At 41.1% G+C, this 71,732-nt stretch overlaps 5 protein-coding genes across 8 annotated transcripts; all 5 read right to left on the reverse strand.

Annotated features, from left to right (window-relative positions):
- Positions 1-3,909: 3,909 nt before the first annotated feature.
- LOC122667984 (zinc finger CCCH domain-containing protein 5) lies at positions 3,910-30,811 on the reverse strand. 2 transcript variants are annotated; one of them, XM_043864491.1, is made up of 10 exons: positions 30,374-30,811; positions 27,011-27,163; positions 26,759-26,896; positions 26,377-26,535; positions 9,326-9,418; positions 9,043-9,159; positions 7,011-7,085; positions 6,546-6,751; positions 4,084-5,265; positions 3,910-4,044 (listed from the first exon to the last, which is right to left on the reverse strand). In XM_043864491.1, the coding sequence occupies exons 1-10, from the start codon at positions 30,662-30,664 to the stop codon at positions 3,945-3,947; spliced, it is 2,514 nt and encodes an 837-aa protein (XP_043720426.1). In that variant the 5' UTR covers positions 30,665-30,811; the 3' UTR covers positions 3,910-3,944. The 2 variants fall into 2 exon arrangements, with proteins under 2 accessions (XP_043720426.1, XP_043720425.1); XM_043864490.1 differs by having other exon boundaries at positions 3,910-5,265.
- A 5,413-nt stretch (positions 30,812-36,224) lies between these two features.
- LOC122667985 (probable hexosyltransferase MUCI70) lies at positions 36,225-38,705 on the reverse strand. 3 transcript variants are annotated; one of them, XM_043864493.1, is made up of 5 exons: positions 38,356-38,703; positions 38,064-38,267; positions 37,614-37,841; positions 37,281-37,457; positions 36,225-36,591 (listed from the first exon to the last, which is right to left on the reverse strand). In XM_043864493.1, the coding sequence occupies exons 1-5, from the start codon at positions 38,603-38,605 to the stop codon at positions 36,242-36,244; spliced, it is 1,209 nt and encodes a 402-aa protein (XP_043720428.1). In that variant the 5' UTR covers positions 38,606-38,703; the 3' UTR covers positions 36,225-36,241. The 3 variants fall into 3 exon arrangements, with proteins under 3 accessions (XP_043720428.1, XP_043720429.1, XP_043720427.1); XM_043864494.1 differs by lacking the exon at positions 37,614-37,841 and having other exon boundaries at positions 38,356-38,705; XM_043864492.1 differs by having other exon boundaries at positions 37,281-37,841; positions 38,356-38,701.
- A 5,540-nt stretch (positions 38,706-44,245) lies between these two features.
- LOC122666677 (probable carboxylesterase 18) lies at positions 44,246-45,280 on the reverse strand. Its single transcript, XM_043862720.1, has one exon. The coding sequence runs from the start codon at positions 45,252-45,254 to the stop codon at positions 44,247-44,249; it is 1,008 nt and encodes a 335-aa protein (XP_043718655.1). The 5' UTR covers positions 45,255-45,280; the 3' UTR covers position 44,246.
- A 16,939-nt stretch (positions 45,281-62,219) lies between these two features.
- Positions 62,220-63,253, reverse strand: LOC122669866 (probable carboxylesterase 18). The gene has a single exon (XM_043866744.1). It carries the CDS (start codon positions 63,244-63,246, stop codon positions 62,227-62,229), a length of 1,020 nt encoding a protein of 339 aa, XP_043722679.1. The 5' UTR covers positions 63,247-63,253; the 3' UTR covers positions 62,220-62,226.
- Positions 63,254-67,819: 4,566 nt separating this feature from the next.
- Positions 67,820-68,874, reverse strand: LOC122667454 (probable carboxylesterase 18). The gene has a single exon (XM_043863727.1). It carries the CDS (start codon positions 68,872-68,874, stop codon positions 67,864-67,866), a length of 1,011 nt encoding a protein of 336 aa, XP_043719662.1. The 3' UTR covers positions 67,820-67,863.
- Between the last annotated feature and the right edge of the window lie 2,858 nt (positions 68,875-71,732).

Here is a 71,732-nt window from a genome sequence, read left to right on the forward strand (position 1 = left end):
TGGTGTGCTCTCCTATATCACTTGGTCAGAGAACTCTTTCCCTTAATTATTATACAGGGTCATTAGACCTTCAATGTATACGATTTTCTTTTGGAAAATGTATACGAATTTCACTCTCCATATTTATGCTCTTTTGATAGATAGGGTATTTATGTAGTTTCCATTCCTGCCTTAAATATCTTATAAAAATACAAAATCTAGGGTCTTTTTAAAAATGAAAAGGACACACACTATCTATCATACTTGTTAAAGGATTCTTAATGAAGTAGTAATTTGATATAAGAGTAACATGAGTAGAGAGTCGGTTGGGTCTATTCATAGCTGTCACAAACAGATGTGCTGGGCCGGAATTAATTAGGTTCTTGGACATAAAAAATGCCTTTGCAATTTTTAACCCGAGAACCCACCCCACCCGGGTCTATGATTCGGCTTTTTGGGTCATGGGTCAGTTAATCCCTAGACCAATCTCATATTACTTACATGCACCGTTCTTGTGCAGATTCAAATATACATTTCACAAAAAAATAAAAATGGAGCTCACATTGACACACTCTCTTTTCTATTCTGACTATGTGAACGCCGTGGAAAACCCTCCACCCTACCTATATTTAGATTAGGCCAGGGCAAGTCATTCTAACACAACCCTTCAGCATGGAACCTATGCCTCCCCAAAGTCAAACCCACCTGGTTTAAATGGCAGTTGAGTGTCGACCAGTGTGTCAAACTAACAGGACCGGTTGGGCCGGACAGGTTTGATCCAAAACCAATCCATAAGCCATGGCAATGCATCACTTAAGGTATATGGCAACCCTATCTCTCTAGTTCGCTATCAATCTCTCTAATATTCGTTTGGCTCCATATAAGGATTGGTAAGTCCAAGTCGGAAGAAGGGAAGAAGAAGTTGATAAGGGTTTCAACTTTCAATCATCAATGAGAAGTGTATATGAACTTGAAAGTATGAAAGGTTACGTCAATAGGTGATGGGATCAAGTGGGCTTGCATGGGCCAAAACCAAAAGACGAAGAAACCCATGGATATATCAAAGAATATCCAAGGAGTTAAGATTAAGACTCTTCTCATTTGTGGCCAACATTTTCCCTATCTTTTTATCTTCAATTCCACCCATCATCCACCAAGTATGCAACTTTGTCTTCTCAAATCAGGAATCCATGAGAACCACTGAAAAATATTTTGAAAAAAATATGAAGGAAGAAAAAGTTTCTAGATTTTCTCATTGTCAAGCACCGCCCTTGATCTGCATGGATTAAACAGCTTGGAAATATCTGTTGGAGTTTCACACGAAAGCAATTATCTTACATCTGATGTGAGTAGTTCGATTTGAAGACTTGTGAGAATTTGGGTAATCTCTCCTTAACAACTAGTTTTTTGATAATGAGTTCTACCTAAATCCTAACAAGTGGTATTAGAGTCAGGGGTGACAACTCACCCCTTATTAGAGGTCACTATTGGATTGCTTCTTGGTAGAACCGAGAACAATCTGAACCCGGCCCTATGTCAATCTAAACTTGATTTCAGTGGGTTGGTTTCTTTGCATACTTCCATTGAAACAATTCAAGAAGCTTTGATACACAGACAAAATCCATGTCTAATAGCATAATTGAACATGGAGTGGTGTCAAATAATTTGTAATTTTACTCTTTTTTTAAAAATCTTTTTAGTGTAACACACTTATTTATCCAGTGAGGGTAAATCCTATCATTTCACATGTGTAAAAAAAATTGTAAAGTCATGCCATATTTTGATAATGACATATGGATACGTAGTTTCAAATTATTTTGAAAACCCAATTTTATCCTTTGTTTAAAAAACTTTTTCAGGAATAATATAAAGGGTAATAAAAAAAAGCTTACAAGTATATGCACGGCGTGCTCTTTATGCCGCTTTCTTAAAGAATGAATGACCTCTCTCTATATATGTATGAAGCTGCTTCGCAGCATCTCATTGGTGTGCTCCTTATGCCGCTTGCTCTCCACTCCCTTTGTTTTTTATTTAGTTTCAGTGGAAACAAAAAAAAATTCCCTTACCCATTTCTACAACGTGGGATACCCCTTTTACATTTTAGAAATGAAGGAATAAAGAGATGGTGGCCAATCTACTGCCTTCCGACATAGAGAGAGAAAAGTGGTGGAGGATTCCCTTCTTTTGAGTGTTCTTCATTAGTACTTATTCTCCTGTCAGTTGGGGAATGTCAAAGAGGCCAAAAATGTTCCTTGCGACATGTTTGAATGCCACAAACAACAAACACCATTAGAACCCAATTCTCTTCAATATACCTTGGGATTTTATGCTCAGTACGATGAAGATGCTTTGCCTATTAAAGTTCATTGTGCGTTCATCATTATGTGAATATAATGGAAAAATTACAAACCCATCTAAGTGGTATTCCACTTTTTGGATTGGAGAAGCCCAAAACTAAATCAAACAGATATTAATAAAGCCAAACCTGATTAGAACCTTCATTCTATGGTATAAGGCCATAAGGGTGTCAATCAGTCAGTTCAGATTTCGGGTGGGTTGAACCGATTTCGATATGTTACTGGACCAATCCGAAATCGAACGATTAAGTTTTCAATTTTGGACGGCGTTGATTTCAGTCCGATTTTTGGGTTTACATGTATATAAATATGAACACCACTATTAGATTCAGATTCCTGAAATAACAGCCATTTTTCGATTCAATGTGCCAAAACAAACATGAAGGCTCTGTTGAGTAAATAAAACCTCATGTGTAAGGACTTACAAAAATTCGAATCAGAATCGACCAACCAAATTTTAATTCTGATTCCCCAAACTCATTTTGAAATCTGCTATGAATGCACTTTCATCTTCATTTTAACCCCCTTTTGTTTTTTAGTAATAAAATAGATGAAACATAACAATTGTATTGTAGCTAGATCTACAAGATTTTTAACAAAAACTCGAAAAAAAAAAAAAAAAAAATCAAAGATTTGTGAAATTCCACTTTCTTCGTCATCCTCTGCATTGCTATGACAGAGTAGCATGGATCCAGAACTAGAAAAGTGGTGTCCGCATTGTTAAAAAAAAAAAAAATGAAGAGGACTGCTACAGACCTAGGCTTTCATTTACAAGTTCCAACCTGAATGTGCTTATGATGTCTGTTTTTAATGTTGAATTATTTGGGTTTGTATGTGCTTTGATTTTAGTTCTGGGGCATGAATGATTTCTTTCTATAAAAAAAAGTCATACCCAGTGCACAAGGCTCCCGCGTTTAGCAAGGTCTGGGGAGGGTCTAATGGATGCAGCCTTACCTCTATTTCCAGAGTGGCTGTTTCAGCAAGTGAGCACTAGACCAACTCATTAAAATTCACAGTGCAACCATAAGAGGGGGGAGGGTGACTTAAAAAGTCTCTTTTACAAGTTCTATAACCTGCACACAGATTATTTACACCAACTCATTCGCAACAGCATATCATGTTTTCTTCTTTTACATATGATGTATTTACACTCTTGACTTTGAGACCATTACAAGAAATATATGACTCAATGGATTAATAACAGCAATGCTTTATCTTTAGTCTTTAACCCCCTATAGTCAAGTCCTTCCTCAGAAAGTAAAATAAAAGACTTAGTAATCCAGACAGAGAGGATACAGGAATGTCCCAAGAATAGTTACTTACAGAACTGTTTATCATCATGCAAGGTAGCAGTATTCTGTTAATGTGCAGGGTAATTGGGTTTTGATTTTATTGTCCACATGTTTAGGCATGGATATAGGCTGCGCAGATGCTGATATAACTGCAAAATAAATTCCATTTATCTTTGAAAAAACACAAGACCACTCATAACAACTATAACTAAGTTGACTACTTTGAGTACTGTTTATGAAAATGAGAAACATTTACAAAGACTAAATCAAGTGTTTCAAACAGTTGGACAAGAAATGCCAACAACCTCCAGTAGGACTAGGATTCCTCACCTCTATGCCAACTCCTCTCTCTTCTTGACCTGCCTGAGTCTTGAACAGGTGACCGACTTCTTGATCTCTTTCTAGAAGCTCTCTTCAGCTTCACACTATCACCACACACAATATTTGGTCCATCCTCCATGATCTGTATCTTCTCATACTCTTCTTCTTCCCTGTGATGTCTTCTCTTTCTTCTAGTTCTGTGGTTCTTCCAATCTTCGACATCCTCAGACTTCACAACCCCATCCCCACATTTGTGGGGATCAAAGGGACTGCAATGACTAGGACTCCATCTTTCAAGATTACATGATTCTTCCTGTTCACAACCTGACTTTTCCACAGATTCTATGGAGGATGTAGTCTCATCATTAGTCTCTTGTTTCTGGGATTTATTTTTCTTGTTATATAGTTCTTGATTATTAGACTGGTTCTTCCGATGTTTCCAGCGATCAAAATTCTCTTCAGATTTCTTTTCCCCATCAGAAGAATCTCTCCCTTCCACCTGGCTAGCCGAGTGCGATCTGTGGCTTGATCGCCTCGATCTGGATCTGGTTTTATTGGTTTTCCCACCAGAACTATCACTGGACTTGTATCTTCCATAATTTTTTTCATTCTCATCAAAACTGTACTCCCTTGTGACTTCTTCGTGTTCATCAAAGAATCTGGTTTCCGTTTCCCCACTATGCCGATCTATTGTCTCATCAGAGTAATGACTTGAGCCCTGATCGTGCGATTTCCATCTCTGATCATACTGGCCAGGACTGTCAAACTCACAACTGTCTTCTGACTTACTGTGCTCATCATGGGAATCTGCTTCCTCTGTCCGTGCCCTAGAGTGCCAGCTGCTGCTCGAGTAACCATGGTTTCGGAGTCCATGTCGATCTGAATATTTTCTGTGGGCATCATGACTCAGTAACTTGTCTTTTCGTTCATATCTTTCAGGCTCATCAGATCTATGCTTTCCTGCAACTTTTCTACGATCATCAAGAAGATCCTCTCGTTTTCGGTGGCAACTTGAGCGTCTATTAGAGCGACTATACCGTTGCCCTTTTCCTGTATCCCTGTCAGAGTGATCTTCCCCAGAATCATTATCACAGGCAACAGTCTTATCATTTCGCCGATTGTCTTCAAATTTTATATTCTCTTGGCACCGTCTGTCCTCACTGCAGAAGCTTCTTTCTTTTCTATTGATAATACCCAAGTGGGACTGCCTACTTGAATGGCTGCTTCTCTGGAAACTGTATTCATCAGAGTAATCTCTACCAGAACCACTATAGGACCAGTCAACGTCCTTTGATCTCAATTTTCTTGAGTGGCACCTGCCAAACAATAAAAGGGATAACAGAGGGAATAGCACAAACCTAACTACACCAAAAAAAAAAAAAAAGGGAGCATAATCATAAAACATTCAAATAAGATTAACTGGTACAGAGTCTGGATTGACCTTGATACTTCGATGAATACCGATGGACAGAAAAACTATACTGATGTGAGGACTTTTAATGGCCCAAAATCTTTCAATAATTTGTGTTTCTAACCATCTTTCAATCTCAAAGATAGGCAGAGTTCATCCAGGCTCAAATATGCACATGAGGGAGGGAGGGGACAGGACGTGAAATTTGGGCCCCACCTGGCCTTCCACATGGCAGATTTGCTGCCAAAAATGCTATACTTTTGTCCATACTTCTACCACCTTTCCAATAAGGATTTACCTACAAGGTCCAACAATGATCTCATACTAGAAAAAATTGTGCACCAACACCATGTATATATGTCAAGATTTTAAAACTGTGCTGATTCTGGTAGGGCATTCAATGGTCCATCGTTCTGACTGTCCAAACACCGATGGGTTAAAATCCACAAAACCACCGAGTGTATCTACATACATTCGTCTCAATTTATGCTCAGAGTTAGATGCACAACCGAAAAGAGAAAATAAAAAAAATGTCAAACTACTACACCTTTTTCTTTTTCTTGGCCACTGGGGAAAAGCATAGGTTATACCATATTTATATTTTTTTGGGGGGAGTGAGCAGTTCTTTATATAAGAATCAAATTATCAAGGAAAAAAATGGTGGGGGAAAAACCACAATGAACATCATACGACACTCTCTCTCTCTCTCTCTCCGGACTAAATTTCAATTTGGAGAGACTGGTTCAATTACAGAAGATTGGATTGATTTTGACCAAGCCTTCCAGCAAAAGTTTGTCAAATTCTAATTTTTTTTTTTAAAGACCTGCAGCTTTGCCTGCTTTAGGGTTTCAAATGGATTAAATGTTGATCCCAATTTGAGTACCTGGTCTGGTAAATGGACCAGAAAATGAAAAAAAAAAAAAAAAAAGCTAACAGAGCAAAGCAGGCAGAACAAGATGATACAATTGCCAGTCTCTGCTTAGAGTTTAACACAGAAATTTGGATTCAGAGTTCAGTTGAAAATAATGGGGTGGCAAAACAGTAACAGGATAGACAGTTTCAAAGCAACATATACAGAGCTCCAGATAATCAAGCTTGAGGAAGAAACACAGTCATTCTAGGGGATAAACCACCAAAAACAGCGGATACAGCATTAACCATGTCGTGCTGGAGTTACGAGCATACCCGTGCTTGCCGGTGTTCCGCTGCTTCCCTTGACTTTCTGGCTCTATATCCCTATCATACTCAAATTCATCTGAAGGACCAAACAAAGCAGCCATCTTCTTCACCCAGTACCTAGGGGGTGGGTAATCCCAATCAGCCCATTCATAGTCTCCACCAGGATTACGGAAGCAGTGGATGAAGTTGCAGGCTGTTCCACGAGAACATGTCTACAAAAAAAAAAAAAAGGGTCAAGGGGGGAGGGGCAGGCTAAAATAAAATAAAAAAGAAACTAGAGGCCAATATAAAACTATAAAACAAATATCATAGGACACTACAGAAAATTTCCCTATACTTCTATGAAATATACGGAATATGACAGGAAACAGTGAAACGCCAAAAATTAATAAAAGAAATAGGTGTCGGGCAGGAGAGGGGAGAGGAAAGCTACATAGAGCAATTAAGGAGCAGCAAAAATACAATGTTTACCTTAAGCCTAGATTTCATGTACTCCCCACATATTGCAACCTTCCATCTCGTCACACCAACAAACTCACATGTTATCTGCCAATAATCAGGAGACAGGTCAAAAACAGAAAAAGCAAGGTGCTTATCTGAAAGTTCTGAAAGGCCAGGAAAAGCTTACCACTCTACTTACATCCAATATATGATCAAGAACATGATTATATGGGATACAAAATTCATTTAATAGAGTGAAGGACACTCATCCCATGTGACAAAGATATTATTGTACAAGGATTTAAATTTATGAATAGATAGATACTTGTTACTTCACCCCTACCAAAGGCCCCCACACATCATGCGAAGCAAATGACAAAACAGCAGGATGAGAGAGACAGCAGCTGGATAGGTTGCTTGTTTGGTTTCTCTTGAAAACCAGCTACAGAGTTCTTGAATAAGCCCAGGTTTAATTGACCGCTATTGACACTTCTACCCCTAAACAGTGCTGAATCCACAGAAGAGGGAAAGGAGGGGAGGGATGGAAGAACTAATTAAAACCCAGATGAGAAAAATTCTGATTCTAAAAGTAACATCCCAAGGTGATTAAATACTAAGTGCATGCATCTGTACCCACCATAGTTCAAAATCTCGGTCCAAACCATCGAAATTTCGCGAAATATTTCGGTCTCGACAAAGGTTGAAACGAAACTGGGTGTGACTCAGTATGAATGCATAGTTCCGATAAAAATTTCGGCACAACGACAGTAATTCAGCATTTTGGTTGAAATGCAAGGTTTTGACTGAAATTTTGGTTTCGACTCGGTTTTGGTACAAAAATTGTTTCAATCGAAATGGGTCAAAATTTCGACCCATTTCATGAGCTTAGAGTGGTTTCGTTTGTTAGAGGAAAACTCCAAAAAAACCTGTTGAGGCTAGATCAAGTGCAAAGGCAGATTTTAGGGCCATGATTCATGAAGTGTATGAACTTCTGTGGTTGAAAAGGTTGGTCCAAAAATTGGAGTTTGATACTGAGAGTCCCATGCGGCTTTATTGTGATAACAAGGCTGCCATAAGTATACCTCACAACCTGTGCAACACGAACAAACAAAGCACATTGAGGTGGATCGGCATTTCATTAAAGAAAAAATTGACTTTGGCTACATCTACACTCTTTCTGTAAAGACAAGCGACCAGTTGGCCGATATTTTCACCAAAGAGATTAATTCTCTCCAATTCAGTACCCTATTGAGTAAACTGGGCATGTATGACATTTATTCTCCAGCTTGAGGGGGAATGTTAAAAGTTCATGTAGTAAGGGTATTATAGGTACTTGACTATACTTTGTTATAAGCTTGTATTTTTCTTCTTTTACCTTCCTAGGTGCTATTCTGTTAGTGTGTATTGATGTAATTCTACATAACATTGACATGTTAGTAAATATTGGGGAGAGAAATCGATTCTCTCCCCAAGCATTCCACGCACTCTACTTTCCTCTCCTCTCTTCTCTCATCTTATTCTCTTTTATTACTTTGAGCTCCAGATTCTACAAGACTGTTCTGATCTGGAAACTGGTTTGCATTATCTAGCCCCAGCACCAGCCAAGCAGACTACAGCCCTCACCCATTCCTTCAAACAAGATACCTATCGTAACCCAAGCCCAAGATTATGGGTTTTCACATGACTAAAGGAGAGATATTTCCAGCAGCTTCTTTACTCATGACTCTGGCAGAGGGTCACCGGATTGGAGCAAAGTCAAGCCCAAGATTATGGGTTTTCACATGACGTGACCAAGCTCCACTCTTTATGCTCCTCACAAGCCCATGCCCGGCTTGAGTTTGAGGTCAAGATCACTGCCCAAGCTAAGTTTGGCAAAGCTGTGAGCTGTTAAGATTGGTATGGAGGTACCCTTTTTTGGGTGATGTGGAATCTAATCGATAAGTAAACCAACTGATCATGTAGGAAATTCAAAACATATTTGGCAGCAAATTTTCGAAATATGATTTGAAATTCATTTTTCCCAGCCAGAGAGCATTAACTAAATGGCAAAGAAATCCAATACCTGTTTGCCAGCAAAGTAGCGACCATTTATAGAATTGTAAGTAAGAACAGCTGACTCCAGGGACTTATAGTGCACATAAACATTCCCACGCAAATGAGATGATCCATTTTTGCACACCTGAACAGAAAAGGTGCATTCAAACAATTGTAAATGGAAAGCAACTATTGTTGATGTCACAAGATGCTACGAAGTTCACGGCGGCATCTATTTCATAAATATACCCAAATACAATGTATAAGCCTCAATAAATACCAGTGGCAATATGAAGGTAGCAGTCAACAACCTTGAAATTCACAATTTCCCCAAACTTCAAGAATTCTGTGTGCACATCCTCATAGAACTCTTCAAAACAGCGTTCAACCTCTTCATCTGTACACTGAAATACAAATAAACCAAGAAGAGTCCATAACTAAGAACATGCAGCATTGAGCACTACAGTTTGCTGCTATTAAATACAGAATATCAGGAGACCATCAAGATAACAGGCAAGATGTAATAACAGCAATGCCAACCTAAATGGCTCTGAATTTCCACCTATGTGAAACTTTTCCATAATTTGGGGATATATACACATGCTGCCCTTGGCTACCCCAACAATTTCTTTTTCCTTTTTCTTATTGGCAATAGTAAAATTTTTTTATTTAAAATAAAGTAAGAAGAAGAAGGAGAAGCAGAGAGAGAGATTAACAGAAAAATGAGACAATCTTTATGCACCACAAAAGGCGGAACTCGGAAATGCTAATAGAGTTACTGGTGATCCTTGGAGTATTATCACTTACCCTCGCTATTTTTTTTAATTGGATTAGAAACAATGTCGGGAATGGAGGGAGGGTGAGATATGGGAAAGATTTATGGGGCAGCAATGGACCTTTAAATAATTCTTACCCTAGACTCTACTCTTTTTCAATACCAAGAATTTCTGGGTTGTTTAGTTGGTGCTTGTGAACAGCAGTCTATTAATGGTGTTGATTGGAAGCATCATTTTAGGAGAGGTTCAGCGATAGGGAACTTAACAAAGTAGATGATCTCATTAAACATACTAGGGATGTGTTTCTTTCTCCTTCCACTGCAGACAAGAGGATCTGGACTTTTTCTAGAAATGGTAAATTCAACTCTAAGTCTTTGTTTATTATTTTATTGAAGCTTGCTCATGATAATGATATGACAGGGATGAGCAGAGGCCTTTCTCTTACAATGTGCTCTCTAAGTCCAAAGTCCCACCAAAGTGTAGAGAAATGGGTTGGGAAATCATACATTCATACTTAAAAGTGTATTTTTAACATGTTTCAGAAGAGAAGACCAGGGTGGCACATTCTTCCTCACATATGGATCCCTGTTCTCTAACTTGAAGAGCAGCAAACCAGACTTCCCACAGTAGGGAAGAGAAAATTCCTTGATCATGGAATAAAACCGACAAAAGAAAGCAGAAGTTAGACAGACCGTTGAGAAATCCTACTTTCACACTCACTCTATTCCCTCTGCTTGGCTTTTACCAGTTAGCCGGTTTTCCTACACAACTACTGTGACTTCAACAGCTAGCCTCTGACGCCCCACACCATTGCGACAGGAGGGGGCTTGCCCATCAGCCTCCTTTGCCAAGAGGTGGCAGGAGCGCAACAACCTAGCCCAAACCTACTTATAGATGAAGCAACAAGGCGTATGAAGGGAGTGACAATCCTTCTTGGAGATACCTCCAAAAGATCAACCAAACCTGGCCCAACCTACTTAAACAACCCACAGGCTTGGCCCGGTCTGAAGATGTGCAATGGGGGCAAATTCAGTTGATCATTATTTGATGCAGTTTAAATCGAAAAAGGAGAAATAAGATAGAAGATATAGGAGAATTTTATTGCAATCATGGAACCAAATACAGGATAACAAGAGTCAGAAAGGACCACTTAACTCTGGGGACTCGCTCACCACTAGAGGACCTCAAACTCACCATGGGGCTCACATGGTTCTCCCAAGAATACAAGGTCATAACCATCCACTCTAACTCTTCTACAAGCCAAAAGATACCTATATATAGGGGAAAGCAGAAAAAAGAGCCGTCGGAAGAGAGGGAGAAAATGAAGTGGATCAAATGCTTATGCTATCATGGAAGCATTGCTAATGACATCTTGGTTGCACCATTCTCCCCCGCTATGAAAGAAATTGTCCTTGAGTTTGAAATGGTCATTTTCCCAAGCGCCAAATTGTTGTAGGTAATCCTTCCGTTGCGCTTCATCAAACACTAGAGGTTTAGAAGTTTACTTCCGTTTACTGGAGTGGTGAAACAATCCTTGGAAACCTTCTCCATCTACGAGTTCGCTTCTTGATTTTCGGGCTGCTTTTGGAACTTGCTCACCACATGAATCGAAACTTGCTCTAATACCAAATTTATGTAGCTAAAATCGAAAAGGAAAAATACGATAGAAGATGAAGGAGAATTTTATTTCAAAATAAGGAACCAAATACAAGATAACAAGGGTCAAAGAGGACCACTTAACTCAAGGATCAGAGAGGACCTCTTAACTCTAGGGTCTTTTAAGGACTCAATAACTCAAGTGTGAGACTCACTCACCACTAGATCACCACAAACTCACTATGGAGCTCACATGGCTCTCCCTAAAATACAAGGTACATAACCATTCACTCTAACTCTTCTACAAGCCAAAAGATACAAAGAGTCATTGGAAGAGAGGGAGAAAGTGGAGTGAGAATTAAATGTTTGTGTTGACATGGGAGCATTAATGGTTGTTGTTGTTGACATGATTGCATCATTATTTCTTTATTGCTCTTTTATTCAGGTTTGGTTTAATTTTCTAAGGATGTTCCATATTGATTTGGTGCTTCTAAAGAAGTCAAGTAGTTGGTTTGGGTTTGGCATTTTGCCTCTTTTGGGCATAGGGTGGGTGGAATTTCTTGAGGGAGGTGCTTCACTTGCTTGAGTATGCAGAAATTGAAGTGGTGATTGATAACATATTTAGCAAAGTTCCCTATCAGGCTGAGGTGGACAAACTTTTAAGAGAAGTTCTAAAAAGACACTTTTCAGGATGGGGAAGCCTTTGATCTATTTGAGGGTTAGACAGGGTAGAACAGAACTCCTTTGGTAGCTAAACTCAATGGCAAAGTGAAACTAAATTTGATAGCTGTTCTATTAGAAAATCTGGTCCTTCTAGAGGCGGGTCGCACTTATTTCTGCATTTCGATCCCCATATTTATACAACAACAACAACAACAACAACTCAGCCTTATCCCAACTAAATGGGGTCGGCTACGTGGATCCTTTCAAAACAAAGTAGGCGAAAACTGAGTTCCACACAAAGGGAAAGGGAATTAAAATGAATGAAGAATAAAAATGACGAAATGAGATAAGAAAAGTGAGAAATGGAAAATGAAAAATAAAAATGAGAGTAAGAGGAAAGAGGATAGCCCAGGAAATCAGGAAAATCTCAGCTACATGGCGTCAACAACGTGGATCCTTGCCCTTCAGTAGGCTCTGTCTGAGATCATACTTCGCACAAGACCCAAACTCTGCATGTCATTCTTCACAACCTCACCTATGTTGATTTTAGGCCTGCCCCTAGCTCTTTTAGCTCCTTCAATCAGAATCAAATCACTCCTCCTTACTCTCCTCCTTACTGGGGCATCCCCAAGCCTCCGTTGTACATGGCCAAACCACCTCAGTCGACATTCGATCCCCCATATTCATATCCAGCATGAAATCTGTACCCGTAGATATTCTGGCATGTTCCGTGGGACAAGCTTCTCCTTCCATCTCTAAGACTCGTAAGAAACTTGAATCCATTCAAACAACATTTTAGTTATCAAGGAAGATGTTTGTTTTGCTTGCAGAAAAAACCTGCAATGGCAATCCTTGGAGCTTCAACCACTTTGCTCAAAGCCACTGGGTTTCGTGTCACACCCATCTAATTTGGGATTAAGCCGAGGGCTACCACAGACGTGGTGCGGTCATGTCTCCCAAGGGCCGTCCTTCCCTCCGTACATATGGCCTAGCGGTTTTTTAGTTATTATACTTTTTTAATGTTAAGAAGGCACTAAGCCAACTATAGTAAATTGAGCATAACAATAATTAACAAGATCAAGATCCCGATAAAAAGAAAGATGTGTTTCACGATTGGGATCTCAACAGGAAATGCGAAAGTTGCTTAAAGTCAGCCAGTTGATAGGTAAAAGAGAATCAACTAGTTTAATTCCTATCTGAGAAAGCTCGTAATAGGGAATTTAACCCTGGGAACTGAGGCCTGACCATCCTTCGTCTGCAGTCAACGTTCCGGCAAAGTTTTCCCATCAACAGCTGAATGTTTCGATCTGGTTCGATTCATGGTTGCATCTGCAAACGTTTTTCCATGGGCCAACGCCCATACGTTTCAGTGGTTGGTGCGCATTCAGGTCCTATTGAAGAAGGGGATTCTAAACCTGAAGATGTCCTTGAAAATGGGTTTAGACCTTATTCGTCAGGGGGATATGATGGAGTAATTGAAGGAGACTGGTAAAACATCATCACCTTGGTGGTTTCTCTCTCAAGTGAGCCTTCGAGGTTTGCTCATCTCACTCGGTCCATTAAACACCTTGCCTTCCGGCTGCTTAGTACTTATCATTAGAAATGTAGGACTGTTAATCAGATGGGTGACGTAATGGCCAAACAGGGAGCTCCATAGCCTAGGATGTATTATGGGGATAGCATTCCTTTGTAAGGATGGTTATTTGTTTCGTTGGTTTCCCTCATTGCTTTTGTATACTAGTTATAGTCTTTAACTTTTTATTCATCAACGAAATGTTATAAATAAAAGGAAACGAACAAAAAAACAAAGAATGGACACAATCGCTACACCAACAAACCCGAAAACCATCTAAAAGGGTGAGAAAGGCCCTTAGGAAGCAATTACAAGAGCAGACCCCTCCCAAAAGTAGGGAACTCCCTACAATCACCCAACCAAACCCAACAACCAATCGAGAGATATCCAACCATCAGAACCACTGGAAGCTCCAGATACCTGTCAACAATCCAGAACCACAATAGACCAAGCAGGTCGACTTCTCCTAATCCCAAACAACTTTGTTGAAGTTATGCCCTTTCCTTCATTGGAATTCAATGTATGAGGCAAGGACAAATATTATACTTTGTTCCCAGGGCTATATAGCCACCTCCAATCTTTCTGTACTTTCGACTCCAAGAAGTTCGCCACATTCTCGTCACTACTACTTTTCCAATCATGTCACCATCGCCACTGGTCTTCCTTGATCATATTCCCTTCCCTCACCTCAACCATTGACCCCTCAATTACATCTTTTCCGAGCTTGTCACCAGAGAAGAAATATGGTTCTTGAGTAATAAGGGAAGATATATAGTAATAGAAAACTTAAATAAAAAGAGCATCTAGAACTAAGTATGGTCCACATTTCTGCAAGCAATATGCATGACTCTTGACTTTTTCAAGATCACTCTTGGGTCAACCAGCTGCAAACATCCATCATAGACCAAAAATACAATGAAGAGAAGCAAGTCCATCTAGAGCTAACTCATTAGAATGAATACTGGGACTGTCTTGGCCCAATACATGGCTCAAGGACAAGGATGAAAAAGACCCAAATTGAGCTTTAAATCCTGTAAAAACTATATTAGAATCTTGTGATTCATTAGCACTCACTATATGTCATTTATCTTGTCACTTGTTACATTTCTTAGCCCTAGTTTGAATAAAAAGTGCACCTTAAAGTATAATGTATACAATAGACTCTTCATCATAATCTTTACAATCCTTTCTTGTTTATTTAGACATCAGTGTTCTTTCCCCTATTTATCTACCACTGTTTATGTTGTTCATGAGTGCTCAGTTGAAGTCAAACCATCTAAATCATAATGTTTCTCTCAAACAAGATGTTTTTTACAGTTCCAGATCAGTTTAAAGCTAATTTGTTTCAACCAAGGCATGAAGTTACTACAGTACTTCTCAAGATCTTCCCCGCTGTCTTGTTGAAAATGGTCTGAACTCCTAACTAATTGTCCCTAGGCAGCAAATAAACATGAAATGACTGAAAGAAAGCATGGGATTTACTAGATATAACTTGCACCTATTGTATAGATTTTGGACCTAATGCCACAAAAACCTACCTATAGAGATAGACTCACAATTCATTGTTTGACCAATGCAAGGCTCACAATAATTCATTTTCCATGGACAGATCTCCAAACCTGATATTCTAGCCATTTTTTTTCTCCTGAATTTAAATAAAGAAGAAGAAGAGAGAGGGAGAGAGAGTTTCACGCAAGTGCGAGAGAAGGTTCCATTGAATCTGTAATTTTTCATTCTGTCCTTTACAGCCTTGCCAAAGAGGCACTAAAAGGGGAAACAAACCAAACTGTGGGGACTGGGGTGGGTGGTTATAGGAGGTAGTTATAACTACCTCTAAAAGAAAAAAAAAATTAAAATAAAATAAACATTGATCTTTAAACCAATCCAAAAACTCCTTAAAATTTTAAAATTTCTGACACATTTATAATTCTTCCAGTAAACATAAGATTATACTCCAGTAGAAAGAAATGGTTTCTCATCTTACCATGTACCTCTTAGAGGGATAGCTTGTTTATGGTGAAGTTGTTTAAGCCTTCAATATTTCAGGTTCTTGAATACATTTTGCTTTTACCAATAAAGCCATGATTGTTTTGATAAAACTTCCAATCGTTATGCGTAGGGTCTGAAATTGCTCAAGCTGGGCTATCAACAATCGATTGCAAGAGGTTTCTCTTTCTCTAAGAGGACTAGGCCCACAAGCTCATAGGGATGAACTTGCAAGAGGAGTTGGGAAGTCTTCGTATATGGTTATCCGATTGTTTAGCCCTCTCCTGGGTGTCTATGCTTCAGCAACCCCTGCTGTTATTGTTTGTATATTAGTTTCTTATGAAAGAAATTTTTTTTTTGGTTACCGCGGGGGGGAGGGGTTGATTGTAGCAGAAAATAAGATTCCGGAAAGCATATGTAAATTTGCAATCAAAGCTAAAACGTTGAATTTGGAGGAAACTTGGACCAAAACAATCCTCAGCTGCACATGACAGAAGGGAAGCAATACATCTAATTTGATACAATCAACAGAGCATGGAATTGATATTGAGAAATCAAGTAATGCCGTAACATTATTAGAGGGAAGTAGAATATGAAAAATACAAAATGTTGGTCAATTTTGTGTTTCTTAGTTGATGCCAAAACAAATCTAAGCTTTCAATTGAAGGGTCACAAGTTTCAGACAAATATTAACTGAAAATTGACTGAATGACTAAGATTGTGGAAGGAATTAGAAGCCAAGAGTCCAAGTAAGCAATAAAAGGCAAGAGAGAAATATGAACAATTTATTGGATAGCGAGATGAATAAGATGATAATTAAAATGAAAAAGGGCGCAAACAATTTTAAAGAGTAAACACTTGATCATTAGACAAACAGATAATTTAGAGTTTAAGCTCAGATGTTACATTCAACTCAACAGTAATATTGGCATTTCAAAGCACTGTGATTTTAAGCTAACTAGTAGACAATACGATTAGTAGCAGCTAGCCTAGCATTCTACAACTTTTAGTGATTATGGAATAATTGGAACTTGGGTTGATGCTTACTTTCTCTCCCATGCTAACTATATAAGATGTTTCCAATTCTGGTATATGTATATATATTTTTAGTGAGCTTTATGGGAGCCAACAAAAAGTCATTTCTTTGAACTATTATGTCATGAACCCTTTTCCAACCAACTAGATGGAAGGAACTATTAATGAAGTTCTTCATAATTTTTGTTTTTTCTTTTTATCCAATGAATTGAAGCATGGGCACTAGAACTGTTCCTACTATTAGAGAACAACCAAAAATATCACAACCTGCCTCTCATTGAATGTTTCTAGCATTTTCTAATAAAATCTCATTTGCAATGGAACACCTTTTAAATTTCTCCCATGTCAAAGTTCTTAAGTATTAGGCTAGTCAGGGACCTTTGATCCCAAAATCCAGCATATATTAAGTACATTGGATGAAATTTCTCTAGTGCTTTTGATGCATCCATTTGCATATGCATCAACTGACTAGCACTAGTCAAAACATATACCAAATGAGTTCTTTTATTTTATTTTTTTTTTTTTTTTTTTGGGGGGGGGGGGGGGCGGATAAAGGGGACAAATGATTTATCTCATAAGACTGACAATAAATAATTCTATTTAACTATGTATCCAGATTAGAGCAAGTTGTATGTGAGGATATGATTTCTTATTTCCTCCAATAAATGACATCACAATTCTCTAGTGAAAATAAGTGACTTCACAATTCTCTATGTGAGGATACGATTTCTTATCCTTCTGCTACACTTTGTCTTTCTATTGGAAACATAAATTTATTTATGCAATTGTAGAGGTAAATATACAAATGATAATTCCATATATGAGGTCTTGGGAACAAGATTATAAAACTATAAATCCCCATCCTTTATCATGGAACCAAAATGTTGAAAAGGCTGATGGCTCCAAAATCCCTAAATTCTATTAATATCAAAAGCCCAGCAACAAAGACCTCATGTAAACATAAACTCTAAGTTCCTAAGTTTTGTGTCATGCATAGTTGTCAAAGCGTCTAGGCGAACCAAGGCGTTGGAGGGGACCTGGACGCAAGGCGACACCTTGACAACTATGGTGTCATGTCATTCTTCCACTCCATAGTGATACAGATTCATCACCGTAATAGGCTTATTTTATTAGGAAGAAGTCTAGAATTGGGTTATAGACATGTTGGGTGGGGACCTAGACGCAAGGCGACACCTTGACAGCTATGGTGTCATGTCATTCTTCCACTCCATGTGATACAGATTCATCGCCGTAATAGGCTTATTTTATTAGGAAGAAGTCTAGAATTGGGTTATATACATGTTGGGCCTTTGATCCCATGGGTTTTCTATGTAATAAGCCACTTTTATGGACCTAAAATATGGATAATTAGGTTGCATACAGGATTAGATAGTTTAGTATACTTAGTTTTATGTTCATGTTTTTAATGTTTTAAATTGAACTATTAAGTACATTGGATGAAATTTCTCTAGTGCTTTTGATGCATCCATTTGCATATGCATCAACTGACTAGCACTAGTCAAAACATATACCAAATGAGTTCTTTTATTTTATTTTATTGTTGTTTTTTTTTTTTTTTACGGGGGGGATAAAGGAGAAATGATTTATCTCATAAGATTGACAATAAATAATTCTATTTAACTATGTATCCAGATTAGAGCAAATTGTATGTGAGGATATGATTTCTTATGGGTAATTTACGAAACACCCCCTGAAAATGGACCGATACTCAGATCACCCCCTCTTATTTGAAAATACTCAGAACACCCCCTCTACAGTAACGGTGTTAGTCTGCTGTTAATTATTGTTGTAAAAGGACTATTTAACCTTGTACTAAAACTTTACAATTAAATTTACAATACTACCCTTTCCTTCATCTTCAACCTAAAATACTCCACCGCCTCTGCTTCGCCCTGCAACACCGCCGTCGCCGCCTCTGCTTCGCCCTAACCCTGTGGTCCATTCGTATCGCGCCCATGCTCTCTAGATCTCTCTCCATTGTCTTCTTCCTCGCAATCCAAACCTGGCCAGCTGAGGAGAATGCACATCACACCTCCAAGGAGCGGCATCGGCACATCGGCACACAATAAAAACCTTTTACAAATGGTCATTTGGGCCATTTGATAGGTGGGAGGCCAGCTCTGCAGTTTAAGTGGGAGGCTTGAACAGTTTTTTTTATTTCAATTTCTTCTCTTCTTCATATTTTATTTTCGGATTCTTCTATCAGTTTCAGTTCCTGCACTTTCAAATAACTTCTCAGATTATTTTCAATTTATCTACTGCTGTTCTGGGTACCATTGTGGTTGCTGTTCAATAAGGCATAGCAGATCTGGATATCATATTGGTACCCTGCAATCCTGGTTTTTTTTGGTTTCCTGGTCACTAATGGCTTTTGGTGATTAGGATTCCAATTGACAGGGTGGGGAATCATCATTTTAGAAAGGGGTTTTAGAAGTGAGTGGAGCAAAGGGGGGTTTTGAGAAAAATCAAAGAGAGCGAGAGAAAAGCAGGACAGAAAAGGAAGGGTTTCTGATTATCGCATAGAGAGAGAAAAAATCTGAGAGGAAGAGAGATCAGAGAGAAGAAAGAGAGAAGGTTTTTCAATGTGAGAGGTTCTGGATCGATTGGAGCTCGAGTGTCTTTTCTTCTTCCTCTGTTGGGCTCGAATGTCGCTAACGATCGGAATCTTCGAGTTTAACACAGCTTTGGCTGAACCTGAGAAGACCTTTACAGTTGATTCAGTCGCTCCTATCAAAAACTATGATATTCTCTGATCATCTTCATCACTGTGACTCTGTAAGATCTGCCATTAGTTTCTCTTTTATTTTCTTCTTGTAATTTTTCTTTGTAATTTCTTCTTGTACTCGTCTGTAATAATTTTCTTTTACTCCTCTCAGACGAATTGCTGCTACGAGATCATCCTCATCGTACGCGACGGCCGGATTTTCTGCTTCAACCGTTGGTTTAGGTAAGTGCTTTATCTTGAAGTTATTTACTCTAATTTCTGTGAATCATGACCTGTTACTTGTTGAATGTCTCTGCTATCAACCTTTGCGTTCGATTCCCTGTAGGCATGTCTCCAGAAATTTAAACCCAAGACTTCTTCTTCTTCTCCGATGCATGGCTGGACTGGAAAGGCGGAGATTAAGTTGCAAGTCATGTGAGGAAGAAGATGGATATTGGGGGTTTTAGATTTAGGGGTAAAATAGTAACTCTACACTAGTCAAGGGTAGTTTAGGGATTTAAATATATTTAACAGTGTAAAACTAACGGTAGAGACTAATGTGAGTTTAGGGCTCTAATGCAGGGGGTGATCTGAGTATTTTCAAATAAGAGGGGGTGATCCGAGTATCGGTCCATTTTCAAGGGGTGTTTAAGTAAATTTCCCATTTCTTATTTCCTCCAATAAATGACATCACAATTCTCTGGTGAAAATAAGTGACATCACAATTCTCTATGTGAGGATATGATTTCTTATCCTTCTACTACACTTTGTCTTTCTATTGGAAACATAAATTTATTTATGCAACTGCAGAGATAAATATACAAATGATAATTCCATATATGAGGTCTTGGGAACAAGATTATAAAACTATAAATCCCCATCCTTTAATTTAAAACATTAAAAACATGAACATAAAATAAGTATACTAAACTATCTAATCCCGTATGTACAACCTAATTACTCATATTTTAGGCCCATAAAAGTGGCCTATTACATAGAAAACCCATGGGATCAAAGGCCCAACATGTATATAACCCAATTCCTGACTTCTTCCTAATAAAATAAGCCTATTTCGGTAATGAATCTATATCACTATATAAACAAAAAACTAAGTATACTAAACTATCTAATCCCGTATGCAACCTAATTACCCATATTTTAGGCCCATAAAAGTGGCCTATTACATAGAAAACCCATGGGATCAAAGGCCCAACATGTATATAATCCAATTCCAGACTTCTTCCTAATAAAATAAGCCTATTTCGGTGATGAATCTGTATCACTATGGATCTTAAAGTTTATGTTTACATGAGGTCTTTGTTGCTGAACTTTTTATATTAATAGAATTTAAGGATTTTGGAGCCATCAGCCTTTTCAACATTTTGGTTTCCATGATAAAGGATGGGGATTTATAGTTTTATAATCTTGTTCCCAAGACCTCATATATGGAATTATCATTTGTATATTTACCTCTGCAGTTGCATAAATAAATTTATGTTTCCAATAGAAAGATAAAAGTGTAGCAGAAGGATAAGAAATCATATCCTCACATAGAGAATTGTGATGTCACTTATTTTCACTAGAGAATTGTGATGTCATTTATTGGAGAAAATAAGAAATCATATCCTCACATACAATTTGCTCTAATCTAGATACATACTTAAATAGAATTATTTATTGTCAATCTTCTGAGATAAATCATTTGTCTCCCTTATCCCCCCCCCCCAAAAAAAGGGAAAATTTACACATACCACCCCTGAGGTTTGACGAAAGGATATTTTCACCCCCCCAGTTTTGGAAAATTCTGCGTACCCCCCTGAGGTTTGCAAACGGTAACAAATAAGCCCATTCCGTCAGTTCATGACTAACATTGTTAAAAATTAGACTTGAATTGATGGAATTGCCCTTCTAAGAAGAACCCCCCAAAAAAAAAAAAGGTGAATGGACAAAATTACCCTTACAAAGGGAAAATGAGTTAGTTGCAGGTTTTCTCTCCATCACTTCATTTTCTTCCCTATGTGAGGTCTCCGACTGTTGCAGACTGGATATCTTGTTTCACTCGATCTTCTTCTCCCTAGGGCCCTCTGAAATTCAAGATTCTAGCTTAGAAGGCGAATCATGAGAGTGTGAAACCTATAATTCCATAAGTGCATTGTGAAAAATTGCATTCCTAGATGCAATCTCATTCATGAAATATACTACCTAAATCCTAAACGATTGAAAGCATAAACATTTCATTTAATGGAAAGCACGCGAAAGAATGTAGGAAGCTGTGACAAGGAATTGAAGAAGAATTACGCAAGGATAAGGAGAGAGAATTAGTTTTATTGGAATAACACCCTCAAATTTTCCTAATTTAGGAGTGTAATTTGAAGCAGTGAAATTAAGAATGCATGGAGAAGGTTTCCGCTCGATTGTCTGCTTTGTTAGGTTTTGATCGTTTCCCACTATTTGAATTCTCGGATCCAATCGATCCATTTCCTCACTTTCATTTGTAATTTTCTCTGAGCAGAAAGATTGCATAAGTAAATGCCTTGTAAAGGGCTGAGGTTTCTGCAAGCCCAAACACCAATGCTCTATAGAAACCTCTCTGTTTTTTTCTTGCCGAAACCTTTACCGACTCTGGCTCTTCTTTCACAGATAAAACCCACTTTCTGGAATCTTCAAAGCCAAAACAGAAAATCAGAAATAGAAAGAAGGTAATTTCACGAATTTATAGGAGTTATGCCGGATCTTAATGTTGTTTCGGCTGATTCAACGTGCGTTGAAGATGAGATGATGGTGGACAAGCTTCCCGATGGTTTCGGTAGACAATTGGACGACTCCGGGACTTCGAATTCTTCTATCGTTAATGCTGAAGCTTCCAACAATGGAGGCGACGAGAACTCTTGCTCCACTCGCGTCAAGCGTCGTGGTGGTGGCAGCGACCTCTTCGCTTTCAGCTTCGATATTCTTAAGAAGCAAATGACGCCACCGACGTCGTTGAAGTTGAAGACGATGACGATGACGATGGTGATGAGGTTGAGAACGTCAAGGGAAGGTAAAATGGACAAAATTACCCTTACAAAGAAGGAAAAAAAAAAAGACCTGCAACTAACTCATTTTCCCTTTGTAAGGGTAATTTTGTCCATTCACCTTTTTTTTTTGTTCTTCTTAGAAGGGCAATTCTGTCAATTCGAGTCTAATTTTTAACAGTGTTAGTCATGAACTGACGGAATGGGCTTATTTGTTACCATTTGCAAACCTCAGGGGGGTTACGCAGAATTTTCCAAAACTAGGGGGTGAAAAATTCCTTTCGTCAAACCTTAGGGGTGGTATGTGTAAATTTCCCCCAAAAAAAAAATACAATAAAATAAAATAAAATAACTCATTTAGTATATGTTTTGACAAGTGCTAGTCAGTTTATGCATATGCAAATGGATGCATCAAAAGCACTAGAGAAATTTCATCCAAGTCATTTCTTCTGTTTTTTATTTTCCCATGACCTAAAACCTGCAACTATTCTTAATCCCTTCTATAAGGTTACATGCAAGGTGATTTTCGCGGGAATTCTACCCGGCCAAATCTAACCATTAGAACCTGCTGAAATTTTGATCGAATCTTCCTCAAACCCTAAGAGAGACTCGATTCAAATTTCATTACCATCCACCCAGCCGATTGTATGAAATTACACTTTTACCCCTCTCTCCTATCTCTACTAAGAAACCTCCATAACTCCAAATTTAACCATCGGATTTAGCCGTAACTTTCAGCATATATTCCCCTCCACCCTACCCACACTGAATCTAAATATTAAGCCCATGCAACCACCTGATTTCCTGTTATTATAAACCCTAGAATCCAACATCTTCTACCTTTCAAAACCCTAACCCTAGTTGCTGCCCAAATCCATCTAACCTACTTCTACCCATCCAAAACTCATACAACCTAGTTCATTAGACTCTCCTAAACCTGCCTAGCTTTACCATATAAGACACATACACATTACCCTAACCCTAACCCTCAAATTGACCTAAAACCCTAATTCTGCCCCCATCGAACCAGCAGCTTACAGATCCTGGTTGTGTTGGCTCCTAGTAGATCTCCTATCGACTACATTACATAGACCCAACACATCGCCCTTCTTTCTCCAAAAGGGATTTTCAGATGAGATATAAAGCTCTCTCATGTGTCTCTCAAGTCTCAACATGTTCCAATACACCTCAATACCTTTCTCTTTCTCTAAAGAAATTATTCAGTAAAAAGCACCCATATCTTTGTGTTATATCCGCATGCCTCAGGGAAAACCAATGCTTGTTCTTACTGTACATTCGGTATTCAAACACAGATCCAAGTACGATATAAGAACCTAAAGTGTGTCACTAGAAGTTTACTGGTCATAGACACCAGAATATACAGACTGCAATGAATAGACAAGTCATCAATTGTTCGTCAATAACAGCAATCCATATACTGACTTTCATAATAAAAACCCCAGATATGTGAATCTAGTAGTTGCAGCCTCAAACATGCATTTCTACAGTTCCAATTTTAAATTTGTTTTAAGTACTTGAATTAACTTGTGCTTGTTGTCGTTGTATTTGTCACTTAGCCGATCAAATTGCATCCTCATTGCTACCACATATAAGGTGTTGTCACCTGCCATGTCCAGACCTCTGGATGTGAAACCAACACCAGCAGCATGTATCCATTGGCCAGGGTTCCAGACAACGGCAAACAACTATTAGTTGTTAAGGAGTCAATAAAGCATGAAGAGATTGAACTCGTAAAGATATAAAACTAAAAGTTGCAAGACACACAGTCACAACAACTGCTGCCCATACCAGAATGAAGCTCAATAGTATGATTATGACGATGAAGACAACAATAAATAACAACAACAATAATAATAAGAACAACAACAATAATAGTAATAACAGTGACAGTATCAATGATAATAATGACGATTAATAGAATTATCATGTAAGAAAAAATGAATATATTAATTACAAAAAATAATAGTGTGTGTTGCAGCAGAAATGATGCACACAAAAAAAAATTTACTAAAAGTATACTCTGAAGTGAATAAAATGGAAATGTGAACAGGATTCATTCATGCCACTCCAAGAAGGGGTAAGATTTAGTGAGTTAAAAATTGTAAACAGAGAAAAGAAATAAAGATTCTGAACAAGAGATACCAAATTGTAGCTGTACCAACATATTTGTTAATACTTAAGATAGATGCACAAAATTGAGAAGTCCTACAGTAAGCACACTGAAATCACATGGCATATTTAACGCAGGATACAGAATAGCTATAAAACTGCTATCTCCAGCCTCAACCAATGCCAAAACCATGAATCCCCATCTGAGTCAACCTTGAGATGAATTTCTGATGTAATATGAGTCAAAGAACAACAAGAGGAGAGCTAAAATCAAAATAATTTTGCATACCAGAAGGTAGAAACAATAGGATGCCAATTCTGCAATTAAAATTAAGAATACAGAAAACATGCGTAAACGTCTAATCACATGGAATGCAAACAGAAAAGTGCATCATGACTATTTGAAGGATTATTGTAAGATGAAGATAGCGGAAGGCTAAAAGGAAGCATCTGGTATTGTCAACTATGGAGCTTTGGAGTATTGTGTGGTGTTAATATGCAGCCTCAATGCTATAGCACATTATGGCAGATAGGAGTAATACACTAACATTGAAACAATCTCTCGGCATGAAGAGAGTAATTAAAAAGACCTGATGAGGTGTATAGAGAATCATAGCCTGAGAAACATAGTCATATCAATAATAGATTCAATTTCCCGGGAAAACACTGATAGATTGCTCATTGGAATCAATTATGCACTAAAAAGCACATCATTGCAATAACCTCTTTAGCATACAAGAAACAGGTATATACAATATGTAACTCATACCAATTCAAATAAAATATTTTGGAATATCAACTGAGAAAACGCATATCTGAAACTAAAAAATAGAGACTTTAAACAACAACTGATCCTTATCCCAACTAAAAGGGGTCAGCTCCATGGATCCTTGTCCTCCAATCAGCTCTATTCGAGGTCATACTTGATACTAAAATATAGACTTTCTGAAACTAGAATATACATAAATGATTGGGATTGAAGATGGGTACCCTCAACAAGTAAAGTTAATGGGTGGCAAAATGTAATAAAAACAAATTACTACTACATGACATGGACTGAACACAAGTGATTTGGGTTCTTTCTGGTGGATCTGGTGCTGTGGGGGTGGTTTGAAGAACTGTATCTCATTCAATATCCCCCATACAATTCCATATAGTTAGCTAATTCTACTCATTAGATATCAAAATTCAAGGATAAGATCCCTTTCCTTCAACTATTTAGTACCTCCTAATAAAAGAACATTAATGAAAATGAACAAGTAGGAATAGGCCCAACAGCTACAGCACGTAGATGATGGTGTACAAATTCGGACCAGAGTACACCTTACAAACAGATGAAAATGCCAAAATTACAGTAACATGTGTATATATAAATAAACTCAAGGCATTCAACTCTAAACTGCAAAAAATACGAAGCATAACTTGAATGGATTAGAAACATAAAGGAGAAGTAATTCCAGAGAAAAGAGAAAGTGAGAGAATAAAAGTAGAAATGGGGCAGCAAAATTATGGCAAAGCCATTATAAACAAATAAATTTGAAATAATTGTAATTTATATGATTTTGATCACAGCTGAAACTGAAATGTTTTGGTGTGTTGATTTTGCTTTCAGAGATTTCAACCAAAATCATTGTAATTTCATATGGCTTCAGCCACTTCCTACAGAAATCACTGAAATTAATTTCAGTTTGGTGCCAGTTGAGATTATATATTCCAACCAAGATTTGAAACACTGCACATAAATTTACAGTTTATATTTCCATCAAGAAGCCCTTTTCCATGAAAAAAATATATATAACGTGCAGAGAACTGCAAAGAATGCTTATCAGGATACGACAACCACATGAAGACATTATGTACAGACCTCAAGCCCTTCATCTTGCTCCCAAGCGAGGCCAGGTCCATTGTACATGTTCTTGATAAGCAAAGTGCATGATTTATCCGGGTAAAAATGAATTCTACTGCAACGCGGCCCAAAACGACAAGCTCCTGTTTTTAGATGGAATGGGCAATGAGCTTTATCCTACAAATAGTACAACATAGGAATAAGGTTATGATAATTGAGAAAAGAATATAGTGAGAAATACTCATCAAAGACATAGAAACGTGACAACTTTATCACAAGTTCACAACTAGTATTAAATACAAGAAAAGCGTTTGCGAAAAAGAACAAAAGGACAAACATATAGTGGTTGATAAAAGACAGTGAGACACACACAAAGATGGAGGGAGGGTAGAAAGAATACCTGTTCAGTTCCAAAGTTTGGGATTTGTTGAGCAACACTCTCAAGCATATTTTGTGCAGAAGAAGATGGTGTACTCCTGTATGCAGCAAAAGCTTCAGATTGTGGAGGAAGGGGATTTGATGTAGGTCTGTCAGCATCCTGCAATGAATATAATAACATTTAAGAGTTAAAGAAGAGGTTTTTGCTATCGCTCCCACCACCTAGAAAAGCAAATCAGAACAACTAATAACACACATAAAAGCATATCAAAACCTCTTCTCTGCGTTTTTCATCTGCACTTTTCTTAGGAACTTTTATCCTTTTCTTCTTGACAATTATCTCATTTCCTTCCCAGATAATTTCTGCAGGCCCTTCTTCTATATACTCCCAAGCATCATCTTCCTCCAACTCATTCTCAGGCTCAACCTGTCAGAAGTTTAAGAATAAATGAGGCCAATCTGTATGTATAGAAGAAAAATGGAGCAAACAACAGGTAGTTTCAATTTTTCAAACGAAGCCTAACAAACGTCACTAAAACATGAGTTATATAAAGAATAACAACAATTCTATGCATCCTGATCCTTATCAGCAAAACAATCTGTAAAAATAGCACAATCAATGTTACAATTGGTGTTACTCTTACTGATTTCACATTAGATAATTAATGGTCATCCATAACTACAAAATTGTTGGATTTATGACCCATCTGTGTGTATGTGTGTAATCCATATGGAATCTGTAGTATCATGGCGGTGTATGGGAGCCATTCATCCATTCTGTCCTCATGTTTATCACAGATCCAAGCTCAAGAAATAATTTTTAGGTCTTCAAACTACCTCTATTAAAATTAAAGGCACTGATTATCTGCAGTGGTCAAAATATATACGGAAGTTCTTGACAACCCATGATCAGCTTCAGTTAATCACTGATATTCCACAAAGAGAGAACTTATCTGAGCATTTTGGGTGGCTGAAACAGATTATGACCTCGAAATAGAACAGTATATAACCTTCAATTAATAACAATGTAATGTATCTGACACAACCACATAAATTATGAAGTCAGTCAAAGAGATGCACTCAGTGAAAGAAATATTTCTCAGGTTTTTCAACTATACCAATAATTTCTTTTTTTCTCTTCGGAAAGAAGACAAAGCCTCAGATATTTCTTTGCAAGGCTATGGACGAGGAGATGAATATCCACCAGCCACTCATCTCTTTCAAGTTGAAACAAAAAGAAGACAACCAGCAGAGTATTAATTTGTGAAGCTTCTTTGAGGACTGAAGCCTAATCCTGATTCCACTACCTCCGCTAGTGATGTATTCTCCAAGTTGTACTCTTGGACGTAACATTTCTTACGTCTAAAGATGATAAAGGTGATTGTTCAACTTTTGTGTCTTCTGTAGGACTTTAAAGCTCCTGTGGAGGCCACTGTGGCAAAACTAAATGCAATGATAAGGGGGAGGACGTCATGGTAAGTAAGAATATTAAGCCTTCATACCATCTTCATGCAAATCAAATTTGTTCATTTATGCTAGGACTTGCATTATAAACCGGCCTGAGCTATCCAGGTTACTTCAACAGAAGATGAACGATATGCTAATAATGCCCCACATAGTTCTTCAACGCCTACTGCAGAACTCTCTCCCAAGAAGATTACACTAATCCCTTGAAAATTAGAAAAGTGAATATTATCAACTTTTTTCTCCCTCCACTGTTACCGCCACAACATAGGTAAATGTTCATTTTCTGTCCACATTCTCTCTAGCCATATCACTGGCAATTCCAAATTACTTCCCCCCCCCCCCCCTCCCTTCCAATCCAGCAGGACATACTGATTTGTTGCTCTTTCTGGTGACACTAAATCTAAAACCTCTGTTGTTCAAATGACTCACCGACTTCTAATTCTCCTCTATCCCTCTGTAGTGTGTGCTCCAAAATATTTTTTCATCTGATAGTAAGAATGTAGACACGCTTAATTGATATACAATACAACCTTTTTCCCCATCCTATTTTGTCTTCCGGATCCAAAAGTTGAAGAGGATAATTCATGAACAGAGTAAATTTAGTGGTCTCTATTATGCCAATAGTGGTCCATTTTCAGAACTTAAAACCAGTATCAATACTTAATCAGTGGCACTGCTGACTAGTTCATCCTTCCTGAAAGACCTTGAAAGTTCTAATCCCTTCCTTATCTTCAGTTTCTGAGTAATATTTTCAAGGGTGTCAGTTTAACGTTGTAACTTCTCTCTTCTTTCCCATTAACAACTGCCCATCAGCCTCTCTTTTTAAGTTTATTCTATTTTTTTTATTGCATAAAGTTCATTCTGATGTTTAGGGGCTGTAAGAAAAACCTACATTACAATTATCTCACTACATTTGTCAAGGTTTTTCAAGAATGAGATGGATTTATTTAATCAGTGAAAGAATGTTCAAATTTATTTGCTATTTTCAAGGCAGTTCGTACACAAAAACACAAAAAGAGCATACCCAGTGCATGAGGCTCCCGCCACTGCGGTGTCTGGGGAGGGTCATAATGTACGCAGCCTTACCCTTGCTTTCACAGAGAGGCTATTTCCAGACTCGAACCCGTGACCACTTGGTCACAATGGAGCAACCTTACCGTTGCACCAAGGCAGTTCATACAAAATTAACATAATTAGATACAAGTAGTTGAGCATTTGTGTACTATTTCATATGATGGAAGGGAATGTGGTTTGGGAGAATTCAAATCTTCAATGGAGGAGCATAGAATAATTTATCAGTTACGATGCACACAAACTATTCCAAAATGGAGTAGCTGAGAGGAAGAATCCAATCCACTAGAAGTTGCTAATGCCCTCTTATACTGAATGAATGAAATACCTAAGTCTTACAGGGTGCTCCAGTAATTCACAAGATTCCTTCTTTTGCTTTTTAAAGTCATTATCCATTCTTTTTTCTTTAAACTTACCCCTATATTATTAGATGCATCAATCCAAATTATTCAAGAAGCTTGACATGGATTACCATTGTTATTTTTCCAGAAACCCTTGACTCTCCAGATGTCACCTTCTTTGAGAAACATTATATTTTTTCCACTACTCATTCCAATCCTGTCTCTTCTAGTTGATACCAATACTACATTGCTTACAATTGGCTCCACCAGAATACCAGATCCTTCAAAACCACTTAAACTCTAGTATTGACCACAATTCAGAAAACATTTTATGTTCTTAGTAAGAAGAGGGGGGGTTAAGGATATACCCATTGTGAGATATCACATCGTTCAAGGAACCTTAGATGTTGTTAAAGGATCATCAACAAAGGTGAGATTCCTTCCATGGTTGGAACTTCTTATTTACCACAAAATCTCAATTAAGTTCACAAGAAATTCCACTCACACAAAACATAAATGCCCTATCATGGTTGTATTCATTCCCCTGCCAGTTCTAACTAACTATTCATGACAACTCCATGGTTGGACTGTTATATTTACCAGATCCCTCTCATCTAAGTTAGCAATAAGTTCTAGTTTCATAAACATTATACACACTATCAGTATCATAATTTAAAGTTAATGGCCAGTTTAATGTAGAAAACAAGTATACCACCAACATCAAGACATGATGAAAATGAAGATGACAGATGACAAACCTGCTTTCTCTGTGACTCTTCTAGTAGCCTTCTTTGGGCTTCCTCTTCAGCTTTCTTTGCTGTTTCTAGCCACAGCTTCTCATGCTCCTCAAACTCCTTCCTCTGTCTTTCCAAGATCTCAGCCTCTTCCTGCTCTTTTAACTTGATACGAAGCTGCTCTTCCGGATCATTCAATCTAGCTTCTTCTTCTGCTCGTTCCTTCAATGCAGCCTCTCTTCTGATCTGCTTCCTCTTCAGCTTCTTTGCAGCCTTTCTCTTTTCTCTTCGAGACAAATCTGTTTGACTTTCCATTTCAGAATGGTTTTTGTCCACACATGTAGAGGAATATGCACCAGTGATTCGTTTTGAAATTCAGAATAAACCTCGGTCCTCTATAATAGCTTAAGAAGATTGAAACTAGAAGTTCTCAGGATAGAGGAGCTCAAGGTTCGTGGTTCTGTCAACAGCAGATAAAGGTTTTTAATATTAATATCATTACTAGTTGGCGGAAAATCCAAAAAGCTATCCAATGTGAATCAAAACATGAAGACTACAAGCAAAAGATGCAACTGAATGATGAAGGTTTGAGCATGAAAAGGGCTTAACCTTTTACACCTGATGGTAGAACAAACTCAAATACATCGAGAATAAAGCTTTAATCAATGCATCACAAGCATGCCTAAATTGATTGTGGAGGTTATTCAACTTTTGTTCATCACACAGATGTCACATCCGCAAAAACAGTCGAAGTTCCATGGAGATTCACAAACAGTTTTTTTTTTTTCAAAAAGGTCCTAGTGCTCCCAAAGAAACATCTAAGTCACTTGGAACTTGGAATAAGAGAGAGAGAGAGAGAGGCCCATTTCATCCATTTTGCCTCATATTAATTTCTGCAAACTATAAAATATCTCTACATGAAGGAAACTAGTATTCAGAGAAGGAGCACACAAATCTGCAAGTAATACAGAGACCATTAATTTTTCTTTTCACATTTTGCTGTAAAATAGAATTAGTTACTTCACACAAGATTGATTGAACTCGAAGGGGAAACTGGCCAAAGACTACAGGCTGAAACTGTATCTTTGGAAATTAAGTTTTTGGCCTCCAGCAATGCCAAATTTGAATGAATAAATATATTTATCCTCTCTTCAAAATCAACAAGTAGAAAGAGATAGAGAGATACCTAAGCTCCGTCGATTGCCGCCGCTGCGAGAGAGACTCTTTACGATTGAGTTTGAAGAGATGGGGGGGTGGGGGAGAATGGTAATATTAAATACTTGAATTAGGAGTCAGGAAACCAGTCACCAGTGCCTTCAAAAACAATTGTGTTGTGTCGCAGAAAGCTGGATCCATCATCAACGGGTCGGAGGTTAGAGGTGGGGCGGGGGGTTATGCAGCGGCACTGAGATGCAGCTTGCAGAGTATGCAAGGCAGTGGAGAGAAAGAAAGATGCAGCTGTGAATTATTTTTTCCCTATTTTACCCCTCTAGAATCTAGATGCCGTTCCTTCACAGGATTCCATAAGAAATTGAATTTACAAATTAGGACCGAGTTTCCCTCCACCAACGGTGAATGGGCATAGTTAGTAAGTTCAGGAACGGCAATAATCCGGGTACGGATGCGTACTTCAATTAAACGAACCATACGGCAATAATACTTTTCAAAAATCCGGCGCAATAAAACGTATACGGCAATGATACAGTACGTGTTTAATACGGTGGCTCTGTAAAAATCCAGGAGCAAAAATACGGACATATATTCACTATGCAACAGGCATGTACACCTAAAACACAATAATATGTAACTGAAGATTTGATTAGTTTGAACAAAATGGAGGAATGAAGACAAAGATCAATTCTAATAATTTCAGTGTGCACAAGACACTCCAATCCTTCCTTACCATTACCAGCTAAAATCCCGAAAACCATAACCATTAGTAGAGAAATAAAACAGCCAGCTACAAAGAATAAATGGGAAATGCTAACAGATTGTTCATCCACCCTAATTCCTTTATGAAGGTTCCAGGTTTTAACCTTTATCAGTAATTGGCACAAAACTTCCATACTCAGGGTAGGAAGACATGGAGATAGGCGGACACTTTTCCTTAATCGCTATGCATGTGTGAAGTTTTAAAATTATGAATCATCAACCTTGACTAGGAAAGGGTCATTGCAAAGATGGTAACATTGTACTTACAGCTCTGTTCTACTTATCGACCCTCCTTTCTCATAGAAGGGCAGTCCACATCTAGAGACTCCTAAGGCACCATTTTGGATGATGTTATCTCTTCAAGGAGCTGGTGATTTCTCATCTCTCCAAGGCAGCAGGACAGCATCGACCCCCATGTATTTTGTTTCTTACAAGCTAACTTCTCGGAGAAACAAAGGAAATCATATGCATTGAGGTGCTCCGATTATTCACTGGTCTAATGAAGTTATATGATAGCACCTCATCTTAATTTTAAGATTCAGGAATCAAATAAAGCATCTCTGTAAGGATACAAAACTCAGATAATTTATAGAGAAGAGAGAGAGAGAGACAAGTCACGCACACAGAGAAAACTTACAGAGTAGATAAATTCTCGCTAATCGAATTGAACAGAGATGATGAATCTGCCGCTACAATCGCCGACTGCCACAGGGGGTATTCCGGTATTGTGAGGTCGCACTTCGCAGGTCGCTGCAATCGTCGAGGAGCAGAGGCGGAGAACGGAGATGGAGAAGAAGGGGGCCCAGGGTTTGAGGATTTTTTCAATCGCCGGCCTGAAATTACCGGGAACGGAGACGGAGAAGAAGGGGTCTAGGTTTGGTATCCGCGAGAGATGGCCAAAGGTTTGGGGATTTATTCAGGGATTCGGTGACACTGATCGTTCGGGAGTTAGATCATTAGATTGAGTTTAGGTTTTTTTTTTTTTTTTTTTAAATTAAACGTATAAAACCGTATAATTCGCATTTTATACGTGTATATTCTTTTAAATGTTAAAAAAATGCATAAAAATTCGTATCCAACCACTTATACTGAAAAAATGTTTTTTTGAATTAAACGTTTGAATCCAAATATTATACGTGGATTTACTAACTATGTAAATAGAAATTAGAAGCACGGGAGAAGGTGGGAATGGGTATTGAAAAGGTATTTTAGAATATATAAAAAATCTGAGTAAGGGTTTGTGAACCCTAGGATAGTGGGTAAACCATCCTTTATGGGCAGAGGAAAATTTTATCCTATAAATTATAACCCTTTATTTCCGAGTCAACAAAATGATTTATGAGGATAAAAAAAAAAATACTAAAATCGAATTCATTCACTTTGTGTCATGCTACGAAAGAAAAGCAGAAAACCCAAATAAACATATGATAAAAAAAAACAGAAAATTTTACTATATTGGACATACAAATAAGTTCAAAATCTAAATTAAAGCATCAAATCAACATACCAAATGTGTATAACATACCAAATCAACATCCCGATTATGATTTATATAAAAAAATAAAAAATAAAAAGGTGTACCCAGTGCACAAAGCTCCTGCCACTGCGGGGTTTAAGAAGGGTCATAATGTACGCAGTCTTAACCTTGCTTTCGCAGTAAGGTTGTTTCCAAACTCAAACCCGTGACCACTTGGTCACAATGGACCAACCTTTACAAACCCAAATAACAATATTTATATATGGCTTTTAAATGATCTTGATTGTTTTGGTTCTTAATATGTTCACAAGTTATTTGGTTTTATAACCATAGGATTCCTTAACTAAAACAATCCATCCCAATAAAAAATCGACCCCAAGATCCAAACCCAAAACCATCCCAATTGTTGGGATTGCGGAAAGTCAAATTAAAATTTGGCTGTAGAAAACGTCTACTCGCATGCAATAAGGTATTTGCCAATCAATCCATCTTTGGAAAAGGGTTAGGGTTACCTTGAAATTCACAAAGACAAATCTTCCAATGAAATTCATAACTTGAACCTATAACCGCCCTATGGAAGAAGCTCATTCAATAACCCTAATGGAAAAAATACTTTTTTTCCACTCTCAGCATCTCTTACACACACTAAATTCTTAATTCACAAAAGTGATTAGGATTTCCTATTTCCATTATATTTATAACTGAGCCTCGTAAAACCAGCGGTTGTACTCGAGCCAAGTGGTGTGGTCCAATAGAGTGATCTCGTAACTTGTCCATTATCACACATAAGGACAATCCATGCGTATAACTACTTTTGCCCCAAGTGATAGAAACTTCCATTGTGTTTTATTCCCTCCACTTATCAACATCACATGACGAATATACATGTATGAAAACAAACACCGTAAAAAATCAGAATCCATCGAACGATCAATATTAGAGTCTTAATTAGTTATTCGATATAAAACCATTTACAAAACACTTTTAAAATATATGTATATATTTATATAATAATATTTACAATACTTTACAAATTTGCCACCGGTACTGGAATTTTCATCCAATCACAATCATACAAGTCTTTCTGAATGTTCTTCATTTCGAGAAGTGGATGTCATGTCAAGCATCTCTTCCATCTCCAACAGAACACTATATGTTGAGTGCACTGATATATAGCCAGTGTAGGCATCAACCTTTGGTACACCATACACCACAATGCGTAATTGAAACAATAAGGACCTTTCAAGTATAGGGACAAAACATTGTCGAAAATTCTTGTTACACAAACAACCGATAGTAGTTTATACAATAATTTCAAATGGTCGTGTTCAATGTCACATATGATATGAGTGCTCACACTAATATTATGCAATTACATTGTGAGAATATATATTGTGACAACTATATGAACAAAACACACACATACACACTTGCATGTGCTCGCACACACACACATACATCTAAATAAAGAAGGGAAAATTTTTACACCTTCAGGTCCCAAAATTTCAGTCGAATGTTGTATGCTCCTTGTGAGTGGACTCTTCACATTATGCCACATGTTTCATACATTTGATTATTCCGATCTCAGTTTTATTTCAATATTTTGGTGCTCTATCTAGGTGACAATCATGATTTCATATTTGTGGTCCACTTGAACAAACAATCTTAGGCCTTCTAGGCTAAATTCATTTTCATGAGCGATAAGAACTATTTTTATCACCCGAGAATGCCAAATGGACTTAGATCAATGTCGTTTTGACATTCTCAGATGATCCAAAAATGCGAAATCAGCAAAAAATATATTCCAACAAATACATACCAAACACAGCTTTAGTTTACCCAAAAAACAAACAAAAACAAAAAAAAATCTTAGTCTTTCTTGCATGAGAAGCTACCAATCATTCTTATCATTTCTCTTTGGTCATCATGATATCTTATGAAATAAGATTAATTTTTCTTCACCAATGGTGATATGATGTTATAATTAGACTTTGAATTCATTATCAACTTTCATTCCTTATCAAAAGAATAATTCCCATCCACTTATTGTTTAAGATCTGAAAACCAATCAAAGATCACATCTCATAATTACAGATAGAATTTTTAATTGCGGGTGAAAAGAAACCGGATCCTTTAAAATATGCTTTTTGAACGTTCTGATTTCTTGACACTTGTTGTTAGGATTTGGGTGCAAAGAAAAGAGCATAAGAAAGAAACAAAAAGAGGGAAAAAGGATAAAGAAAAGAAAAGTGAAGGAAAAACGGATTCCAACGAAGATTGTGGCCCAGTTGAAAGCAACCCTAAAGGCTTTCTGTCAGACTCATAATGCATTACTTTAAAACAGATCACATTTACCGGTCCAGATAGCTCTGTTTCTTTAGTTTCTTTCTTTTTTAAGTCTATATACGTGTATGTGTGTGTGTGTGTGTGTGTGTGTGTGTGTCAGTGTTTGGTTGTAACTGTAGAAAAGATAAAAAGATCAGTCATGGGATTCCCGCCACATTTGGTAGAAGATAACTGGAACAGTTACAACTACGGCTGCCATTATTAATAAACACATCCTTCCATTTTGTTCTTGGCATTGGCAGTTGATCTGCTGGACTTCTTCCTCCACCATGTTTGATCAGGTTATGCCTAAATTCCCAAACAATTTGCTCAAACACTTCAACTTCAAACATGTTCAGCTTTATCTTTGGATTCATTTTGTCTCTTACATATGCAAAAGCCAATTGATCTCTTGGGTTGAAAGCTTCCAATTCATTGAACATAAGGCAGGAGAAAAGGTTGCTTCTAACTCCATGTCTCCTCAGTATCAGAGCAGTGTCTGGTACATCTGCAACAATTTGACCCAAAAAAAAGGGGGGAAAAAATCATACAAAATCAGAATCCAGGTGGTTATTAGAATCATTCAAGAAAGGGAATCTTTTTTCCTGTAATAATCTTCTCATAAGTGATACCCCAATAAATGGTTTGACAATCTGATGCATTCCTAGGCCTTGTTTTGCTTGGTTGCTGATCCTAAATTTGGGATGTCAAACCCCACTCCTAGTCCACATCAATAGATCCTAACGTTCCTCATCACACACTGCCCTAATACCATGTCAGATTCCAACCCAAAAGACTAGTTTATAAGGTGGAGAAACTCACAGGTATCTAAAGACACAAAACTCAGGCATGAGTTCCTAAGACTCCCCATCACGTGTAGGCGGATCAGAACGGACCCTATACACAAAAGAATCGCAAAAACATAATCAAAAACCTGCTCTAATACCATGTCAGATTCCAACCAAAAGAACTAGTCTATTAGGTAGAGGGACTGAATTAGAGGTTAATTATGGAGTTCTAAGGGGTCATTAACTCTAGGTTTTTCAAATCCAAGATTTCATCAGAATCTAGGGTTTTCAGGATGTGAAGGCAAACCAAGCTTGGCCATATTGGCCACTCAGAGGAGAATGCATCAGAATTTCATTAATGAAATTAACCTGTTTGAGAAACTTATGATGGGTTTATGAGAACACAGACCTGTGGTATATGGGAGCTTGTGGCTTGTCCATGGCTTTAAACCATTTTGGCAGTACACCTCCATTTGCTCCTTCAAAGAATCAACATTTCCCCATTTCTTCCACCTTACAGTTGCCATTGCCTCTTCAATTGTATGAATATAGTAAGGATGCTTGGATATAGCCATGTCCACATTCTCTGATATAACAAGAGAATGGATTAACAGCAATGGATCAACCATTAATTGCAGCTTCGCGTCCAACCAAATACTGAATTTAGAATTTGGGAAGAGCCTGTGAACCAAATGCTTGGGTATTACTCCATTCATGGCTGGATTTTTATATGGAAGCTCACCAGAAACAGTAACGATTCTCCATACACCTAGTTTATGTTCTTGGCTTTCATTGATAAGAAGGTAATGAGATTGAAGACCTTTCAGAGTGAGATCATCTATGAACATAATGAAACAAACTGTTTCCAAGGTTTTCGATCCGAGGCCTTTTGGTTGACGGATTTTGTCATGGTCACCAAAAATTGCTGAGACTACTACCACTTCCTTGCAGCTCTCCATAGCAATTCTATCTGATTTAATTTGCGGTAAAAACAAAAAAAAAAAAAACACATCTTTAGATTTTTTCTTTCTTTCTTATTTTCGGTGCTTCCAGAATTTGAGCTGGAAGATTGTAACTGTTTATCCGCAAGAAAGAAATGAAACCGAATTCAGGTAAAATTAAGCGGATTGAAACAGTCAATTCAAATAATTCATTTTTAGTTTTCTTTTCGTTCAAGAAAGATGAAACTCACCAGAATCACTAAAGGGGAATTGCTTCATGAATCCGCAAGGCACCTCCACCTGATCATCTCTGTGATCAAAATAAGACATCCTCTCTTTGGTACTAAAATTCCCTGCAAAGCTCTCAGCCTTCTTTGGCGGATAATTCAGAGTTGATGTAGAAGATGAAGAATTCTGGCAGATTTCTTTGATATCCTTCAAGACCATGGAATAATCTAGACAAAATCACAAAGATCCTTCAAAATTATTGATAGAAAAGTGAGAATTTGAAGGGAAATTAAAAGTGTAAGAATTTGATGGAACCTGAGAAGAAAACAGGGGAAGTGCAGGAGGATCTGACAGTTGGGATAGCATATTTGTGTTCCCCATAAGTGGGAGGATAAGAAAAGAGGGATTTCTGGATTGGATTGAATGGTGAAGAAGATCTGAAGATGCATTTGGTTGAAATTGTGGAATACAGAGCGAGAAACAGAGTTGTGAAGAGATAGAGAAGAGAGAAACAGAAGCTTTTGGATTGGAAGAGGAGAGAGGTTGACCATGCTCTCCTTCCCATGAATAGATTGTTACTCTCTCTTCTATCTCTTTCCCATGAAGGGATTGTGACGCTTAATGTATGAATTTGTTTATTAATTTTCTTTACCTTTCATGGGGATGGGCTTTACTAGGTGAATCACACTCACATAGCGAATGAAATACTAGTAGCCATGGAATCTTGCCATGTGCAAAACTTAGTTGGGCGACCCAAAGACCAAAGTGTCTCCATAATCAACATTTTGGCCTCTCTTGATACCAATCAGGGACAGCTTAGTTGTGGGGCAGGTTAAGCTGGCTATTTAATCCGACCCACCATTTTGTTGGGGTTTGGTTCGGTTTGGTATTAAAAATACAAAGGAGAGGGTTCCCCAGGATGCCGATATGCTGAAGAATCTGCACGCTACACTAATGGTAATGCAGAGAATGATATCATTTACATACGACCTATATAGGTCAAAATAGGAGAGTGTGTCAATATGGGCTCCAACTTGCATTATGTGAGAGGACGCATGCTGGAATCTGCATTCTACCATTTTTTTTTTTGGTGAGAAATAAATTATTATCGAGGGAACAAAGTTCCGGATAAGTTTGCATACAACTGAGGGAGGATACAAGGAGGGGGAGGTGCACTCTACCATCGTATATATCAATTTTTCTGGAAAAAAAAATGATGGTACTTGTCCTTCCTATCCTGTCCCACATAGTTGTGTCAAGTGGGATGATAATGTTGGAATTTGAATAATTAAATACCTAAAATCTGTCAATATAATGAGTATAATGGTCCCATCTTTTTTTGTAGTTTTGGTTTTGTAACTACTGACTTTAGGTCAAGAGAGTTTACCAAAAAAAAAAGATTTTAGGTCAAGAGATTGCTGCCTGGTTATGTGGCCCTGGAACAGAGCAGGGGACAATGAGTGCATGTATAAGGACATCAACAACATTGATGTAGCTTTTATTTCATGGGGGTAGGGTGATAATTTCACGTGAACCTATGTTTGGCATAATAGCCACATGATCAGGCAATGTTCTTTTTCTCTAAATTTTATCGCTTGCCAAACTCTTTTCGGGTTAAAACTCGACATGTAAGTAGGGGACCAGTACTTTACCATTCTAAAGATTTCAACCTCATTTGATCAACCACGTGAGACAACTATGTAGGTCATACTCATCTATCTTTGCCATGCTATGACCGGTCTAAAGAGTGACCCTTAGGTTAGCAAAGACGTACACACAATTTCTTGCCGGATTAAATGTGGGGAAATGTTCTCTACTCAGGAGTGTTACTCTTGCGTGTGCAAGAGACCATAGGAGAGCATGCAGGGGTATCATGTGGAGCATAATTTGCACATTTCATGAGGGGCGAGACAGTAATTTCAGCCCATGCGTCTGGACATAGAGCGTACACTCTTGGACATAGTTCTTTTTCCTATTAAATATATAATAAAGCATCCTAGGCAAATCGAGTGATTCAATTATGTTAAGACTATGGGGCTGTCTTTTTCCTCTGAATAATCAGTTTAATTGAATTAAATGTGTATTTCTCTTTCCACAAATACACCTTTTGATCATTTACTTAAGTGTATGGTCAGTATATTTCGTTTTTTTCTTTTTTGGGTAGAAAGTTAGTATATTTCTCCATCAGGGGATTGGATGTATACAAGACATTCAACCTGGTCCCTGTGTCCTTTTATGCTCATGTATCATTGTCATGTGGTTTAAGAAGATTTTTTATTGAGACTTTTATATATACAATTTTATTAAGAAAAATCTTGTTGTAATTAAAATTGATTAAGAAAAAAAAACCCACTTACTTTTATACCCTTCTAATATAACATATTTTTTCTTTTCAATGAAGGCACAAACCTATCATTTCACATGTTAAAATTATTTACAAATTATTTTGAAAACATTTTTTTGTCGGATTTAAAGAAGTTTTAGGAATAAGACAAGGGGCCGGTAATCAAAATAAAGTTAAAACTTTGGGTTCTTCTAGGCGTCACTATGCCTAGTGACATATAACATTTTACTATTTGTCATTTGACTGTACATGGGTTAGTCAATGTGATTAAAGACCCCACATACATCTCAATGACCAAATTTTAGTCCAAAGTAAGTAAGGAAAATTGTTAAACTCTGATTCAAAGTTTTAGTACAATATCAAAATGCCATCAAATGGAGATGAATCTAAAATACAAAATGGCATCTTTTGTAATTTTAGTTACTTCCACCATTCATTTAAATTGAAATTATACTAATGAGATGCTTGCTTGGTCCTTTATCACATGGATAAACCAATGTATTGTCATGTGACAAATAGTGCAGTGTTGTACTTCACTAGGCAAATTGACGAGAAAAAAAACCCTAAAAGTTTTCAATTCACCACTTTGAATACAAAAAGATACCCCTTTTAAAAATTTGGGATGTCCAAGATTGGGATTTTTTGTGAAATTACAGAAGGTATTATGATTTAAAGACAATAGAATGTGAAAGATTAGAAGCTGAAACAAATACCTCACATTTTTTTTTTTGTAAAGCTAGCGCAGCTGTTGAGGATATATAACAGTAGAAATCCTCTACAGTGCATCGATTTGACGGTGCACTGCGGTGTGGCCTTGCAAACTCGACACGTAAATGTGGCGACATCCAATGGCCCACCTTATCTTGCGGGGTAGGGTCGGGTTGCGGGGGTTAAGGGGTGGATGGGGATACTTAAAATGCCACAAAGAGTGGTAGCACAACAAAAAGTCTTGAAGAAGACATTTAAATATAGGAGTATTTAAACTTTAAATGACACCTCTATATGTGTATTTAGATGATTTGGATCCTCTGTGCATTGGGATTGACCGGTCATCGTGCTGCGCTCAACTCCTAGACTGCCACATGGATCTTATGCCAATCTAATGGTTGGTAGACGAGCTTAATTCAAAATTACCGCACAAATTTCAAAAATTAAGTTGTCATTAACTACCAACCATTGGATCAGCATATAAACCACATGAGTGCCTGGGAGATGAGCGCAACACGATGGCCGATCACATCCAGGCCATAGAAGGTCAAAATCCGTATTTAGAACTTGACGTCTTCTTTTAAGCCGAGGGTATGAAAGAGTTCTCAAAGATAATTTGAAAGTGACTTGTAATTATGTTATTATCAAAAGTTATCATTGTCTTAACATATTTTTTAGATATACCTGTGAAATAATACTATTTACCCTCATTGAAAAAAATTGTTATATTTAAAAAACAAACTAGTAAAGTTACAAATTATTTTACACCATAAGGTGTGTCGATAAGAAAATCTTTTTAAATATTATGGATATGATTTATATCGTTGGTTTTGTCACACCACTTCAAAGGAAAAATGTTGAAGAAACTTGAAATCATAATAGAAGAATATATGCTCTCTTCTCCATGGATAGAATATAATGTTCAAGAAACTTGAAATCATAATCTTTGGAGACTTATTCCCTTGGTCCTATTGCATAAAATTCAATACTAATCGACGAGGCGATGAATCCTTCCTGTTTGTAGCTTGTGGAATCTCCTTTCTTGGGATGCCTTGTGGATTCAATCACAAGTAAGTATCAATGGTGGTTTAGCGAAAACGTAGAAGGCACGAAAGAAAGACGCAGCCAGATCATACATGGCTACCTCAGTTTTGGGCAATTCTTTTGGCTACTTTCTAGTGGAACACATGATGAACCCACAAACAGAGCAGCCCATGTGGGAACGAGTTGAGTTCCTTGCAAGTAAGTTCACCTGTACGTACGGGTCAGGCGCTAACACTTGTCCCACTTGCTCTTCTTGCTGTTATTTAAACGGTGAAAAGAGCACACTAACTAGGGATGTAAACGGATCGAATTTGGTCGGATAGTGGCATTATCATATTCGTATCCGTTTATATTCGGACGGATTCGGATAATATCCTATCGGTATTCGGACGGATTCGAATAATTTTTGGATAATGATTTTTTTAATACAGGTTCTCCTAAATGGATATGAATTCAGATCAAATACGATTTTTCGACTATCCGTTGACATAATTACCATTTTTATGATGAAGATTAGGGTTGAAACTTGAGAGTTCAGTTATTACCCTTTCTTCTACTCTTCTTAGTCTTTTATTCTCTTACGTTTTTTACTTTTGATTTTTTAATAGATATGTAATTCCATGTAGCACATTGCATAAAATAATATATATAAACTAATAACAAATCTAAAAAAAGAATCACATTATCTTAACTTATAAATTTATAAAACTAAGATAACAAAATCCAATAAGGTAACTTAAAAGGATAGACAAACACAAAGTTATATTTCACATATTTTATTACCGTTGGACTCGCTAAACGAATCGGATAATAATCGGTCGGATAGGGGGATTATCATATTCGTATCCGATTAGTTTCGGACGGATTCGGATTCTCCTAAACGGATACGAACACGGATTTACGAATATCCATTTACATCCCTAACACTAACTAACGTATGTGCAAGGAACTAATCTATGCAGGGGCACCCCTCATCCCTCTTTTTCATTAATTTGAGCCCTACATTATCTTTTTCGGAAAATTATCCTCTCATGTTTCCTGTCTGGTATAGTTTCTTAGTGCCTCTAATAAGCGAAAAAGATCCTATCAATCCGGGCAAAATGCAGCCGTGTGCAGCACCTGAGATGAGGTGGGTGCATTGACCGCCTTACCCCTGCTCAGGGAAGACGTTGGGCAGGGGGTAAGGCAGTAAATACGCACCGTCTCATCTCAGGTCCTGCATATGCAACATTGCTGCCTGGATTAACAGCCTCTAATAAGAGGGGAGGGGGGGTGGACTCCGCTTGAGCAGTGTGTTTGTGTAGGAGATAAAGTGGTCATTTCTGCCAACTATGAGAGAAACCATACGAACTGTACTGGACAGGAAACCTAAGAGGATAAAGATCCATCTTTTCCCTTTATTATCAATTCCCCACCCTCTTAACAATTTGTTGAACACATTTAGTAGAAGTATTTTAATTTAGCTCCTCTCCTACGAGCACCCGTCCCCAATGGACGGACTGCTCTGTGTACGATGCTAGGGCCAGTCCGTTGGATGCTACACTGGGCACTCCCCGGATAGGGTGTTCCCAGGAGTGGAGCCCAAGCCCTAACTATTTTATGTATGCAGGCTTCCCAAGGCTTAGCTATTAACATTTTCTGTATTTTTTTTATCCAGATTTTAAAACATGGAATTGGTACGGATTGGTCTCTATCAATTAAGATTTTATTCCGAACAAAATAATCTGAGAATCAGTCAAAAATTATTTTGTAATTAATTGGATTTTGTCGAAATCGGCCAAACTTGTTAGTTAGACTAAGCAAGTGAGATTCTGTCGGATTCCAATCTGATTTTTAAAACGCTATTTTGTATTAAAAAAATGCACGATTCCACCCCAGAAGAGTAGTGAAACTTGAAAGGTTTACAAGTGCACAAAATTTCAGTGGATAAAGATAAGGAAACGAGAAATTTGTTCTTAGAGGATCCAAATTGGTTCCAAATCTATGCATTCAGAAACAAAAGAAAAAACCAACCATGGCTGTAAAGATATAAAGGGACAGGGTTTTCGGATCAAGGGAGGTTACTCTACACCCTCTCACACTAATCCTTTATTCGTTATTAAGTTTATGTTCAGTTCTTGACCTTATCGCATACCTTACGAATAAAATCCATGGCTTCCTCGATAAACAGGGAAGATTCGAACAGTTCGGGAAACACGTAAAAAGCATGAATAGATTTTGGATACTCCAGCAGCTTGGCTTCCTTCCCAGATCTCTTTAGCCATTCGTAGAACTCTCTCTGTCTATCCTGCAACGGATCGAACCCTCCCACCACCACCATTGTCTCTGGATATTTCACTCCCCTAATATCGAATGCCCTCGGCCCCGACACATTCACCGCTTCATGATCTTTGTTCTCTCCTTCCGGCAAGAACACCTTCCACATCCAATCCGTCCTCTCCGAGGCTATAAGCGGCACATTCACCAACCTAATTTCCGACTCCGTCAGCTTTTCCCCACCGAAGAATGGCTGGATCGAGATCTGTCCGATCACTCTGACTCTCTTGAAATCAGCTTTCCCAGATCTGACGGCGACATGGTGGGCAAGGTTACCCCCGGCAGAGTCCCCGGCGAGGAAGCACCGAGAGAGATCGGCATTCGCCGGAAAACCAAAGTTTTCGGTTTTCGCTTCGTCGAGGAATTTAAGAGTGTCGAATCCGTCGTCGTAATGTGACGGAAATCGGTATTCAGGAGAGAGGCGGTAGTTGACGGAAACGACTACGGCGGGGAATTTACGGGCGAATCGACGGCATACGAAGTCGTAGGCTTTGGCATCGGCACTGAGGAGACAGAATCCTCCGCCGTGGTAGAAGGTGATGACTGGGAGGCTAACATCAGAGGGGGTTTCCGTTGGTGTGAAGAGGCGAAACCAGAGGTTTCGAGTGGCATCAATGGTTACGTCGGAGGTTTTGACGCCCTGGAAGGGTATGTTGTTGGCGGGGACTTTGGGTTCCATGAAATTGATCAAACGGCGGTTGATGGTGCCGTTAGTACGACGCACAGCGTCTGAAAAGACGTCGAGGATGCTGAGGATGATCTTTGTCTTCCATGGAAGCACCGGCGAGTTTGTGGTGGACATTTTTCTCTCTTTTTTCTCTCTCTCTCTCTTCCGAGTGCGTGATGGCGAGTGGGCTGGTATTATATAGTGGACGGGCGTTTTCGATTTCGCATCCGTACGGTATCAGTACATGGCAGAGCATTGAAAGGATAAAATCATTCCAAATCATTGTCTTTTAATGGCATATTAGCAAGTCTGGTCCAGATTGATGTGTTATCGGGTCTATCAGACTATCACTCTATTGTGTGTGTAGAAGGGTGTCAATGAGTAACAAATAACCAAATTGTGAATCCGGATCTCACCGGATAATCTGAATCGATCTGGACCGAATTAAATATAGTTAAGTTCTCGATCTGAAAATATCTTTATTATTTGGATTGATTTAATCCAAACCGAATGCCTGTCTTAAAAATTAAATCAAAATCAATTCCAATAATTTATTAGGTTTAGAGTTTTAATGATTTAAGGATCTAAATCGATTGTTAATCCTCCTTAGTCCTTATATCTTGTCCTTATATCTTGAAATATACGATTTCTATACGATCACAACTTCTTCTGTAACTCTTTAATTCTTCACCTCTTTTTCTTTATCGTTTCATCTTCTTCGTCTCTGATAGTGTTGCAACAGCCTCATAGTTTATTCTCTATTTTCAACAACCTTGCTATTTTACTTGAGAAGATAAAAAGACGTCATTGCCTATGTTTTTACGGTTGGATTCTCAACTGAGGTACACTGGGCAGTGCAACGCCCTTGAGAGAATAAAAATCTATACGTACGAGTTTAGTACCACCACTTGTCCCACTTGTCCCACTTGATGCTATTTAAATGGTGAAAATGAGGCACTAACTCCTACGTACAAGTGAACTATTCTCTGCGGGGACTCCCCTCTTCCCTCTTTTTCATTAATCTGAACCCTTGAAGATCTCTTTCCTTTATTATCCATTCCCTCTCCCCCAAACATTTTGTTGAACAGACTTACCCGCTAGGGGTGTCAATAAAGCCCGCCTGGCCCGAATCCACCCCGAGCCCAGCCCAGGCCTGACCTGATTTTTCAACCTTGAGGGCGGGTTTGGGTTTAGTTATATAGTCTGACCCTGGCAGGGTCGGGTCGGGTCAGGGTTTAGATCCTGGGCCTAGCCCGGCCCGGCTCGACCCGATCCTATATTAATTATAAATATATAATATTACATATATATATATATATATTATACTTAATATAAGTATTTTATTAACCAAAAAAAAAAAAACAGGAAAAAAAAAACAGAAGAGAATTGTAGAGAGATAACTATTAGCTTTGTCATCATCATGAAGTGGGAACCCATAAAAAGAGTAGATCATCTACTATTTTGATCAGGGCCATAAAAAGAGTCACTGAGATGATTGTTATTTAGTTGTAGCCCCTATAAGCTTCCATGCCTATTGAGGGGACACCATTACAATTGTAGAGAGAGAGTCTATACATATGCCATTTTTTTCAACATATTTATTAACTGTCCCACAGGTTGAGATCCTATGTTACAAAAATATGGTCTAATGAGACACGTGGACGGTGCCATAAATCAGGACCAACCCGACCCCGGTAGGGTCGGGTCAGGGTTGAGAGTTTCTTGACCCTGATAGGGTCGGGTTAGGGTCAGGGTCAGGGTTAAGGCCTCTAGGGTCGGGTCAGGGTTTAGGGCAGGCCAGGCCCAACCCGACCCATTGACACCCCTACTTACCCCTAAGTGTGTCTAAGTATTTTATGTATGCAGGCTTTCCAAGTAGAGATCTTTTTTTCTATTTTTTTATTAAGATTTTATAACATGGACTTGGTAAGGATTGGTTTCATATCAATTTTGATTTGACTCAAATCTAAACCATCTGATTCTAGTGTTGGTCGATACTAAATCAAATTGGCCGATTCTGTCGGATTCCAATCTGATTTTTAAGACCCTATTTTATATTAAAAAATATATGAATATAATATACATATATGTTTTAACAATAGTGGTTTATAAACTCAATAAATAAATGTTACAAGGGATATGTAACTTCCTTCCAATTCTATTTTCCATATGGAAAACATGGATGTGCCCATATGATGAAAGACATACCACCCATATGGCTGGCCAAGTTTCAGTTCAAAATAAGTAAAGAAATTGTTTTAAAAGTGATCTTAAAATAATAAAAGGGAAAAAGAACTCTATCTGGGAGTGTGGCCTACGTACGTCAACACTCCTATGAGTCAATCTCTCTCCTTCCCATATGAAAAGACATATTTACGGTTTTGACCTATTATTTTGAGGAGGAGAGAGAGACACATGCGCCATACTCTCAGACAAAAAACTACTTCCCATAATAAAATAACTTCTAAATTCTATTGTAGTTAAATTGATATTCATATTTCTTTTAGAATTTTTTTTTTGAAATATTTCTTTTAGAAAATTTAAACTTACTTTTTAACGTGTACATGTCTGTTCGCACATTATACTACTACACATGCATCCGTGCCCCCACCCCCAACCAAAATCCTGGTTCCACCCTTGCATACATCCAATCCAGCTCCGTTGTCAATGCTTATTCTTTTTCTTCCAAAAAACGTCTCTCTGTGAAATCTAAATGGCTAAGGGTGAGATAGGTGTCGAGCATTGATCGTGCATGCAACATGCACATACGTGCCATTTTTCTCCTTCCAGGTTCCCTGTCCGGTCAGGTGCGCAGGTTCCTCTCATAGGAGGTGTTGCGTGTGAAAACCTCCGGTACTTGGTTCGCCCGTGGATGAACCTGCAAAAACCAAGCAATGAGCGCAAGAGGGCCGGTGTGGCTCCGGCCTAGGACTCTCCGATGCTCAAGTCAGGTCTTCAACGCGACAGCGTAACTGTGTAGTAAAAAGCCAGATGAGGAATAGTGCTCCATACCTGGGTATTTATAGAGTAAGGAGGAGATGAGACGGTTGGAAGAGTCCTAGTATGGTAGGAGTCCTTCTTTCGGAAGGTTCTCTCGCGTGGAGCGGAGTGGAGAGTTATTTTTGGGTCGGACTCTTATTAAGGTAAGAGTCCATGTAGAGTGTGATTCCGTGTTGCGCTGGGATCGTGGCTCGGTCCTTATCCCATGATTCTCGGGATGTGCTAACGTGGCCTGGAGATCCCCGGTGGGGTGCTATGAGAGCCTCAATGGAGGAGGGCTCGGCCTACGAGGTCGGCCCGTGGGGTCGGCAATGGAGGTCGGCCCGGGAGGAGGTCTCGGCCGCGAGTTCGGCTAGGAGTCTATGGCTGACCCGTATAATATCGGCCTCAGCCACCGGCCAGCTCGCCCAAACCAGGCTTTGTCAGGTGACTTATCGGAGATGGGGTCGGCCCAATTTCCTGCTCGGCCCAATTCGATTCTCGGACTGAGGTCGGGTCGGCCACGTGGCAGCCTCTGATAGGTGGGGTGTTTTATGCCTCATCACAGGCCCCCACTCATCGGTGTCGGCTCGGCGTTGATGAGTGAAGTTTCTGGCGCTTATGCGGAAGATTCTTACGGTTGGTAGAGATTATTTATTGTCTGCGGATTTGACGTTGCACGACCGACGGTTGGGTGTCCGTGCCCACGTCAGTGAGTCATTATGGCGGGCTCGAGAATTGAAACGTCCTTTGATCCGGGCCGTTGGATCATCTTGAGCTACGGTCGGCCGTTGGATCAATAAAACCCAAGGATTATAAATAGGCGACTCCTAACTATTCATTCTTCATCGCTCTAAGTTATTGACTTCTCGGCAAGTTTGGAACCGTCAACTCGGTAGATCTCGTCGTTTGCTTGCTCGTGACCGAGCTTGGCCTAAGCTTCGTTCGTGATCGACTCGGCCATCGTTCGTTCCGCTCAACTCTTCTTCAACAAGAAGTCTTCTCGCCGCGTATGTCGGTTGGTAGTAGTCCTATGGGCGAATCGCTCGCCAGGGCGGCAGAGGCCGCTAGTCCTAGCGAGAACTCCCCATTCGCTCTCCCACCATAGACTGTTGGGCTCGACCTCGACGAGCCCGATGTAGTGGAGCTTCGTCGGCCGAGGTGGCCGAGCCCCGTTACCCATGGAGTTTGACCACGCGACCCAATCCACGCCGGCCGAGCCCAGAACTCCGGGTCATCCTCATCCGATGAGGAATCAAGTGAGGGAGATTCGTCCGAGATGGGGTTGGCTCGTAAGCTCGTCTACCGACGCCCGAGCCCGAGGAAGGCAAGTGTCAAGACTGTTCGAGCACGATCACGGAGGCCGACCTCGACTATCCGAGGATGACCTACGCCATCCCCGAGGACATTCGACTTCGAGTTCCTAATCCCGGGAGATGGCACGCTTCATCGGCCCAGTGAGGTGGCTCTGCACGAGACGCCCTTCAAGTATGCGTTTCGGCCCCGTTCTCACCTGGTGGACCGGATCTTGGACCACTTTCACTGTCTCCTGGTCGGTGGTGTCAAACTCTTGGCTGGCCGTGCACGCTTCACGCCTGTCGCGAGATGAGCCGAGGTGCGAGCGTGGCGCTTTTCTCTCGGCTCTTCTTCCCGAAGAAGTCTCCCGAGAAGGGGTGGTACTACTGCCGCCGATCGGGAAGAGTGCGGCTCTAGGCGGTCACAAATTTACGTCGGCACGCCGACCTTCAACAAGTATTGGAAGCCCGTTTTTCTTTGCTTCCATTCCCAACAGCCCTCTCCGAACCGAGTGGAAGGAGATGAATCTGAACTATGTAAATAGAGTACTACCCCTGACCGAGAACGAGATGACCTCGCTCGACCTGATTCCCCAGCATCCGCCCTTCGATGTTCTCCAACTTCAGGACGAGGGTTTCTTCAGAGTTGGCATATGACCCCTGGTAGGAATCCTTGCCGAGCTTATCTCAGTTGTCCGAGCCGACCCCTTTACTTAGTTTTCTTTTCCTTTTCTGACTTGTTTTTTATGTTTTCGGTTTCTCTTGCAGTGGTCGGCCACATTCCTCCAATGGACACAGCTCGGCTGAAGGCCGAGATTATCGTGGATAGGAAGAAGAAGAATGCCGAGAAGAGACCCCGGGGCGAGCCCTCCAAGGCCTCCAAGGGCAAGGGGGTGATGCCGGGACCATCGAACGCTGTGGTCGGTCTGGAGGCCGAGAAGAACACGGGTAGAGCCGGGTCTCCGAGGAAGGGGAAAGGCCGAAAAGGCGAGAGGAGCCCGCCGAGAGACATCAAACGCCAAAAGCTCTTGGTAAACCTGACGAGTGGCGGCCTTCCGCCCGTGGCTTCTCCCACCAACATCTCCCGATACATCCTGGGGAGGGCTTCGGCCAACAACGTCCCTGTGAGGCCGACCTGGCGCCTCTTCCCCGGGGACTAGGCCTTGACGTCGGCCGCTCACGCCAAGGAATGGCTGGATGCAGGTCGGCTCCCGGACAAGGAGAAGCTCGAGGCGCGTCCGACCTGAGCTCCTCTCCACCCTATTTCAAGACTTCAATATGGTAAGTTTCCTTGTCGGCTCTTGCATATGATCGATGTGTGTAGTTTATCCGATTTTTTGTTCTCATGCTTTTTTGTAGGGGTTCGCCAAAGCAGTGGAGACCATGCTCCGCTTCGAGCGGCTCCTGACCGAGAACTATTCCTTGGACGTCCAGTGCAAGAAGGCTTATCAGGACGCCCAGGATGCCGTTCAGAGGCGTCGGGAGACCCAAGAGAAGCTCACCGCGCCGAGGCCGAGTGGAGAGCTCTCGGCCGAGGTGGTCGAGGCGAGAGAGAAGGTCCGGGCTCTGCAGCTCGGCTCGGCCGAGGTGAAGGAGAAGGCCAAGGAAGATCTGCCACGGCTCGAGCACGGGTCGGCGACTATCTCCAATCGGAGGAGTACGCGATATCTCGCCATGAGATCAGAAGCCTCCCTTCGCCGAAGGTTTTGAAGCAGCCAGTGAGCTTTTGGCCAAGATCAAGGCAGCGTACCCTGAACTCAATCTCTCCCGCTTTGACGATGATGCGACTACTTTTGCAGGGGAGATAGGAGATGAGGAGGGAGCCGAGGTCACCCAAGCTCGGCCCCTTGAGGCACTGCTCCACTCCCGACGTCTTCCTTACTGGGAGGCTGGACCCCAAGACCTGCTGTTGCCGAGCCCAATACCGTGGACGCCTCCGAGGGTGCCTCCAAGTCCCACGCCGAGGAGACGGAGATGTAATTTTTTTTTTTTTTTTTTGTGTGTGTGTGTGGGGCCGAGCTGCCCCTTTTGTAACCGTGCCAATCAGTCGGCTTACAATGAATAAAACAACTTATTTTTGTCAGAATTTGTCTAAGTATTTGAACTCGGCGTCCTCAGCATTCTTTTCCTTGCGTATTCTATTTTGTTTGTGGCCAAGCTGCCGAGTCGTTTCACTAACCGAGCTTAGGAACTCGTCTCTTTTTTATCCATGCCCAACGTTGTCGGCGGTTTCGGCCATGCACGCCCGAGGTCAATGCGATCTTCGCTTTGGTTGGTTAATTCGCCTTTCCCTTCAGTCCGATTGGAGAGGCTATCATATAAGTGGACGCGTGGCCGAATATCCTTCTTGGCCGAGCCTAATGCCTTAGTGTGGTTTTGTACTTCGTTAGGCTCGGCCAAATAGGGATGTCGGCCATGTCTATGTGGACAGGGCTTACGACTCGGCTGCCGACCTATGAGGGTCAGTTTTTGATGTCGGCCTGGTCTATGAGGACCGGTCTTATGACTTGGCTGCCGACCTATGAGGGTCGGTCTTTGATGTCGGCCTGGTCTATGAGGACCGGTCTTACGACTTGGCTGCCGACCGATGAGGGTCGGTCTTTGATGTCGGCCTGGTCTATGAGGACCGGTCTTATGACTTGGCTGCCGACCTATGAGGGTCGGTCTTTGATGTCGACCTGGTCTATGAGGACCGGTCTTATGACTTGGCTGCCGACCTATGAGGGTCGGTCTTTGATGTCGGCCTGGTCTATGAGGACCGGTCTTATGATTTCGACTTGGGAGCTTGCCAATACGTTGAGTGTTGGAGAAAAGACTTTATTGAATCAAATGTCGGAACTGAAACCGAATACAAGCATGCTCAATTATTGAAAAAACTTTTTCAAATTTTCTGAGTTCCAAGGTCTCGGTACCTTCTTGCCCCGAGTGCAAGCGATATGTGCCAGGCGAATTTGCTTGGAGACTATGTACGGGCCTTCCCAATTTGGTGCTAATTTTCCTTGTTGCCTCGTGGGATGCGGCTGAGTTTTCGAGAACAAGGTCCCCTTGACGAAAATGCCGCTCTTTGACTCTTGAATCATAGTAGCTTGCCGTCTTCTGTTGGTACGCCGCGTTTCGGAGTAGGGCATTTTCTCGGATTTCATCGAGGAAGTCCAGATTGGCTCTCAGCCCATCTTCATAGGTCTTCTCATCGAAGTTGAGCACTCGGTATGATGAAGCCATAACTTCAACCGGTGCGAGGGCTTCGGTCCCATAAGCGAGGCGAAATGGACTCTCCCCGGTTGGAGTTCTTACAATCTTCCGATATGCCCATAGGACGCTTGGGAGTTCTTCCACCCATCTCCCCTTGGCCTCATCCAACCTCCTCTTAATGCCGGCAAGTAATGTTCGGTTGGACACTTCTACTTGTCCATTTGCTTGTGGATGAGCTACCGAGATGGGTCGGAAGTCAATGTGGAAGTGCTCGCAGAATTCTCGGAAGGCCGGGTTGTTGAATTACGCGCCATTATCAGTGATGAGAACTTTCGGTAGCCCGAACCGGTAGATGACCTTATCTCGGAAAAAATTTTCCATGTTCTTCTCGGTGATGGTGGCAAGGGGCTCGGCCTCGACCCACTTGGTGAAGTAATCGATCGCCACTACTACGTATTTTCTGTTTCCCGATGCTGGGGTGAAATCTCCGAGAATGTCCATTCCCCACATAGCGAATGGGATTGGGCTCAGCATTGAGGTTAATTTTGTTGCTGGTCGGCTTGGGATTGGCGCGAACAGTTGGCACTTCTCACACGTCTTCACGTATTTCATGGCCTCTTCTTGCATTCTTGGCCAATAGAATCCTTGCCGAAGTATCTTGTATGCAAGAGCTCGGCCGCCCATGTGACTCCCGCATATTCCCTCATGCACCTCGGCTAATGCATACTCGGCCCCCTTCGGTCCCAGACATCGGAGAAGAGGGGCCGAGATTGTCCTTTTGTAGAGTACTCCGTCGATCATCGAGTACTTGGAAGATCGGATCTTGACCTTCCTTGCTTCGTCTCGGTTCTCCGGGAGCAGGTCATTCTCCAAGTAGTTGACAATGGGGTCCAACCAGGTCGGCCCATCCTCTTCAATGTGCTTTATGCTTTCTTCTTGTAAGGATGGCTTCTCCAATATTTCTATGTATACTGATCGGCTCAGATATTGGAGGTCGGCCTCGGCCAACCTCGATAAGGAGTCCGCCGCGGTATTCTCTTTTCTCGGTATTCGAGTCATCTCAAAGTGTTCGAGCTCGGAGATCAGATCTCGGGCTCGACCCAGGTATGCTATCATCCTTTCGTCTTTTACCTCGTAGTGTCCGTTGACCTGGTTGACCACGAGTTGGGAGTCTCCTCGCACCTTCAATCGTTTTATGCCCATAGCTTTGCTGACTCGAAGTCCAGCTAGAAGGGCTTCATACTCAGCCTCGTTGTTTGAGGCGGGAAACTTGAACCTTAGGGCATATTGGACCAGAAAGCCTTCGGGGCTTACAAGTATTAGGCCGGCCCCGCTTCCTCCGAAATTGCTTGAGCCGTCAACATTCATGGTCCAAATCGGGTCGGCCGTAGCCCCGACCTCCTCGACTGTCTTTTCTTCTCCAACCTCATGTTCGGGCCCCGTGCATTCGGCGATGAAGTCGGCCAGGGCTTGTCCTTTTATCGCCGTCCTCGGTCGATAGCTTATATCGTATTCACTTAGCTCAACTGCCCAGGAAATCAGCCGTCCCGAAATGTCGGGTTTGTGTAATATCTTTTTGAGTGGCTGGTCGGTCAGTACCACGATCGGATGAGCTTGGAAGTACGGCCTTAGTTTCCTTGCAGCCGTGATTAGAGCGAATGCTACTTTCTCGAACCCGGAGTACCTTGTCTCGGCATCAACAAGAACGTGGCTGATATAGTATATCAGCCTTTGAGTTTGACTCTCTTCCCTGATCAACACCGCACTGACCGCTACGGGAGTGGCGGCTAAGTAGACTTGAAGCTCCTCTTTTGGTTCAGGTCGGCTGAGAAGAGGCGGGTTCTCCAAATATTTCTTCAGCTCTTCAAAAGCTTCTTGGCATTCGGATGACCAGATAAAATCTTTTGGGTTCCGGATATTCTTTAGGGCCTTAAAGAACGGTAGGCACTTGTCGCCCGATCTCGACATGAATCGCGCCAACGCCGCCACACGTCCGTTTAGCCTTTGTACTTCTCGGATCGTCCTTGGAGGGCTCGATTTTTGCTGGATTGGCTTCGATGCCTCGATAGAGACCATGAAGCCGAGGAACTTTCCCAAGGTTACGCTCGAATGCACACTTGGCGGGATTCACTTCATCCTGGTTCTTCCTCAATACGCCGAAGGCTTCTTCCAGGTCAGCCAAGTTGTGTTCGGCCTTCAAAGTTTTCACCAACATGTCGTCCACGTAGACTTCCATGTTCTTTCCGTCTGCTCGCTGAATATATAGTTCACGAGGCGCTGGTATGTCGCTCTCGGCGTTCTTCAATCCGAACGGCATGACCTTGTAGCGAGAAATTCTCTTGGTCGATTCGGAAGGCCGTGTACGACTCGTCCTCCTCATGCATCATGATTTGGTTGTAGCCGAGTACGCGTCCATGAAACTCAAGCATCTCGTGACTGCCGTGGCGTCGATCAAGAGGTCGATCCGAGGTAGTGGGTACTCATCTTTTGGGCAGGCCTTGTTGAGGTCGGTGTAGTCGACACACATTCTCCACTTCCCGTTCGGTTTAGGGACCATGACGACGTTAGCCAACCAGGTCGGGAATTTCTCTTCTCGGATGAATCCTGATCGGCGAAGCTTCTCCACCTCTTCTTTGATTGCGAGTTTGTCGATCAAGTGCGTAGTTCCTTCTCTTCGCCGGATTGGTTTTCGACCGGATCCACATGGAGTCGGTGCTCGGCCTATATGTCCAGGTATGCCCGACATGTCCGCGGCCGACCAGGCGAAGACATCGACGTTCGCTTTTAAGAAAACTCCGAGCCGCCTCCTTTGATCTTCACTTAGTAGTGATCCGAGCTGGACCACCTTGGCCGGGTCATCTTCGGCCGAGATGAAGTGGGGTCGGTCTTCCACGGGTCGCCCTCTTCTCTCGATAAGCTCATCCCGCTGATCTTCGGGGAGATGTACGACGCACATGGCCATTCCTCGAACATTACCCTTGTTTTGCTTGACGAAAGTAGCGCGACTAGTAGATCGATCGAGCCCTTGATGGTCGCGGCCGCTCCCAAGAACCCGTGAAGCGAGGTTCCTTCGGGCTTAAGCGCTTCGTCGCCGAAGCCAAATTGTCGATGACGCTTCGGTGACATAAGGTCCACGGATGCGCCGGTGATCGACCAATACACGGTGGTACGGTCTGCTTCGCCATTTCTACCTGCACCACTAAAGCATCGTCATGAGGTAAACTTATACCTTCGATGTCGGCCTCCGTGAAGGAGATCGTCACCGTGGCTTGAGTTTCTTGGCGGCATCTCTGCTTACTCCGACGAAGCGAGCGTTTGCCTTAGCCTTTCGAGTACTCTCTTGCCGGGCCCTCCGAGGATAGTGTATATGGGGGCTCCCTTGTCATTGCTCGCCCGGATCCGTCCTCCTTCTTCTCGGCTCGGACCTTGTCATCATCTCTTTCAACTCACTTTGTTTTGGCCCTAGGCTCGGCTCTTCTTTGATCTCGATCATCGGGCCGCCGACCTCCACGATCTTCTCGGCCTCCTTTGACATATCGCTTCAAGTGGCCCACTTTTATCAGCTCTTCGATTTCTCTTTTCAGCTGATAACAATCTTCGGTGTCGTGATCGATGTCCTTGTGGAATTGGCAATATTTGTTGGGATTCCGAGATGACCCCGCTTGCATCGGTCGGGGTCGGCGGATGTACCCCCCATCTTGTATTTGCATCAAGGATCTCCTTGCGAGATGCATTCAATGGTGTGTAGTCGGGGCTCGAGCTCGATCCGACCGTCGGCTCGGCGATCCGTCCTTGGCCTTTTGTCTTCTCTTCGGTCGCTGTTGTCGGCCTTTTCTTGTCGGTACGACCTTCGTTACCCTTCAGGGCTTGGAGGACCTCGGCCATATTTGCGAACTCGTTGCACCTCTCCAAGAGCTCGGCCGGTTTCTTTCTTCGCTTCCGGCCAAGTCCTTGATAAGGTCCATGTCGGCCAATCCGTTGCTCATAGCCGTATGGGCCGTGGCCTCATCCAAATCCTTGATATCTAAGGATTCCTTGTTGAAGCGGGAGACGAATGCTCGGATCGACTCGTCGGGCCTTTGTTTCACGCCGAGGAGGTTGACCGTGGTCTTCTTATGTTTCATCTTGCTCCGGAAGCGCGTGACAAAGGCTCGACAGAGTTGAGCAAAGCTTTTTATGGAATTCGGCGGCAACCGGAAAACCATGAGGTCGTCGCGCCTTTGAGGGATGCCGGGAAGGCTCGGCAAGAAACGATCTCGGTTCCCCGTACATGGTCATCATCGCATTAAAGTAGTTGATGTGATCGTCGGTCGGTCGTCCCGTCATACCGGTCGAACGGGGAGGTTTGAAGCAAAGTGTGGTAGCGGCGCGGTCATGATCTTGGGAGGATAAGGGTGACGCTTGGACCAAAGAGTAGGCGTCCGGGTCGCGCTGTTTCTTGACCCCTCCACCTGCTCGGCCAAGTCTCGTAGCGCTTCTCGGCTCGGTTTTGGTGCTCGGCCAATCGGCTCTTCGGCAAGGGGTCGATAGGGTCGGTCGTCCCATTGTAGTCGGCCATTACAGTCGCTCAGTCCTCACCATCCTTCCTTGTTCTTTTTTCTTCTTGGAAGTTGGACCTTCGGGGGCTCTCCTGTTGTTCTTCTCGGGGAGGTGAGCTCTGACGCCGGGGAGTATGACGCGATCCTTCTCCGTGTCTCGGCGTGCGCCTTTCAACCGGGTCTTTCCTTGGTTCTTGGAATCTCCTCGGCTGTTCGTCCTCTCCGATCCGTCTAGAAAATACCGACCTCCTTGCCACATAGCCGGCAGTAGGTTTAATTTTACGCCTGTTCGCGGGCTTTGGCGATGTTCTTGTTCACCCGCGAGCGCCTCTCTTGGGACGCAGAGGTGGAGTCTTCGACGAGACGGGTGCGAGGACGCGGCCCGACTCGGCTCGGCCCTACGCGGCCACCATTTTCTCTGCAAGTTTCTTTCGGCGCGGACCGGGAGTGGAGGGAGCGCGTCCGGCGGCCGGCCCATCGGCCCGCCTCGGGCCATCGGTTCATGAAGGTGCGTGACATCTCGTTAGTGTGGAGCATCTGCGGTGCAAATCCATAACTGTCGATTATTTGCAGGGGCTTCGGGTCCAAATTCTCGGCAAGGGTGGCGGTCTTGGTAGGCCATTCCCGTCCAAACTTGGCTCGGCCTGTACCCGGTTAGCCGCGGCCGTGGTTAGCGCACCTCCCCCATTCCCGCTCTCTGGAGGGGGAATGGTGCCCGTGATGGGCTGCGCACCACCTGCCCTAGGGGGTCTTCTATTTACCCCCTGCCGAGAGGCTTCGGGGGCCGGTGATCGCCTCATCTGCACGACGGGTTGCGGCTCCTCCGTACGGGAAGTAGAGCCATGCTGTCCTGACCTCGTGTGCACCATTATTATTGCTTTGGGAATTGGCGAAACGACGAGGCTTGCGATGTCGTTCCCACGAGACGGTGCCAAATCATTGCGTGTGAAAACCTCCTGTACTTGGTTCGCCGTGGATGAACCCTGCAAAAACCAAGCAATGAGCGCAAGAGGGCCGGTGTGGCTCCGGCCTAGGACTCTCCGATGCTCAAGTCAGGTCTTCAACGCGACAGCGTAACTATGTAGTAAAAAGCCAGATGAGGAATAGTGCTCCATACCTGGGTATTTATAGAGTAAGGAGGAGATGAGACGGTTGGAAGAGTCCTAGTATGGTAGGAGTCCTTCTTTCGGAAGGTTCTCTCGCGTGGAGCGGAGTGGAGAGTTATTTTCGGGGTCGGACTCTTATTAAGGTAAGAGTCCATGTAGAGTGTGATTCCGTGTTGCGCTGGGATCGTGGCTCGGTCCTTATCCCATGATTCTCGGGATGTGCTAACGTGGCCTGGAGATCCCCGGTGGGGTGCTATGAGAGCCTCAATGGAGGAGGGCTCGGCCTACGAGGTCGGCCCGGGAGGAGGGCTCGGCCTACGAGGTCGGCCCGTGGGGTCGGCAATGGAGGTCGGCCCGGGAGGAGGTCTCGGCCGCGAGTTCGGCTAGGAGTCTATGGCTGACCCGTATAATCTCGGCCTCAGCCACCGGCCCGGCTCGCCCAAGCCGAGGCTTTGTCGGGTGACTTATCGAGAGATGGGGTCGGCCCAATTTCTGCTCGGCCCAACTCGATTCTCGGACTGAGGTCGGGTCGGCCACGTGGCAGCCTCTGATAGGTGGGGTGTTTTATGCCTCATCAGGAGGGCGTAAATGACGACCTCACCCCACCCGGACAGTGTGTTTGGGTAGGGAGTGAGGTCGTCATTTCCGCTCCTCCTATGAGAGGAACCTATGCACCTGACTAGGCAGGGAACCTGAGAGGAGAACAATCATGTTGTGGGATGGGGGCAGATATATTAGCAATTCAGATCCTCTATGGTGCGTTGCTCGTAGCAGCCTATGCGGTTCAGACACATCATCGCGCGTAATGTTTGCCTTATCCCTGTACAGGCAAGGTGATCGGGCAAGGATAAGGCAGACAATGCGCACGACGATGTATCTGACCACACAAGCCGCTACGGGCAGCACGCTGTAGACGATCATGATCCTAGATACTAGAGATGAGAGAGCGGAGGAATGTGTAAATCAAATAAATGATGTAGGCTAGGATAGTAGAGATCATGGATCGTAATATGGGTGGATTAAGCCCCAATCAGATTTGTTTTTTTCGTTTTTTTTTTTTTGATGAATATGATCAGATTTGTATTAGTCAAGACTGATCCTGATTCTTGACAGATGTAATTAATATCCATCCACTCATACGACCTAAGCGTAAAAACCTAAAAAGAAAACGATTTTTATTAAAAAGTAGGGGCAAATCCGTCAGATTTGGCTTGATCCTGATATTGATTCAGAGTTCACAGCCATGGGATAGGGAGGACTGAAGAGACTCAGAGAGACCTTTCCTTTTTTTTTTCAGTTGGATGAAAGGATGAAGTGGGATTTGATCCTCAGCCTTAGCTAGGAGTATCAAAAGATCTTTTCAATATTCTTTTAATTACAACTAGCGCAAAACCTTTCTCTTTCTTGTTGGCATAAGACCTTGTGGCTTTTAGGGTTGAGAATTTTTATCCTCTCAAATGCGGTGCACCATCCACACTATCATATTATCTTTAAAGTGTATCAGAGGTGTACCTCACTTTCACTTGTGCATCTTTAAAAATTCAATGCACAAGTGAGATGCATCGTCCAATGCACTTTAAAGGTGCACTGATTTTTAAAAATGCATAAGTGAGGTACACCGTCCAATGCACTTTAAGAGTGCACTAGGTGATGCACCGCACTTGAGAGAATGAAAACCAAGGATGGTTCTATTGGTTGCCCTTTATGTCCAACATATTTTCCTTATCAGTTTTTCTATTAATGTTCCAGTGTGCATTTCATGATAATATACAGACATCATTTCTCATCAAATTTTAACCTCCCAAAAAAAATTTCTCACCAAATAAACCCAAGGAAAAACCATTGTTCAGGCATGCATAGTAAGTATACCAGTCTAATGCTCTTGAATGCCAACCAGACACCGTTCTTTTTCTCTTCAATAAGATACTCAATACATGTATCCTTTGCATGTCCTCGCACACCTATTGATGCAAAATAATTTTTTAATATTTAATTTTGCCACTAGATAAATTCAGTAATTGGTTTTTTTGGTTTGGACTCTCCCCTCATTAAGGACATGGCTCCTGTCTAACACCCTGCCCGGGCTGCATGTGCAGTGTCGGACACAGTGAAACGTGAAAAGACCACCTCACCTTGCTCGAGCAGGGATAGGCGGTCTTTTCTTGCCTCATCAAGTCCGGCACTACACATGCAGCCCGGGCAGGGTGCTGGACAGAATCCTTTTGGGCTCATTAACATTGTAGAAAGCCTTCATTAAAAGTGCCTAAAAAATATGTGTCAAGATACCTTTATATATCCCAATACTTAGTGAGGTTTGGAACCTTACACTCTCGTAGTAAATTCTCTTTTCCTTGATGATCTGATGAACTAATTAAAGTCCCAGACTCTGGATTGGACTTGCCTCTTGTCCTGCAGTTGCGGGAGTTGGAACGTCCAGCACCTCCTAGGAAGAAGGCACCTGGCATGTTACTAATCCAACGGTCCAATGGGAATGGGCAATCTGTAATCCACTTTCCATCTTTCATTCTCTCGTTCTGCCAAAACCCGACCCGAAAAATACAAAAACCCATCCTAGATTGAAACCTATCTGATTTTCACTCTCATTTTCCCATTCTCTGATTTTCAGTTTCGTTTTCCCATTCTAAGATTTTCCTTACTTGAACCAGATTGTGTGTTGAATTGATGATAACCAACACATTCAATTTCTCTGAACTATGTTTTTTTCCCTCAATGGACAAATAGGGTAAAAAGAATAACATGTAATGGGCTTTAGAGACATGGAGCCGTCAGAACTCACCTGCGATGGGGAAGAACAATCGCAGGCCGTATCAAATCTCTTTCTTCTTCTCCTTCTTTTCCACTTTTTATCTGATTTATCTTGCTTAACCCTAGTAACCGCAATCCATACCTTATTTTCTATCGTTTCCCCCATCTTCATTTGAGTTTTTCTCTGATTTTGAAACCCTAACCGAAATCCCCATCTCATTACCACCGGTACCTTACCTCTATCTCTCGATTTCTAATTAAATCCCAAATCCCCATTGATTCTCCAACCAACACCACCCAATCCACCGAAACCCTTTTCCTTTTATTCTCTAAATCCTCGTCCTACTTCCATCGAACATCCTTTTCTCATGTTTAAATCCCATTATCAAAATCCATTGCTTCCCATAAAGCAGTGGAGTTTTGAAGTATAAACCCACTATAACTGAAAAAGCAGTGGAGTTTTGTTCAGAGATAAATGGCTTACAAGTACTTAGAAACCCACCAAGTATGTAGAAACTTGGGAGAATCGAAATCAGCAGCATTAGGAATTCAGAGAGCTTCCATTTTCATGTCTTAGTTAATAATGCACAGAAAAGAAAATATTTCCAGGAAAGAATAGGAATCTTTTAGGTGTAATACAATGCGATAAGGGGTTGTAATTTTTTCATTTTCATGACCTAGGGGAGCTTCGTTCCTCTAGGGAAGAAGACGGAGACTATCGGAAATAAAGGGGGAAGAGTCCGAGAGAAACCAACGAGAGGAGGTTTTTGTATTTTCGGATCGGGTTTTGGCAGAACGAAAGTATGAGAGATGGAAAATGGATTACAGATTGTTCATTTTTATTTGACCGTTGGATTAATAATATGCCACGTGCCTTCATCCTAAGGTGGTGCTAGACGCTCCAGTTACCGCCACTGCAGGACAGTAGCCAATTCCATTGTGAAACGGGATAAAATAATTTCCCTCTTCAAATAAAGAGCAACTATTAGCACGCCAGAACAGTACTGAAACTTTTACAAGTGCACAAAATTTCAGTGGATGAAGATAGGAGACGAGAAATTTGTTTTTATTTTTAATCCACCGTTCCAACAATCCATGTCTACATGCATTAAAAAATAATAAAAAACCCATGTCTGTAAAGTAAAGATGAGGGAGGGAGATGTTAATGTTAACGTTAACAAGGGAGATTACAGTCTACACACTCTATTGACCTTATCACATACCTTTATGCTCAGTTCTTGACCTTATCGCATACCTTACGAACAAAATCCATGGCTTCCTCGATAAACAGGAAAGATTCAGGCAATTGGGGAAACAGGTAAAAAGCATGAATACTTTTTGGATACTCTAGCAGCTTGGCTTCCTTCCCACATCTCTTGAGCCACTCGTAGAACTCTCTCTGCCTGTCCTTCAACGGATCGAACCCTCCTACCACCACCATCGTCTCCGGATACTTTACTCCCCTAATATCCACTGCCTTCGGCCCCGACACATTCACTGCTTCATGGTCTCTGTTCTCTCCTTCCGGCAAGAACACCTTCCACATCCAATCCGTCCTCTCCAACGATACAATCGGCACATTCACCAACCTAATTTCCGATTCCGTCAGCTTTTCCCCACCGAAGAACGGCTGTATCGAGATCTGTCCGATCACTCTGACTCTCTTGAAATCAGCTTTCCCAGATCTGACGGCGACATGGTGGGCAAGATTACCCCCGGCAGAATCCCCGGCGAAGAAGCACCGAGAGAGATCGGCATTCGCCGGAAAACCAAAGCTTACGGTTTGCGCTTCGTCTAGGAATTTAAGAGTGTCGAATCCGTCGTCGTAATGTGATGGAAATCGGTGCTCCGGAGAGAGGCGGTAGTTGACGGAAACGACTACGGCGGGGAATTTACGGGCGAATCGACGGCATACAAAGTCGTAGGCTTTGGCATCGGCACTGAGGAAAGAGAATCCACCACCGTGGAAGAAGACGATGACGGGGAGACTAACATCAGAGGGGGCTTCTGTTGGTGTGAAAAGGCGAAACCAGAGGTTTCGAGTGGCGTCGATGGTTACATCGGAGGTTTTTACGCCCTTGAAGGGTATGTTGTTGGCGGGGACTTTCGGTTCGAAGAAATTGACCAAACGTCGGTTGATAGTGCCGTTAGAACGACGCATGGCGTCTGAAAAGAAGTCGACGACGGTGAGATTGATCTTCAGCTTCCATGGAAGCACCGGCGACTCTGCTGGCGAGTTTGTAGCGGACATTTTTTCCCTCTCCCGCGTGCTTGATGCCGCGTGGGTTGGTATTATATATGGACCTGGCTCTCCTCCAGCCGTGGCGGGATGCTGGAAGATCCAGCCCAGTAAAAACAAGGGGTTTTGTAAAGGTATAATACCAAATCCGGTCCAGAGTAATGTTTTATCGGATCTATTACTCTATTTGTGTGGTCCTGTTTTAGATATTGGTATTGAACTGATACGTATAGGTGTATGGGTCTGTACGTAACAGACTTTTTTTCCCTACAAAATAGGGATGGTAGGGGGGTTAACAGGCTGGGTCGGGCATCTTAAAACCCCAGACAACCCTAGGGGTTTTAAAGTCTACCTAAGCCCAACCCAACCCTATCAGAGCCTAACACAATTTCAACCTAGGCCCAACCCTGCTAGCCTGGGTTGGCCCTGATTGACCTTGATTGGGCAGGGCCTGGCTGGATTGGCCCTGATTAATTCTGAATTGTAATTGTAAATCAGGGTGAAGACAGGCCTCTTGGCCTCTTGGGGTTGCATTCTACAGGTACCAACCAATTGTGCTATTAATTGTCTTATGAGATATTTTTCGGTACCTACAATTTTTGTAGATTTATGATCTTCCCCAGATCCTGCAGTGGCGGGAGCCTCATGCACTGGGTACATCTTTTTTTTTTTTATGATATTTATCAAACATTTGAAATGAAATATAATTGTCTGCATCGTCACCATCACAGTCATTTACCATTACCATCAATATGTCTGTCACACATTCATAGAACCTTGTTTGTTTACTTTTCCCTTTAGAGAGAGAAAATCTGAAAGAAATTACAGGTATGAACATGTTTGGTTGCAATCAATTAGGAAAATTGTAACCATATTTGTATAATACACTTTTTGAAAGAAAGCAAAAAGATCATGAGAAGAAAATTTCTTATTGACCCTCAAATTACTTGTAACCTTAATTTTAAGCTCTCTTGGTATGATGACATACAATTTTTTTTCCCAATAAAATTAGGGTTGATGTTCTCTATGCCACAGCGTAGCCTGCGCCAAAACACATGGGCTTGCCATTTAGGGGGGGCAGGGTGGTCATTTCACCCACCTCATGTGTCTGGACGCAGCCTATGCCCCCAACATAGGGAACATTTGGCCTAAATAGTGTCATTTACACATGTACTTGAAAAGTGTGCATAACAATGACACATTTTTTATAATGACATATCATGTCATTATAATCTTAATTTTGAAAATCTTTTTATGCCCTAACTTAATGAATTTTTGCAAATAAGATAATGAGCAATTAAAAGACGATATCAACTTCTAAATGTCATTGAGACCCTCCATTTAAAGTGGTAAAACAATTCTATCAAGAATTCAAGATGAGGTCAAAAAAAAAAAAAAGGTGAAAAGATGAGGTCAAAGTCACAAGCTCACATGATCTTATCCAATCCTTTCCCTGTTTTTTTTTTGTTCAATTAATAAAACCCATTTCCTATCTAAAAAACGAAAAGAGAAAAAAAAAAGTGTACAAGATAGACACTTCGCCCGTATGCATGGCAACTCCAATGGGGGAGCGAGATAGGATAAAGGATATCATACAAGAGGGCGAAGGGATCATTTCAAAGGGGAAAGAGAGAAATGGACACAATGGGCCTAGCTTGTGGTACACTTTATGAACTTTTTTTTTTTTGGTAATACTCTTTATTGGTCTTGATGTTCTGTGTTATACTGAAATTCTTACAGTAAAACAAGAAAATGAAACAAAATCCAAAAAACAAAGAATTATTTCATCCTATCTATATTGTATCATATTTTCATGGTATTGAGAGTTCACCATCAACACAAAAAGAAAGATAAAGTGACACTATTAAGTATTGCATGATATGATTTTTTTTTTTTTAGGTAAACGAAGTATTGGATGATATCAACCATCCATTTTATGAAACAAAATTAAAAGAATATAACAACTATTCACAAGGCATTGATTAGGCTTTAATTTTGAAAGCAAAAAATGGACCACAAAGATAGACCAAGTCAAGGAATTAGTTCACGGTATTGGTTGCAACCGATAGCCCCAAAAAAAAAAAAAATTTAGAGCTTTTTGTGGAGCTTACCTAACAATGAATATTCTGGGCCAATCCATATCGGTAGATTGGTACGGATCAAAGGTTTTAAAAAAAAAAATCTGTCCAATACTGATCGATCAAATCAGTATTAACCGAGAACGATTGTTCGATACTAATTCCTAAAACAGACTTAACTCCTCTCAGATTTCCTGTTCGATCAGGTTCGTAGGTTCCTCTCATAGGAGACCGGAAATGACAACCTCACCCCCTGCCTGAACACACTACCCGGGTAGGGTGAGGTTGTCATTTTCGTCCTCCCTATGAGAGGAACCTACGAACCTGACCGGGCAGGGAACCTGAGGGGAGAAAAATTCTCCTAAAACAGTGCTGCTGTGATTTTCTCTCTCTTTTACCAATCAGCTATTACAATCAATTTGGATCCTTTACTGCCAAACTGTCTGGTAGAACCGTGTTTTCCCAACCAACTATTACATTCAATTTGGATTCTCTACTACTGAACTGCCTGGTAAAATCGTGTTTTCCCAACCAACTATTACACTCAATTTGGATCCTCTACTGTCTAACTGTCTGGTGGAACCGTATTGTCAAGATACAGCGAGGCAAAGAATGACTGCCTTACCCTACCTACCACCTTATAACAATTAATTGCAGCTCATCTGGCTCAACACTTGTGGGCCTCCAGTAATAAAGAATGGCAACCAAAATGGATTGAGGAGCCCCTGGACTTATGGAGAAAAAAGTTGGTGGACGTTGACAGATGCAATTTAATTGAGTAGCTGATGATAGAGGGGAGGACACGTGGCTAAGTAGAAATAAAGCAATAAAACCTAGGATTCCACGTTACCGGTTACCCTCTTACCCATACCTTTTTGTCAATTTTGTTGGAAAATTCTAAAATCCACAAGAGTAACTGTTGCAATCACTGCTAAATTATTAATTTTTTTAAAGTAAGACTGCTAAATTAATAATTGATCACGACAAATTGAGTGGAGCATTTAGAGGAATTTAAGATGCAAGTATGGTCAAGAGATCGCAGTGTGGGTTTCTAGCACTGCATTAGCGAGTGGACCAATGACACATTGACAACGCACACAGAATGGGTAAGAAATTTCATTTTCTCATTTTTTGATGGTACTTCTGTGTCTGACACTGGAGTCACGTAAATCACACGACTAAGGCAGCATTCTTTTTGCTTATATGTATAAAGGGGAAGAGTTCTCTAAGGAGCATGGCCCATGTGCATGGGGCCAATGGGAGCACATAGAAGCATTAATAGGGCAAACATCTGACCCTTTCATGGGGATGGGAGGCGAGTTGGGCGGTCATTTGCTCCCTTCTGTACGTGGGTACAAGGGCCACACTCCCTTCATAGAGGGTTTTTTTCCCATGTATATATGACAATATTTTCTTGTTGCCCATATGTGATGAGCTCTGGTGCATTGGTGGTGGTGGTGGTGGTGGTCTGGATTCTGAACTCATCCATCCATGAAAAAACATTAATATTCTCCATTTTAGACGAAAAGTCTTGAAAATATCATTTTCCTCTAATCCAAGAGTTACTATGACGGATCCAGATCCTCTACGGTGCGCTGCCCGTAGTGGCTTGTGTGGTGTAGACTAGACCGCGCGTACAATGACTGCCTTACCCCTGCTCGGGCAATGCGTTTGGGTAGGGGTAAGATGGTCTTTGTGCACGTGACCCAGTCTACATCACACGGGCTGCTATGGGCAGCTGCGTCGTAGAGGATCTGAATACTACTATGACTACCTTTTCTAAAATGCCGATTAGATTCTCATAGTATGTTTTTATAAGGAAGAAGGATCATTGCCAGGCTGTGTGGTCCCTGCACTAACACAGGGCAATCATTTTACTCTCGGTGTGGCTTGGTGGAGGTGCTAGACAGCCTTCTCTTTCTTATTTTATTAACACAATTGGTTTGAATGACGAATAATTCATCTTTCTAGTTCCAATCGGTTTTATGGGTGGGCATGTCCATAGAGTATATTTGGACATCCATTTATTTGTACCACATAGCAGGCTATTGCGGGTAGTCCTCACATATAAAGTTTAATGAAGTTCATTCAGAGTTGGCATAGTGATAAAACAAAGATTTCAAAAATCCAAGACCACTAAGAAGGTGCATGACAATACTTAAACTACCAAGACGGTGGATGACAGCAAATGAAATGATATACATGTGATTGGAAGAATTTGGAGAGTAACCAATCCAAATAACTTCTTTAGATATCCAATAGTTAGAATTACCACATCACTAACAATTTGGACCCTCTACTCTCGAACTACCCGACAGGACTGTCGAGACACAGCGAGACGGTGACTAATCTACACGACACAATTATGTCGGTCATCTATAAACACTCTATGGATGTTAATTGAAGTATAAACCTGTACTCAAAATCCAAACATTGATCATCAACCTGCAACTTGTCACTCATTCATATCTAATTTGGTTGATTTTAATGAATTCTATGAGATTGCAGTACAAACGACTTACAATTACAGATTCAGATTTTGGGGGGATTATCACTTCTTGAACGTAGCAGATACCTTATGAACAAAATCCCTGGCCTCCTTCATAAAATGAGAAGATTCAGGTATTTCAGGAAACAAATAAAACCCATGAACTGCGTTTGGATACTCTATCAGTTTCACTTCTTTCCCAGATCTCTTAAGCCAATTATAGAACTCTCTCTGCCTATCCTGCAACGGATCAAATCCTCCCACCACCACCACTGTCTCCGGATACTCCATTCCATTTATATCCACCGCCCTCGGCCCCATCACGTTCACCGCTTCATGGTCTCTGTTTCCTCCTTCAGGCAAGAACGCCTTCCACAGCCAATCTGTCAAACCCAACGACACGATGGGCATCTTCTTCAATCTGATCTCCGACTCTGTCCTCTCCTCACCGCCGAAGAAGGATTGTATGGATATTTGCCCGATCACCCTCACTTGTCGTAATTCAGCCTTTCCGGCTCTGCATGCGACGTGGTGGGCCAGATTCCCCCCGGCACTGTCGCCAACAAGAAAGCACCGTGAGAGGTCAGCATTTGCCGGAAAACCGTCGAGTCTCTGTTGGTCGAGGAACTTGAGAGTGTCGAAGCCGTCGTCGTACTGTGAGGGGTAGCCATGCTCCGGCAATAGACGGTAGTTGACGGAGACGATGACGGCAGGGATCTCCCTGGCGAAACGACGGCAGACATTGTCGTAGTGCCTAGAATTAGGGCTGAAGAAGGCGAATCCTCCGCCATGGAAGAAGATGATGACCGGGAGAATGACGTCGGGTGGGGGTTTGGTGGGGATGAAGAGGCGAAACCCGAGGTTTCGGGTGGCGTCGATGGTTATGTCTAATGTTTTGACACCTTGACGGGCTTTGTTCCTCGCGGGAACTGTGTGGTTCACTAAATTCAGTAGACGGCGGTTGAGAGTTCCGTTAGGACGCCGTGTGAGATTCATGAGGAGGGTAGCGCCAAAAAGGACGATCTTCGGCTTCCATGGAAGCACCGGTGTTTCTGTCAATATGTTTCTTGTCATAGTACAAACTATACGCACGCACACAAACACTCTCACAAAACCATATGTAGTTAGAGGAAGACTTGCAAGAAAACAGAGGAGGTAGAAATGACTATCCTACCCCCTGCCCAAATACATTGTTCGAGGTGGGGTCCACGTGGGGTCCACCTCCCTCTATTAGATGTACTTGGCGTCAAGTACAAGCAGTGTAAGGATAAATATCACCTCAATTTGCCTACCTGTCAATTTCCTCAATTCCCTCTAATAGAGGGAGGTGGACCCCATCTTGAGTAGTGTGTCGAGCAGGTGGTTATGGTGGTCATTTTCACCCCCTATTAGATGGAATTGAGGAAATTGAGGAGCAGACAAATTGAGGGGATAAAGATCTCACAGAAAGCTCTAAGAGACTTAACACATGTTTCCTTTTTCTCATGCAGCTTTCTAGTCAACTCGAATATGTTTGGAAGTCAAGAAAAGAAAAAAATTTGAGTGGAGAGATACAAACACATAAATCAATCGTAGTGTCATTATAACATATCTTTTCTTTTCTTGGCTTCCAAACTTACGCTTAGGTTTTATTTGAGAGACAACAAAAGAATAGAAAACAACTGAAAAAAACCAAGATTTTTTTAGAGTGACAATATCTACTAGGACCCAATTTTCTTTAATCCACAGTGAATAAGAATTCATTCACCCCGGTGCTTTAAATGCTCGTGGATACGAAAGGTATGAAAAGATGTTTTGGGAATATACTAAAACGCTACAAAGATTTGTGAACCATCGAATGATGTGGTGAACCAGATTATTATCCTCTTCAATTCCCTATAGGTCGGCAGTGCGGCAGTGCTAGTGTGGATGTTCGACACGTAGCAACTTGGATATCCAACGGTCTAAGCTCAACATAGTTATTAAGCTCGAACCGTTGGATGTCTGAGCTGCCATGTGTAAGACATCCACACTAGTACTGTCGCACTGCCGGACTATAGGGAATTGAAGAGGATAATTTTTCGTGGTGAACCTTCATCGGGTGATGAAGTAAAACTTTCTCCTTTTTGGTAAATTGCATAGTGAATGGGAGCTTAGTTCCAATATGATTGATAGCTAAAATGAATGGGAGCATAGTTCCAATATGTCTGTCTTGTCCAAGGTTCTAAGTATTGGTATTGTATTGACTATAATGAATGATGCATATCAGTTTGTATACGCCAAAAAATGAATATTTTCGATCGAAAAGTAACCTTTAATTTTGATCTTTGAATTGATCGGATACTATATTTTATAACCTTCGTCTTGTGACATTGTCAATTTTAAACTTTCTCTTCTTTCCAAATAGTGAGGAAAACATACTGAAAACATAGTCCAATTGGAAAGAATCTGACACGTTTTGATGTTGAATTGAATGGAAAGTCAACAAACTATAGTTGGGGATTAATTAGAATTAGAAACAAACAAGTACAGAAAATCTGATGAGTACTAACTACAAACATTGACAATACTACTTATTTGGGTGGGAAAGAGAACGTCACCCGATCGTGTGCATAATGATTGTTGTGTCTCTGTCATTATGCGTGTTCCTGTGTCTTGACACAGGGACACCATGCATTGCAAATCGAATGACGTTCTTTTTCCCTATTTGGGTAGAAAGTATTATAGGATGTTGGTTTGGTCATACATGGTACACCACATGGAAGAAAACAATCATGACATTGGTTTTGGTTGGGAAGAAGATGTTAAGTTTCAAATGACATTGGTTTTGAAGAGCATCATTTCCGTCTTCCATGGGAGCGTACCTGTGATGCTTTTCACGTGTCTCCACATGTTGATTACGTGGCAATTTAAAGTTTTGAAACTTCATTACATTTGAAAAATAAATGAATGAATAGAAAGACAATACTTCAAAAGTGTAAATGAAGAATTCTTATCGTATCAATTACACTACCCGTACTTGACATCAAGTACATCTAATAGAGGGAGGTGGACCCCACGTGGATCCTAACTCGGGCAGTGTGTTCGGGCAGGGGGTAGGATAGTCACTTCTGCCTCCTCTGTTAGATGTACTTGATGTCAAGTATGGGTAGTGTAATTGAGAGGATAAATATCCATAAATGAATAAGTTAAAAACAAATTAATTTGTGCGCTACGAAAATTCACATGTTATCAATTTAAACTTATCCTCATTATTCAATGGCTGGATATGTCAAATCATGCTTCTGTATTTTGTGTGACATATTAAATTGTTGGGAGAATGTTCTCTGTGCCGCAACGCAGGTTGTGCTCAGGCACATGGGCTCCCTGTGCAGGGGGCAGGATGGTCATTATGCCCACCCCCATATGCCTGGGCGTAGCTTGCGCTGCGGCATAGAAAACAACGCCCCTAACTTGTTAGAGCATGAAAGCTGTTATGAGTTTGTGGATCCACCATACGAAATTTCACCTTCTATGAAATGATGACAGGACCTGGGACGAAAAAGGAGAAGAATATCAATAACTTGACTTACTTCAAGTTTCACATATTATCTTTCACTTGATTTTACTATGAAAGAATGACAAACAGGGAGAGAGAGAGATGGGGCTCATGTAATTACCAAGGGAAGGATAGGACCTTTATCCCCTGAGGTTCGTTGACCGGTACGGTTGTGCGGTTCCTCTCATGGGGGGCTGAAATGGCCATTCCACTCCCTAACCAAACACATTGCCCGGGTGGGGTCTACCCCCTTTTATTAGAGGCACTAGGGAACCGTACCGGGCAGGGGAACAGCAGGTGATAAAAATTCGGGAAGGATAGCCATGGGCAAAGGGGAAGCAACGTCAATGTGAGTTGTTTAGCAGTTTTTGACGAATTATTTTGCCGTATGGGTCTTCCTTTGCTTTTTATCACA

The sequence above is a fragment of the Telopea speciosissima genome, chromosome 7, assembly GCF_018873765.1.
Source record: "Telopea speciosissima isolate NSW1024214 ecotype Mountain lineage chromosome 7, Tspe_v1, whole genome shotgun sequence".
Lineage (NCBI taxonomy): Eukaryota > Viridiplantae > Streptophyta > Magnoliopsida > Proteales > Proteaceae > Telopea > Telopea speciosissima.

What these genes read in the sequence shown, in the direction of transcription:
- LOC122667985 (XM_043864492.1), bottom strand. Translation starts at nt 38,605, where the DNA reads ATGGGAAGGAGAGCATGGTCAACCTCTCTCCTCTTCCAATCCAAAAGC. An exon ending in TTCCCCTGTTTTCTTCTCAG is followed by an intron (nt 38,268 to 38,355) that starts GTTCCATCAAAT and finishes GATTTTGTCTAG; the next exon opens with ATTATTCCATGGTCTTGAAG. An exon ending in CAAGCTCCCATATACCACAG is followed by an intron (nt 36,592 to 37,280) that starts GTCTGTGTTCTC and finishes AAATTGTTGCAG; the next exon opens with ATGTACCAGACACTGCTCTG.
- LOC122667454 (XM_043863727.1), bottom strand. Translation starts at nt 68,874, where the DNA reads ATGACAAGAAACATATTGACAGAAACACCGGTGCTTCCATGGAAGCCG.
- LOC122669866 (XM_043866744.1), bottom strand. Translation starts at nt 63,246, where the DNA reads ATGTCCGCTACAAACTCGCCAGCAGAGTCGCCGGTGCTTCCATGGAAG.
- LOC122667984 (XM_043864490.1), bottom strand. Translation starts at nt 30,664, where the DNA reads ATGGAAAGTCAAACAGATTTGTCTCGAAGAGAAAAGAGAAAGGCTGCA. An exon ending in ATGAAAAACGCAGAGAAGAG is followed by an intron (nt 26,897 to 27,010) that starts GTTTTGATATGC and finishes TATTCATTGCAG; the next exon opens with GATGCTGACAGACCTACATC. An exon ending in CAAACTTTGGAACTGAACAG is followed by an intron (nt 26,536 to 26,758) that starts GTATTCTTTCTA and finishes TACTATTTGTAG; the next exon opens with GATAAAGCTCATTGCCCATT.
- LOC122666677 (XM_043862720.1), bottom strand. Translation starts at nt 45,254, where the DNA reads ATGTCCACCACAAACTCGCCGGTGCTTCCATGGAAGACAAAGATCATC.